Genomic DNA, 72,089 nt, shown 5'->3' on the forward strand with positions numbered 1-72,089 from the left:
TACTTGTGAGAGGTCGGATAGGAGGTCAACTTCCTCCTTGGTTTTTACCAACATATCGTCGACATATGCTTCCATTAAGCTCCCTAAGTATGGTGCAAACACCTTATTCATCAGCCTCTGATATGTGGCTCCTGCATTTTTCAATCCAAATGGCATGACCACGTAGCAATAGTTGGCTCTGGGTGTGATGAATGATGTTTTTTCCTGGTCTGGTTCATACATCGGGATTTGGTTATATCCTGAGTAAGCGTCCATGAATGACAGGTATTGATACCCCGAGCTAGAGTCCACTAGGGCGTCAATGCTTGGTAGTGGATAAGGGTCCTTGGGACATGCCTTATTTAAGTCGGTGTAGTCGACGCACATTCTCCATTTACCATTTTGTTTTTTTACTAGTACTACATTGGCTAGCCATGTTGGATATTTGACTTCTCTGATGAAACCGGCTTCTAGGAGCGCCTGCACTTGCTCTTCTACTACTAGGGCTCGCTCTGGGCCGAGCTTGCGTCTTCTCTGTTGTACAGGTCGGGACCCTGAGTAGACCGAGAGTTTGTGAGACATGAGCTCGGGATCTATCCCAGGCATGTCGGAGGCCTTCCAGGCGAAGAGATCGGAGTTATCTCTTAGGAGCTTAGTCAACCCTTGTCTTAGGGTTTCCCCTAGGTTGGCTCCTATGTGAGTGTTTTTTCCTTCCTCTTCGCCGACCTGAATCTCCTCAGTTTTTCCCCGGGCTGTGGTCGCAGCTCTTCTTTGACCTTTGCTCCCCCGAGTTCTATTGTGTGGACTTCTCTGCCTTTTCCTCTCAGGTTTAGGCTTTCATTGTAGCACTTCCTTGCCAGCTTCTGATCTCCCCTCACCGTTGCTATCCCCGACGAGGTCGGGAACTTCATGCAGAGGTGGGGCGTCGATACCACCGCTCCGAGTCGATTGAGGGTAGCCCTGCCGATTAAAGCATTATAAGCCGACCCCACGTCGATGACTATGAAGTCTATACTCAGAGTCTTTGATTTTTCCCCCTTTCCAAAGGTGGTGTGGAGGGGTAAAAATCCTAGTGGCTTTATCGGCGTGTCACCTAATCCGTACAAGGTGTCGGGGTAGGCTCTTAACTCTTTCTCATCTAAACCTAGTTTGTCGAAAGCGGGCTTAAAGAGGATGTCTGCTGAGCTTCCTTGGTCTACTAGTGTTCTGTGTAGATGGGCATTTGCCAGGATCATGGTGATTACCACTGGGTCATCATGCCCAGGGATTACTCCTCGCCTGTCTTCCTTTGTGAATGATATGGTCGGAAGATCGGAGGACCCCTCTTCGACCTGGTAGACTCTCTTGAGATGTCTTTTTCGAGAGGATTTTGTGAGTCCCCCTCCTGCAAATCCTCCTGAGATCATATGGATATGTCTTTCCGGAGTTTGTGGTGGTGGGTCTCTTCTATCCGTATCTTCTCGCTTTCTTTTTCCATGACCGTCCGACCTTTCTATGAGATATCTGTCAAGCCGACCTTCTCTGGCCAACTTTTCTATCACATTTTTAAGGTCGTAACAGTCGTTTGTGGAGTGCCCATATATCTTATGGTACTCACAGTAATCACCGTGGCTCCCCCCTTTTTTATTTTTAATGGGTCTGGGGGGAGGCAGCCTTTCGGTATTGCAAATTTCTCTGTATACATCCACTACAGGAATTTTCAGTGGAGTATAAGAGTGATATTTTCTTGGCCTATCGAGGCCGAGTTCTTCCTTCTTCTTAGCTTCTCTCTCCTTCTCTTTCGTTGAGGGAGGGTGTCCGAGTCGCAAACTCGGGTCTCTTAGCCTAGCGTTTTCTTCCATATTGATGTACTTTTCAGCTCTTTCCTGTACATCATTTAAAGAGGCGGGGTGTCTTTTTGATATGGACTGTGAGAAGGGTCCTTCTCGGAGACCATTGACTAGCCCCATGATGACTGCCTCGGTGGGCAGGTCCTGAATCTCCAAACACGCTTTGTTGAATCTTTCCATATAGGCCCGTAAGGATTCCCCGACCTCCTGTTTTATTCCCAGGAGGCTTGGTGCATGTTTTACTTTGTCCTTCTGGATGGAGAACCTCATCAAGAATTTTCTTGAGAGGTCTTCAAAACTGGTAATTGACCTCGGAGGGAGACTGTCGAACCACTTCATCGCTGCTTTTGACAAGGTTGTCGGGAAAGCTTTGCATCGCGTAGCGTCAGAAGCGTCGGTCAGATACATCCGACTTTTAAAGTTGCTCAGATGATGCTTTGGATCGGTGGTTCCATCGTAGAGGTCCATATCGGGGCTTCTAAAGTTTCTCGGAACTTTTGCCCTCATTATGTCCTCGCTAAACGGATCTTTCTCTCCTAAGGGAGAATCTTCTCTGTCGTCGTGGGAATTCCGACCTTTGAGGGAGGATTCTAACTTTAAGAGTTTTCTTTCTAACTCTTTTCGTCGCTCCATCTCCTCTTTTAGGTTCCTTTCAGCTTCCCTTTGTCGTTCCCGCTCCTGTTCTAGCTGCTCGAGGCGGCTATGGATTAATCCCATAAGCTCACTAGCGAGAGGGGGTCCTTCTTTTTCTGACTCGCGCCCCTCCGAGGAGTTTACCTTCGGATTTTTGATTCCGGAGGTGCCTTCCTTATTTTGATCATTGGCTTCCTGGTGGAGGTTCTGATCTGCTTCATTGTTTCCAGTGTTCAAATTCTCTTGATCAGAATCTGTCTCCATATGACCTTCTTCAGGGGATCTTTCCGCCATCACTGGTTAATCTCTCGGGTCCCCGGCAACGGCGCCAATGTTACGGTGGGTAACCAGAGATTCGTGGGCCGGATGACGTTGGTTGGCCCAAACGCGTGAGGGAGGTGATTATCGAGTGAACCTGAAACTCGGTGTTCCTCCGTCCGACTTGTGCGTGTGGAAGAATGGGGGGTGGTACCTGCAAAGACACTCCAATGCCTAAGTCAGCAAGAGTGTGAGCAAGTTGAGAATGTATTGGAACTTAGTGATACCTGAGGGATGTCAGGGTATTTATAGTGGTGAACCAATAACCACCGCTGAAGTAGTGCCACCTTTTTAGGTGGATAACCGTTCCCATATCTTAGGGAGGTTAAGATATGGCTCTATGAAGTGGTTAGAGAGTTTCTAGGGGCAGTTACTCATTCGAATGAGTGTTATCTGCCAGCTAGCCCTCGTATCCGACTTCTTTGGAGCAGGTCGTGTTCAGTACCGACTTCTGGGGATGAAGGCTGGTACTGGGGGAGGGCCAACCCCTTTGGGTTGGGCTTCTTTGCTTGGATCCTGGGCTCTATTTATTGGGCCAGGGTATGAACACTATTATTATTATTATTATTATTATTATTATTATTATTATTATTATTATCACAAAAATTTAAATGGATGGATAAAAGTATATAAATTATTTTATGCTAAAATTATATAAATGAAATTTTAGAATAAATTATATAAATAAAATTTTAGATATTTAATTATAAATATTTTGATATCATATATAAAATCATTGAAGTAATAAAGTTACATAAGCATTTATGCTTCTACGTAAGCAATAATTACAACTACATTACATGAAAACCGGGTTTTATCGTTTATTGATTATAAAATATAAATACAGATTCTCACATCTCACATTCTCACATAAAGATGATTAATACGGAAGAAAGAGCAAATATAGAGACAAAGAAGCACATTCTTAATTATCTTATTATTATGAAAAACGATCGTCACCTACATTTACGTCCATGTCTAATTACATCAATGTCACACACACAATAAATTACGGATTAGTATATGTATCCGTTGCTATCACATATATATACTTAGTAGCATAACGATAGTATTAATAATAAAAGATATAAATTCTTTAAATTTTAAATTTTACGTGTGATTTTTTATTATTTATTTCATATATAAGATAAAAAAAATATAAAAAAAAATATTTAAAGATAAAAAATTACATTTTATTTTTTAAAATAAAAATTTTAAATTGAGAAAATCTAAATTCAATAATAAAAGGTCATCTGCTATTCTCTTTTTTTTTTATTTATTATTCACGTATCTTCTAATTCAACAGGTTAAAGATTAGTCTGTCGTAAATTTAAATTTTATTTAAAGGTTTGTTATTAATTAATAAATTATTATATATACAAGACAAATAATATTTATTTAAATGAACGAGTAAATTAACTACTCAACCAATTTAAATTAGTCATGGTTATTGTATTTTAAATCTCGTTTAACTAAACTCAATTGCGACATAATAATTGAGGGGAGTAGTGTGTGTCATCTATCCATATATAATAATAACAAAATTAGTTAAGGAAATAAAATAAAGAATTTGCACTCTTGTAATAATATATAATTAGTATTTGCTACGTACTAATTAACACACACTGGTCGTTTTTTATTCGTTAGTTGTTACCACCAACCATCTGTATCTCCAATCGTTTCTTGCGTGATCTTCTTATTTAGGGTTTTAAAAATTAGTTAATCCGGGTCCATGCATTTATTTGGTTCGTATAATATTTACTAACAAACAAGCACGTGGTAATTAAACATTATTGTTGATGCGAAGTTAGTGACCTGTGTACAGTGTCAACGAGTTATACTTCAAATGATATAATATTTTCATATTCACTTAAAAGACTATAAATTTGAATCTTCTTATTTTCGGTTAAAAAAATAATAATAATTTAAATTGGTATATAACTTTGTTTAATAAGTTTATGATAATTATCCCTTCTACAGTGTTGGCCGAGTTGACCCCTTTAATTAATTAAAAAAATTACTCTAGTTAGTCAATATTAACTATTTTTTTTAATTTAAAAAATTTTATTTTTTAAAAATTTAATGTTTAATTAATTTTATAATTTAATTTATAATTTAAAATTTAAAATTAGATAAATGACGTCGTCCAATTGTATTGGCCTATTCTGTGAACACAAAATTTTGCTGTATAAAATGTTCTTTATACCTCTCTTTACACGGTACCATTGTCTAAAATATGTTTACTAAAATTGAAGTTAAATAAAAAGGTTTAAAATTGTGTTATCTAAGATCCAATCAAGGCAAACATTTTTTAAATTAGTAGTGCTACAAAATTAGCACGGCTTATTATTTTTAATTATCAGTTAGTTAATAATATTTAAAAATAAAATAAATTATTATTTTTGTTTACAAATATTTATAATACTGACAAATTTATTTACAAAAAAATAAAATTAATTTTGCATTTATAAAAATAAAATTTAACTGATAAAATTAATTAAATTCTAAAAGATTATTTAAATTTTTAAATTATCCTTTTTAATTTAATCTATGTCATCTTAAATTTTAACTTTTTACCACCACTACTACATACTCTCACCCCTAACCCTTTATCACCATCATTGAAATTATTGGTAAAGAGTTTTGAGTTTTATGATTATAATAACTAAGATAAATAAAATGTTGGCCAAAGAGATTGAAGGAATGAAAAAATGAATTTTGTAGGTAACTCACAATTCATTATAATAATAGTAATAAGTTAGAATTTGACAATTAAACCATACTTTAAGGGTTAATCAATAACTAGAAAAATAGAAAGAACTATATTTTGTTCTTCTTGGCTTTTTAGTAAAAATATATTACTTCATACTATCGGGTCTAGCTCACCAACCTTGTTTAGTGTTGAACCTATGAGATCACACACTAAGATCGAGTGTTCTAATTTTTGTTAAAGAATTATTTAATTATTATTTTGATTTGATCAAATAAATAATTATATTAATTCAAATTGAATATTCTTATATTCTTTGCTGGCACTAATTAAGAATATAATAATAATATGATAATTGAGAATATTAAATAAGATTTGAAAATAATTGTTTATTTTATTTCTAAATTTAAATTCTAAGTTTAGATGAAATTTTAAGTTTTTAACTGATTTTGTTTTAAATTGTTGAGATATGCTTTATAAAATTTGAAAGATTCAAATTTGAAATTACAAAATATGATTTAAATTTGAATTGAGATTCAAATTTGAAACTAATAACAAATTTCATACTCTATATATATATATATATATATATATATATATATATATATATATATATGACAAGAGCAAAGGAAATTTAGATTAGTAGCAAGAGTTTTATTCCTTTACATCTATACATATATGTATGTGAATCGAATTCTTGGAAAAAAAATTTTATAGTGTGTAAAGAGATTTTTCAATTTAAATTCAATATCCATTGATCAAGGAGTTAACTGCAAAGACTAATTTTGGTGTGAATACGCATAACACCATCGTACGATCGAGAGAAACAATAATTCTTATTAGCGTACACAGGTATTTAGATCTTATCTATATATTATTTTTAAAATAAAATTTAAGTATAAAATAGATTTTTAGAATTTTTTTTTTCATAACGTGTTATAGAACATATAATAATCCTTCAAGCCAATATAACAAAAATTTGTTGTTCATGTGATAAAGAGAAAGAGGCAGTAGAATTGAAAGAAATGAGATAGATTGCGTTAGGAAAAATAATTTAAGAATTTTAAATAAACTTTTAAGATTTGATTAGTTAAAATCTATTTTTTATGATTACAAATTTATTTTTTTTGTTAAAGTTGTCACCTTTTTAAACATTTATGAGTAAAAATAATATTTTATTCTTTAAAAATATTTGGTAAAAATATAATTTTAAATTATTAGATTAAAAATATTAAATTTTTAACTAAAAATATTGGTCAATATAAATTAAAATTCCTGACCTTTAAACTTTTCTCAAATATATTATCTAAAAATATAATTGTTTAACATTTAAAGCCAAATAAATTTATGTCGCACCACAATAATTAAGCAATTGCATATTGGCTTCGGAATCAAATTACAAGATATATAAAAAGAATGCTACAAATTAAACCCAAATGCCTTTCCTAGAATTTAATTTGAAGCTTCCTTATTAATTCAAATCGTTCTATATATAAGTTAATCTTTTATTTTGTATTATATCTTAATCCGATAAGTTAAGAATTAATTTGTTACGAATTTAAATTATATTTAAAAATTTATTATTAATTAATAAATTATTACATATGCAAAATAAAATTTAAAATTTTTATATTTATTTAAATAAACAACTGAATCGATTATTCCTCCACCAACTCAAGTTTGTTACAATAATAAGTTAATTAAGTTACTCAAAATTCCAATGACCAATAAATGGACAATAGCATTCCAATTCCAAAGTCAAGAACAACAATAAATACCTGATCCTAGAAAATCTCGATTACATCAAATGTTGAATGACAACTATATAACCATTTTTGCATTGAGAAAATTAAATTGACTTGATCTAATAGAAGGGAACAATGCATGAATAATTGAATATATAGTAGCGTTTGTGTAACGTTTCTAATTAGAATGCATTGATGAAAAATGAAGACTCTTGGTCTTTAACAAGCTAAGGAAGCAAAAAAAAAAAAAAAAAAAGACAGATGAGGCATTTAGAAATTACAACGAGTGAATTGAAGTAATTGTCAGAGATAGTACAAAACTTTGAACGTGTTAATACTTAATAATGACTTTAACCAATCATATTCAATGGAGCAAGACCAGATATTCTCTTCATTTGCTTGTTCAAACCTGTAAGGTATATTTTTCCTTTTGGGGTTTCTCTAGGGCAAAATTTTGATATGACAACCGCGTCCCCAAATATTTTTTTTAAACAAAAAACTTAACACAAGGTAGTACTAACTACTACACAGATAAAATAAATTAATTCTTAATTATTTTCGACAAAAAATATTAACATCTAAAAAATCAAATATCATTCTATTTTTTGTAACTCTTAATTAATCTGTTAACTATTTCTGTAATATCTAATTTTATTCTTGAAAATTTTGTCATTCATTTTTAACCAAATACTCCAAATAATAACAATAAAACCAAACATTTAATATTATATAAAAATCAACATTAATCCTTTTTTTTTGGTTGTAAAATTATTTTATATTTTTTTAGGATTTAAAAATTAAGATTAAAATTTAAAATAAAAAATTAACTGATATTGAACAATACTTTTATAATTTAGATAGTTAAATAAGATATTCCTTATATATATTACGACCGTAACTTAGATTAGATTTGGTTTTAAAAATAAAATAAGACAAAAAAAACACATACATAAATTTTAGTATTATTGTATTTTATTTAATGATAAATTTAAATAAATTATAAAAATTGAATTGATTTTTATTTTTATAAAAAATATAATAATAAAAAATATATTTATGAAAATTTAATAAAAATAAAAAAAATAAAAAAATAAAAATGTATTTTTTGTTAATATTTTTTATTATTTTTTATCAAAAAATATAAAATATATTAATTTAATATTTTTAAATATATTATTTTTATTCGTATATTATCCGTTAAATATAATTTTATTTTTTTATATCTTTCTCTTAGAATCACGTGTCTGTATAAGGGAATACAACCTTAGATTAATAGATTACATGAAACTAAGTTCCCAAATTCCAAGTGCCTTGAGCTAGGAGTGTGCATGGTCGGGTGAAATCGGATTTGATGTGACATAAATCCGATTCGAAATATATACCGGACTTATTTATTAGACTCGAATTCGACCCTAGACCCGATGAAACTTATACACTTTCGGACCACGATTATATCGGATAAAAACCGGACCGTTAACATTACATTACCTTGATACCTTCTTATAAGCTAGCATATGAAAATATTAGAGCCGTCAAAATGGGCTAAACCCATTGGATCAGCCTGTTTACCCGTTTAAATGGGCGGGCTTTGCCTCTAAAATTAAGCCCGTTTAAATTTCGGGCTAAACGGGCTGAGCCCGATTAACCCGAAAAAAATGACGGGTTAAACGTGCTAGCCCGCAGGCTAAACGGGTGGCCCGTTTATTTTTTTTTTTTTATATTTTTTAAAAAAAAGTAGCACTTTTAGCTAATATTTCTCCCGATTCGATCCGAAAATCTGACCCATCAACTAAAAAAAATTATTTTTAATGGTTTTTGACTTAAAAGTGGTATTTTTTGTCAAAATATTTAAAAAAAAAAAAATAAAATGATAAACGGGCTGACCCGTTTAACCCATCGGGCTAACCATAAACGGTCCGGGCTAGAAAATTCTGCCCACGAATAAAGCGGGCTTAACGGGCCGGGCCTAAATGGGCGGGCTAGCCCGTTTGACAGCCCTAGAATATCCAAATTTCCAAAACTCCAACCATTATTTGACATGCTAAAATTTACTTAGAAAAATATAACAAGAACCAACTCTTCTTAAAATTAAATCATAACCATAATCAATACTAATATTATCTAATAACACCAAATATTTAAATCAATATAAATAACACAATATTATGCATTACCCTAAAATCTTATGCATTTTAAACATAAAACATTAACTTATAGTCTTATAATAACTAATAACACAAAATATTAAGGTTTATAATACTTAAATTCCATATAAGAATAGTCATCATCCATCACTAATGACACAAAATATTAATTATGTATGATGACCGGATCATCGGACCGACTTCGGGTGACCCGAGCCATAATCCAGACCCGACTCGAAATAATGACCGGATCTATTTTTGAAACCCTTACTCCGACCTTAAATCCAGTAAAATCAAACCAAAATAGTCCCTAAAATGTTCGAGGCCGAGCCGAATCTTCGAATCAGGCGGACCATGCACACCCCTACTTTGAGCCAATAGCTAATAACAATACTTAATTAATTAGTTTTTTGTTGTTGGATAATGTCGCATTATTAATTTCAAATAACTAGACGACAAATCTTACACACAACAAAATAAACAAATAAAAAAGACCAGGTTAATTTAAAATATTTTATTTTGTGTGGAGAATTCTCATCTTACCCAACTAACATCTGGGGCCCGAAACAAATAGTATCAACTTTTATAATCCAGATGCAATAGTAATTTCTATTATGCTCTCTAATATACTCTGACCATAGTCAAATGAACAAGGAAAACAATCTATAATAAAGATAATAATATTTGAATATAAAATCAGAAAATTTTGACTCTGTGTGCTTACATATTTTTTATATTTTCTCAACACATTATTTTATAAAAAAAATAGATTCTTAAGATTTTGACTTTTTAATTTGCAGATATTTAAGTTTTTAAAAATTTTAAAATATATTTAAATTTTTAATATTTTTAAAATTTAGATTTATTGATCTCTCATATTTATTTGAGTTTGTCAAATTTAACAAAAAATTAAACGTAACTTCTATTATAATTGATACAAATGTACATATAAAAAAAATTAAAATAAAAAAATTACACTTAAAAATCAATGTCTCTAAATTTTAAAAACATTAAAACTTTAAATATATTTTTAAATTTTAAAAAATTTAAATATTCACTGACCAAAAAATTAAGAACAGATTTGTCCCTTTATCTTTTTCATAAAAGTGAACAATGGGGTTGGTGACCGTATTATGTACCACTATGACGTTAATTTGATATTACCTGATTATTATCATTATTATTATTTTATTTTGTGTGTGCATGTGAGTGTGAATTGAATATACTTTTGTGTCTACATATTCAACACCCAAAAAATGTGGAAGAATGCATTAATTTTTTTTTTCATGATAAAATTTGTGATGTATATATTATATTTGAGATAATCATTTACCAACAGAGAGTGACTATTTATTCATTTTTTCTTCAACTAAAGTCTTGAACAATTCAATTAGTTTAGGTAGTTCAAATTTCATTTTTTGAAAAAACAAAAAAAAGTTGTCTGCCTAAAAAAATTAACCTTACCATAATGTAAATAATATTTCTTTAATCAAAGCTATATACTAATTACACAAATTAAAAAAAGACTTAAGACAATAATCAAGTAGAGAAAAGGAGATTTAAAATTAAAATATAGGAAGATTTTTAAGTGTACCATCATACCGGTGTATTAGTGATTTTTAACCGTTGATGTTAATTATATATATTATATATATTTTTTATAATTAAGATCAACGGTTAAAAATCACTGAAATAATGGTACGACGGCACACTTGAAAATTTTCCTAAAATATATAATGGATTATATTATTTGAAGTAGGTAGAAGGGAAAAGAACTTGGTGGGGACATTTCAACCCCCACTTAAGCTGCCATAGAAGACTTTGCTATTTCTCTTTTACCAATTATTGCAAGTGTGTCCATATCTATTTTTTTTTATATATATAAATTAAATGTGAATGTAAATGAGGAAAGAACTTGGTCAAACTCATGCCAATAACATAGGTCATATTGTTTCCTTTGGGATTAATTTTTTCTAGTTATTAATTTAAGGGACATAATAATAAGATGGTTAGTTATTGATAATTTCTGTTGCAGTTTTACATAACTACTGAATTGAATAATAAGGTGTCCTTGCTCTTCGGCTTTTGGCTTTTAACTATTCATAGTTTTATTCACATTACAAGAAAAATGAGGAAAATTATATAATCGTGACAAGTGATTCACTCATATTTTCCTACATACCTTCTATTCAGTTAATTCTGGAATTGGTCTGATGAGAAGGTAAGTGAGAACAATGAAACTTATTACACGTCCAAACATTAAACGTGACCAAAAAACATTTCTATCACCACACCCTACATTTCTTTTCTCAAGGTATTATTATTATTATTATTATTATTATTATTATTATTATTATTATTATTATTATTATTATTATTATTAGGTTTAATTACTCTGTTGGTCCCTATAGTTTTGTGAAATTTTCAATTAGGTCCTTATATTTTTTTTTAATTGGATCCTTACACCAATTTTTTTTTAATTAAATCCCTCTTAGTAGTAATTGGCTTAATTTTATAGGGACCCAACTAAAAAAAAAGAATTGGTACAGGGACCTAAATAAAAAGAAAAAAAGTATAGGAACCAATTAAAAAAAATTTGGTGTAAAGACTCAATTAAAAGAAAAAAAAAGTATAGGGACCTAATTGAAAATTTTGCGAAACTATAAGAACCAGTAAAGTAATTAAATATTATTATTATTATTATTATTATTATTAAAAGGTAAAACTAGATCATTTTAATGGAATGGACTAATCTTAAAATTTTTCATTAACTGGGACTAATTAATCTTAATAGTGAATTGTACATATAAAATCAATACTCATCTTTAATTTAAATGAAGAAATAGAATTAGTAAACTTGTTAGATATATAATTATTCATGTACTTCTTTTTATTGTCTTAAATTTTTGAAAGAATTAATTTTTTGACATGATATTATTATTTTTATGACCGAAATATTTAAAATTCGACCCTTGTAAGATCCTAAAAGAAAAAGAATTAAGTATAAGGCACATTAAAAAGAGAAAGAAAACTTATGAAAAAATTTAAACAAATTTAAAAGAGATTTTTATTTAAAAAAATGTGTTAGAAATATAACTATTTATGTGTCTTCTTCTATTAATTTAAATTTAAAAAAAAGTAATTTTATGATTAACTTTTTAGATATTTGTTACTAGCTCCTTGTATGATTTTTACTCGTACATACATAGCATATTATTTATTTATAATATTAAACAGTCTAATTAAGTGAAAAAATATATAAAAACTAACAACACAAATGTGATATATAAGAGGACCAAATATATAAAACACAAACATATTTAAGGTGATTCAAGTATTCAACACTCAAGCATATTGAATTTAATTTAATTTCTTGTTGGGCCTTTTTTTTATTTTTTATTTTTGTATATTAACATAATTTACTACATAATACATATATAATTATTAACAGCAAAAAACAAACACATTTTGAAAACTTAGTTAACCAGTACAGGTAAAAAAAATTAATAAAAAAATTATTATTTTTCCCATCAAAATTCACAACACTAATAAATTTATCAATGAATTAAGAGAAAAGGACAAATAGGCCCCTAACTTTTTGTCCCACGGACATTTTCGTCCCTGACCATTGAAAAATATTTTTAAGTTCCTGACCTTCACAAAACTTAGACGGATCAGTCCCTCCGTCTAAATGCCTCCGTCAGGGACTGATCCGTCTAAATGCCTCCGTCAGGGACTGATCCGTCCAAATTTTGTGAAGGTCAGAGACTTAAAAGTATTTTTCAATGGTCAATGACGAAAATGTTCGCGGGGCAAAAAGTCAGGGATCTATTTGTCCTTTTCTCTTGAATGAATTAAATTAACTTTATATCTACAAAAGTATAACTAAAATACTAAAAGTATCCAAATATTAATTTTATTCATGTCTAAATTTGCCAACATTCTCTAACATTTATAAATAAAAATAATAATTTATTTAATTTTTACAAGTACAAAATTAATTTCATTTTTCCTAAATAATTTGTCACTATTTTAAATTTTTATTGATAAAAATAATAATTTATTCTTGAATTATAAATAAAAAAAAACCAAAAGAAAAATAATTACAAAGTACCTACTATTAGGTATAGATATAAATATATAATTTAATTAAATTAAATGAATAATTTTGGCTTGTTCAAAAGAACGCATTTGTAGTAGGAAGGTGCAAAGAAATCGGAAACGCTGGTCATGTTTGACTCTCTCACACTCTCACCCCTTTTTCGGATTTTTTGCCCAACTTGCATATTAATTCAACACATCAATTTTTATATAAAATATTTTCATATTAGTAAAGTTGTTACACGCCAAATTTCCAATTCTAACTAGAAAATAGGATTATTTAACCAATAACCAATTAACCAATTAAGATTTAAGACAAAAAAAAAAAAAAAGAGTCTTCCTATAACACCAAACCCCTTCACTCACTCATATAAATGTATGCTACATAACATTGCATGCAACACCACTTAGCTTCTCTTCAGAACTGAGACAAAGCTCAGTTCAGAAGCCTAACAAGAATTTTATGACACAAGTACATAAATCAAACAAGAGTGAAGCTTAGAAGAAATTAAAGTAAGTTTTTTTTTTTCTGTTTTGGTTTTGTTTTGTTAATTTTTATGTTTATTAATGGGAATTAGACTTCTCATACTTAACAATGCTTGTTTTATATAAAAACCAAGCCATTTGTTCTGTTTTGTTCTGTTCATAACATAACATTATATTCTTAAAAAAGAGATGATTTTTATGGTGTGTTTTAATTTTGAAGCATGATCAAAAGCACCCCATTTGTTGTTTGATTGATATGAGTGATTTTTGAATGAAAATCAGAAGAGGGGTGGTGGCAAAAGAATCCAAAGATGGATTCAAATTTAAGCAGAAGCATAAGCAGGAGCTTAAGCAGATCAAGTTGGAAAATGGAAGAGGTATTTGCAAGTGGGAGATATTCAAGGAGAACCTCACATGTTGATGAAGATGAAGAGGCTCTGAAATGGGCTGCAATTGAGAAGCTTCCAACCTATGATAGGTTGAGAACAAGTATCATTCAGAATTTTGGTGAAGGTGATCATCATCATCATCATGATGCCAAGGCTCAGCATAGAGAAGTTGATGTTAGGAAGCTTGATATGAATGAGAGGCAACAAATCATTGATCAAATCTTCAAGGTTGCTGAAGAGGATAATGAGAAGTTCTTGACCAAGTTCAGAAACAGAATTGATAAGTGAGTTCTCATCAATTCTCAAATCAAAACTGTTATTATGATGATTAACTTGTAGTAGTAACAAGTTAATTTTATTGAATTTAAAAAGACAACTTTATAGATAATTTATAAATACTTTTTATGTGGCTACTAATATGTCTTTTTTATGTTTTTTCATATTTTATATGATAAGATAAATTTGTCTTTATCATCTGCTGAAAACTAACAAAAAGACAAAAAGAACAGTTTCATGGAAGAAGAAGGGAGGAATCTGATTTACCCTTTAACCCTTAATTAATTTTGAAACTTAGTATTGTTAAGACTGAATTAGGAATGAATGAAAACTTTATTGTTCACTTAATTTTTTTGGCTTATCATTAATAATAATTAAGAGACTTAATCTCTTGCTGCAATGAATAGTGTAAATAGTACATTATTATTATTAGTACAACAATTGTAATTAAATCACCAAAGACTTTGATCTAAATTATTAGAGATTGTTCCAAATTGCAGGGTTGGAATCAAACTTCCAACAGTTGAAGTAAGGTTTCAGAATTTGACAGTTGAGGCTAATTCCTATGTTGGAAGCAGAGCTTTGCCAACACTTCCAAACACTGCATTGAACATTCTAGAATCAGCACTTGGCATGTGTGGGATTAGTACTACTAAAAGAACAAAGCTCACAATTCTTAAGAATGCCTCCGGAATTGTTAAACCCTCGAGGTACCATAATATCGATGAAAGTTTTTACCATTCGTAGAATTAAACCCTAAATCCTGAACACAGAAAATACTGATATCTTATAATTTTATAGAATATCGTAGTAATTTTCGTAATTTTATGCAGGATGGCCCTTTTACTTGGCCCACCTTCTTCAGGAAAAACAACTCTTTTGTTGGCATTGGCTGGAAAATTGGACTCTGAATTGAAGGTAGATTCATACACAATCATTATAATGAAATTAATGATGCATAAGAATTATTAAATAGGAAAAGTATAGGAACATATTATCTACCAATTTATTGCTAATAATAATTAATTATTATATTTTAAACACATATATAAAGAGATACATTCGGAAAATATATCTATAAAGACACTTCTATTAAACATAGCCATAAAAAAGATATTTTTATTAGACATATCCACAAAGACACTTCCATTAAACACAGTTGTAAATAAGAATTGGCAGAAGTTGTCAGAAATACTGTTGGTAATGTAGCGGGATTGTATTAAATAAATGTGATTGGTTTTGATTAAATAGGTTACCGGAGAAATTAGTTATAATGGACATAAGCCTAATGAATTTGTGCCAAGAAAGACTTCAGCATACATTAGCCAAAATGATGTTCATGTTGGAGAAATGACAGTTAAGGAGACACTTGATTTCTCAGCTAGGTGCCAAGGAGTTGGAACTAGATATGGTAAATTCAATTCAAATTATTATTATTATTATTATTATTATTATTATTATTATTATTATTATTATTATTATTATTATTTATGTAACTAATTTATAATATATTATTTTTTTTAATGATATTATAGATCTATTAGCCGAGGTTGCTAGAAGAGAAAAGGAAGCTGGCATATTTCCAGAGGCAGAACTTGACCTTTTCATGAAGGTAGTTATTTTCATTAAAAGAATTTAAGAGAAAAATCCAAAACAGTCACTCACAATTATCTCGAAAGACAACGAAGTCCTTGACAAAAAAAAAAAATTCAATCCAGTCCCTGACAATTATCTCGAAAGGACAACGAGGTCTTTGTGCACAAAAAAAGTCAATGTTATTTTTTTTGGCACAAGGGCTAATCAGTCAAAAAAAAAAATCAGGGGCCAAATTGGATATTTTTTTTGACCTCGTTGTCCTTTTGAAATAATTGTCAGGAATTGGATGGGGTATTCACTCTTAATTTAATATTTAATTTTTCATTTGGTTATTTTATTTATTTATTTATTTATTTATTTATTTTAGGCAACTGCAATGGAAGGAACAGAAAGCAGTCTCATCACTGATTATACTCTTAAAGTAAGTAATTACATATTTAGCCCTTTAATTTTTTTTAAGTTTAGATGAATGTGGACATAAACTAGAATGTTTTTTCTTCACTTTATAGTTTATAACTTTGAGATTCTAAATTAGATTCTAAGCACCTAATTCTGATCTACTTGACAAAATTGTCAACTCACCTACCCTACATTGCTTGTCTGATTTTACATTTCATGGTCCCACATAGTAGGCCCCAGCAGGATAACCACTTTTGTTACATGAATTACCTAAACTACCCTCACATTATTAAATTAAATTCTAAATTAGCATGTCCAATGATGTCATTTTGTTCTAACAAATCAATGTTCATGAAACAGATTTTAGGTCTTGATATTTGCAAGGATACTATTGTTGGAGATGAAATGCATAGAGGTGTGTCTGGTGGCCAAAAGAAGCGTGTCACAACTGGTTAGTTTGTTTTAGAAATTAGAACTACCGAAGATATTTAAATTTTTTTATTATTAAATTAAGGTAAAAACTCAGGTGAAGTCAACTTCACATAAAGTTGATATCTGAGAGCTGTTAGATAAAAATTTAGTCAAATCAATCAAATCATTTAACGACCCTCAGTATCAACTTCATGTGAAGTCGATTGCATCTAAGTTTCCACCTTAAATTAAATGTCTTTTTCCTATCTTATTGGATTGGACCCAAAAGTCCAAATTATTGTCAACATCCACATCATATTTCTGACATTATTTTATTATTTTAATTTCAACCTTGGGCTTCTATTTTGAAGAAGCTTTTGTTCATGGACCCCATGGCGGCCACCAACACTTGTGTACAAAAACCAAAAAAATGCCAAATTTTCTTTTTCAAAAGATTAAGAAAAGTGTGGCCAAATCAATTCTTAGTCACCTAACTCGAATTATTTAGTTGAACTTGTTCTTTCTCCTTTACCTGCAAATATATATATATATAAATATATAAAATATAATTTGTTATTGTCACTAAATAGAACAAATTATAAATTAATATATCTTATTTTCAATCTATTAAGACTTTCAACTCTCCATACTTGAATTCTTTAATACCTTCTGTTATGCTCTCTCTATGTCATATACCTTTCAATCATTTTCATGTAGTTATGGGCTTTTAATAAATTAATTACCTTATGTTCATTATAATATACATTTTAGTCACAGGGGAGTAGATTCTTTCAATTTTTTTTAATTGTTCGATAAAATATGATATTTAATTATTTAATATTTTTTTATATGTTTTTTTTGTCCCACTTAACAAACATGTTCATAAAACTAAATGGTCTTTTTTGGTGTTTTACTGTATAGGTGAGATGATTGTTGGGCCCACAAAAACACTGTTTATGGATGAGATATCCACTGGTCTTGATAGCTCCACAACATATCAAATAGTGAAATGCTTGCAACAAATTGTGCACCTCACTGAAGGAACAATCCTAATGTCCCTTCTCCAACCAGCTCCTGAGACATTCAATCTCTTTGATGACATCATTCTCATTTCTGAGGGCCAAATTGTCTACCAGGGTCCACGTGAGCACATTGTTGAGTTCTTTGAATCATGTGGATTCAAATGCCCTGAGAGAAAGGGCATTGCTGACTTTTTACAAGAGGTAACAATTCTATAACATGAATACATATTCATTGACATCATAGTATCATCATGTTAATTACAATATTGACCTTGCCACAATGTTAACTAATATGGGCTTCTTTAGGCCCAATAAAAACTAATAAGGGCCTCTGGTAAATGAAGTTAGTTAGTTGTTATGCTGAGCTGGAATGTGCTGAGCTGGCTACTTCATATAAAGGTGTTTTTATATGACGAAAATAACAGAAAATTATTAGCTGATTTGATATGTTGGACTAAACTACTTAAAATAAACAACTATACTACGTGTATATTAAAATTAGCAACTAAAGTTGGCCATCAATATAAAATATAGAAAATGACAAATAGGTCCCTGACCTTTTACTTTGCGAACATTTTTGTCCTTGACCATTGAAAAATACTTTTAAGTCTCTGACCTTCACAAAACTTGGACAGATCAATCCCTGACGGAGGCATTTGGACGGGGGATTGATCCGTCCAAGTTTTGTGAATGTCAGGGACTTAAAAGTATTTTTCAATGGTCAGGGACGAAAATGTCTACAGGGCAAAAGGTCAGGACCTATTTATCCTTTTCTCTATAAAATATATGTTGAAATACAAATACACAAGTATTTATACACAAATACATTGGTGGCTGATTTTAGTGACTGATTTTAGTGTACGAATAGCATTTTTGTAAAACAATAAGTATCAGAATCTAAACTATTAGTTCTGAATGTTTCTAAAATAGAATCAAATTTGTAACAGGTTACCTCAAGAAAGGATCAAGAACAATATTGGGCAGACAGAAACATACCATACCGTTATGTAACTGTAACAGAATTCACAAACAAGTTCAAAAGATTCCATGTTGGAATGCAACTGGAAAATGAGCTAAGAGTGCCATTTGACAGATCAAGAGCACACAAAGCAGCACTTGTATACAACAAATGGTCAGTTCCCAAAATGGACCTTCTAAGAGCATGTTGGGACAAAGAGTGGCTCCTCATCAAGAGGAACTCATTTGTCTACATCTTCAAGACTGTCCAGATCATCATTATTGCCTTCATCGCCGCCACTGTGTTTATAAGGACGAAAATGCACCGGCGAAATGAGGACGATGCAGCCCTCTACGTCGGCGCAATCTTGTTTAGCATGATCATGAACATGTTCAATGGTTTTGCTGAGCTTGCACTCACCATTCAAAGGCTTCCTGTGTTTTACAAGCAGAGGGATCATCTTTTCCACCCTGCTTGGACTTACACTCTTCCCAATTTCCTCTTGAGGATTCCAATTTCAATATTCGAGTCTCTTGTTTGGGTGCTTGTTACCTACTACACTATAGGATTTGCACCTGAAGCTGAGAGGTAAAAAGATGATAACTTGTTGCTCAAGTTATCTTAGGTATTCATATTATTTATAGTACTAATTGTGAAACTTTTCAGGTTCTTCAAGCAACTTTTGTTGGTGTTCCTTGTTCAACAAATGGCTGCTGGAATGTTTAGGTTCATTTCTGGAGTCTGCAGAACAATGATCATAGCAAACACTGGTGGTGCACTCATGCTTCTTCTTGTTTTCCTTCTTGGTGGTTTCATCCTTCCGAAACGTGAGTCGAATCGAATCATCAAAACCTTACATTACATTGTTTGTCACCTGTTCAATGAAAATGCTAACATGGATTCTTAAATGATCACAGGTGAAATTCCAAATTGGTGGGTGTGGGGATACTGGGTTTCACCACTAACATATGCTTTCAATGCCCTTGCTGTGAATGAATTATATGCACCAAGATGGAGCAAACCAGTAAGTAGCAGAAGCTTTTAATTTGCATATTTTAAATAAGTGATTGCTTTTCTCAAATTTTTTCTTTGAATGCAGTCTCCTACACAGGCAAATTTGACATTAGGTGTGTCTACATTAAGAAACTTTGATGCTTTTGCCAACAAGAACTGGTACTGGATTGGTGTAGGATCACTTTTAGCCTTCACTATTTTGTACAATGTTCTGTTTACTCTTGCACTTATGTACCTAAATCGTAAGATCTCACATCCTCATCAATCTTTTAGCTGAATTAGTTCTTCAATTGTTTTGTCTTGACAAGGATTTTGTATTCTCTTGTTTTGTTTCAATAGCTCTTGGAAAGAAACAAGCAATTATAACTGAAGAAGATGCGAGCGAAATGGAGGTGGGCGAAGAACCAAGACTAGTTAGGCCACCAGAAACCAATCGAGAATCAATGCTCCGGTCGTTGTCTAAGGCTGATGGAAATAACTCAAGTAAGTATCAATGAAGAAAATGTGTTGTGTTCTTCTTGATGCAGTTATGGATGGTTGCTAATTATGCTTGTATAGGTGAAGTTGCGATGCAGCGAATGAGCAGCCGGTCTAATCCCAATGGAACAAGAAATTCTGATTCGACACTTGATTCGGCCACTGGTGTAGCCCCAAAGAGAGGAATGATTCTACCTTTCCAGCCACTTGCAATGTCCTTTGACAGTGTTAATTACTATGTGGACATGCCTGCAGTAAGAATCACATTCACTTGTTGAATACAATGCCTATATATCTTTCTTTCCCTCTTAAGAATCCATGGAATCTATGAAGGAGACTTGTTCCTAACTCGGCTGCATTCGACAGGAAATGAAAGAGCAAGGAGTGGCAGAGGATAGGCTGCAACTTCTGAGGGAAGTAACAAGTGCCTTTAGGCCTGGAGTCTTGACTGCTCTGATGGGAGTCAGTGGAGCTGGGAAGACAACTTTGATGGATGTTTTGGCCGGAAGAAAGACCGGTGGTTACATTGAAGGAGATATTAGAATCTCCGGGTTCCCTAAGAAGCAAGAAACCTTTGCTAGAGTTTCAGGTTACTGCGAACAGACCGATATTCATTCGCCACAAGTTACTATCCGAGAATCTTTGCTTTACTCGGCATTCCTTCGCTTGCCTAAAGAAGTTAGCCGCGAAGAAAAGACAGTAAGCACCATATACTTTGATTCTAGATTGTTCTGTTGGTAAAGGTTCATAGAAGGACTGGTATAACATTTCTTCTTGTTCTTCTTTTGTTAATCATCTCAGCAATTTGTGGACCAAGTTATGGACTTGGTAGAGTTGGATAGTCTCAAGGATGCTATAGTTGGGCTTCCAGGAGTTACAGGGCTGTCGACCGAACAGCGAAAGAGGCTGACAATCGCTGTCGAGCTTGTTGCTAATCCTTCAATCATTTTCATGGATGAACCAACCTCAGGTCTTGATGCAAGAGCAGCAGCCATTGTTATGAGAACAGTGAGGAACACTGTGGACACCGGAAGAACAGTTGTCTGCACAATTCACCAGCCTAGCATAGATATCTTTGAAGCTTTTGACGAGGTAAACAACAAAGAAAACCCTAAACCATAAACCTTAAACACGGCGAACTTTGTAGAATCTCTTTGGTACTAAATATTTCCTTTTGCACCAGCTCTTGCTGATGAAAAGAGGAGGGCAAGTGATCTACTCAGGACCTTTAGGCCGGAACTCGCAAAAGATTGTAGAATACTTTGAGGCAATTCCAGGTGTCCCAAAGATCAAGGAAATGTACAACCCTGCAACATGGATGCTTGAAGTAAGTTCCATTGCAGCCGAAGTCCGGCTTGGAATGGACTTTGCTGAATACTACAGGAACTCTGCTTTGTTCCAGTAAGTTGATAAAATAAAACAATTTGAGCACTTAACACATTTCCAATACCTCTTTTTTTTGTTGCTTGAAGCTAAAGCAATCTCTTATTGCTCGCGCAGGCGCAACAAAACTCTTGTGAAGGAGCTAAGCACGCCGCCTCCTGGCGCAAAGGATCTATATTTCCCCACCAAGTACTCTCAAAATGCATGGGGTCAGTTCACATCTTGTTTATGGAAGCAATGGCTGACATATTGGAGAAGTCCAGATTACAATCTTGTTAGATTCTTCTTCACCTTAGCAAGTGCTCTCATGATTGGGACAGTGTTCTGGAGAGTTGGCAAGCACACGTAAGATTATAAAATAAATCTTAACTGCTTTATTCTTCAATCATTCATTAATCATTATCAACTTTGAACTAATTTTCTCTCTTGTTATCTTTTTGCAGGTTGACCACATCTAGCTTGACCATGGTTATTGGAGCAATGTATGCTGCAGTTATTTTCGTTGGAATTAACAACTGCCAAACTGTCCAACCGGTAGTAGCCATTGAACGAACTGTATTCTATCGAGAAAGAGCCGCCGGAATGTATGCTCCTATGCCTTATGCCATTGCACAGGTAAGCTTACATACCAGATGTTAATACTTGATCAGCTATGCCAAACACAGAATCCTAGTTCTGTTTGCTTGTTATGCTAACCTTACCTCCATTGAATCTCTTTTCAATTTCAGGTTCTTACTGAGATTCCTTATGTATTCATCCAAGCTGTGTATTACTCACTCATAGTGTATGCAATGGTGTCCTTTGACTGGAAGGTGGAGAAGTTCTTTTGGTTCTTCTTTGTCAGCTTCTTCTCCTTCTTGTACTTCACATACTATGGCATGATGACTGTTTCCATCACACCAAACCATCAAGTTGCATCGATCTTCGCAGCAGCATTCTATGGACTCTTCAATCTCTTCTCTGGTTTCTTTATCCCAAGACCTGTGAGTAACATTCACCTTCTTTCTTCTTTATACCCTTTAGGCCTTTATCATCTATATGCTAACATAGTTTCTCTACCAACTTTGGCATTTCAGAAAATTCCTAAATGGTGGATTTGGTACTACTGGATTTGTCCTGTGGCATGGACAGTGTATGGACTAATCGTTTCACAGTACAGAGATATCACCACCGAAATGTTTATAGCCAGCGAAAATAGGAACTACACTGTCAAAGATTATATTAACCACCATTATGGTTTCAAATCAGACTTCATGGGGCCAGTTGCTGCAGTTTTGGTGCTTTTCGCTGTCTTCTTCGCCTTTGTGTTTGCCGTATGCATCAGGGCACTGAACTTCCAAACAAGATAAAAGAGAGCTGCATTGTAACAAAATATGATGAAGTTATGTTCTGGAAAAAATTCTAGAAGTCCTAGTGATTTGTATGTGTATATATATATATATATATAACTGATGCTGTAGCCAGCACTCCAGAAAGATTTTATGCAGCATATGGTCGGTGACAACAATATTTTTGATAGCAGTTCTTTGAGGGTTTTGAAGTAACCAGTAAGTGTAAATCATATGAATGTTGGTATTATTGTTAGTTTGCTTTGCTGCATAGAAGAAATTAGTTTTTTTTTTTTTCTTTGTAATGATATTACCTTATTGTGGTGAATAAAAATTTATTCTTTTACCACCTTCACTTTCTTTGTCTAAATTTAATTTGATAACAAGTAAGCTCTTGCATCTTAAGTCCAAATTTTGCAACCTACCCTTGTCTGCTATAATGGTTATTAGGTACTAAGCTTTTATATATATATATATATATATATATAGTCTCATCATATTCATATCTACGTTGTTAGAATAAAATGTCTATTTGCACTTTCAAACGTACAGAATCTAGCATTGTACTTAATAGGAGTTGACGTTTAATGTAAGGTTATGCTTGAAACTTCTGAACCAATAGTAACACAAAATGCAGAACCAAAATATTTTGGATTTGCAATATGCCAATATTGGACTTCCATATTTTTTTTGAGGACATTTTGTTGTGACTTTCACCAAAAATTAAATCACCACACCCCGAAAATAAAAAAAAAAGGAGCAACAGAGACAATTGTTTTTTGGAGGATGCTCCCATAGAGAGGCGTAAAACGTCTTTTTGTAAAGACACTTATGTGTAGCATTATTATTGGATGTATTAATGAACCGGTTATTTTTAAATTTTAAAAAAATTAGAATAAAACCGATTTTTTTATAATAATAACAATAAATCCAATTGTTATCAGATCCGGTCAAACCGACCAATTTACATAACCCACTGGGTCATAGTTTTTTTTTAAAATAAAAATTAGGGATATATTTGTCTTTTTATCAAAATATTTAAACATGATTCGCTTTAAATTGTGTAAATCGGTCGGATCAAATCGGGTCTAATAATTATAGTACAGACAACTGGGTTTATTATTGTTGCTATAATAAACCGATTTTATTATAGTTTATTAAAAAATAAATTATTAACCGATTTAATAAAAATGTCCAATAATATCATGACACATGTATTAAAAAAAAATACATGTTTACTTTTTTAGTGTCTTTATCAAAGTGATCTCCTTGTTTTTTTAGTTATTTATTTATATTTTAACAGATGACTTAATAGACATAAAAGCATGTCTATATTAATTCTCTCATCTCTATCTTGATTTTTCAGCATTACACAAGAAATTTGAATGAATTTCCTTGATAAATAATATGTGCATAAAATTTGTACTATTACATGGGAGAGAAAAGCAAGGGATTAATCCCTGAAGACTCTGTCTTTCTATGTTTGCTACAACTTATGTGTCTCATTTCTTTTCTTTTCTACCGAAACTATCTCTCAATCACACACTTGTTTCACCACCATGATCTCTCTTACACTGGATGCACTTTTCATGACAACACAATAAACTCAAAAACAATTTTTCAATCCACATTCACAACACACAACACACAAAGATCTACATTGAACCCCAATAACAAGCTCTTACTCTTTCTATTCAAAACTTGGTAATCTTATGATATACAAATACTTCATTTTTACTCATGCATGTTTGCACTGTTATTTTAAAATTTAAACTTCTTAGATATGATTTATCTTTTCGTACAAAATCACAGAGCTGCTCTGTTTTACTCTGTTTTCGTCTAAATAAAGAAAAGAACTTTCTAATAATTATCATGAGACAAGAAAAATTGGTTATGTGGGTATTAATAATTTGTTATGTTGTTGCGATTTTTGTGTTGGATTTATGAAAAGTTCAACTAAAGCTTAGGTGGGTGACTAATTTCTTGTGTTGGAAAAAACTTATCTTCCCAAGAGAGAAGGGGTTGGTGTGCTCAAAGAGTGGTTTCTTGTGCTTCAAGTAAGGAAGAGTTAAAAGGAAAACGACAACGTTTGAATGGAAAGTTTCGCCGGTGGCGGTGTTAAGGACGTGTACGGCGAGGATAGAGCCACAGAGGATCAGTTTGTGACACCATGGAGTGTTTCTGTTGCTAGGTGAGTTATAAAGCTTTATAAAAAGCTTCTTATAATTATAATATGAAACAGGATCTAAATAAATGTTGGTTTGACTCAAAAAACAACAAAGAAAAGAAGAGAATGTGGCAAGAGTTAAACTCAGAAACAAAGATTTATGAAGATCTTCCTAGAAGAAGATCACCATGCTATGATATGATGGTTTATTTGTTGCATTGTAGTGGGTATACATTGTTGCGAGATCCTCACTTCAATAAAGGATTGGCATTCACTGAACAAGAAAGGGATGCACATTACTTGCGTGGTCTTCTTCCTCCATCAGTTATTTCTCAAGAAACTCAGGTTACTTCAATTCTTGCTTGCCTTATCTTCTAATTAATCAATGAGTAAAGTGACAATTAGGTGTTCGAGTTTCGATCCCGGACTAATTAGTCAGAAAAAAAAATATCAACTAGGTCTTTTATGATAGCAAGTGGTGGATACGTTACGTCCTTCTATGAATTCATCATGTAAAATTTAACGGCAATGCTTATATGTACTGTTAATTATAGTATCAAAGATCGTTGTGGAGATAATTATTTTTGGAGCGAAATTTCATCTGTTTCGTTCAAATTCCGTCGAAAATAAAGAATAGTTGATGAGGGTTATATGGAAATTCAGAAAATAAGGAATGTTTTACTATCCAAAATAACATTGTTTCCATACTCACGTGACAGCAATAAGACATGTCACTGTAGATAATGGAATACATAGAAAATTCCGTTTCATTTCGCACTATCTATAGACGGAAGGACATAATGTGTTTACTATTTGCTATCAAGGAGGATCTAATTAGTCTTTTTTTTTTCTTTCTTCAAGGCTAATTAGTCTGAAATCGAAATCCTCAAGGAATCACCTTATTCTTAATTAATTATTTCATTCCTTACAATTTTTCTTTAGATTGTGTACCATATAAATATATAGTGTGTCCTAAGTTCTAGAACTTTGTCCTTACAAAATTCATTATAATGAACAATTTAGCCACTAAAAGAATTAAATAAATTTGTGGTACTAAGAGATTATTTTGAGTTTGTCAAAGTGATTCTTACTATTGCAGTTTCATTGATGCAGGTGAAGAGACTCATTCAACTAATACGGCAGTATCAAGTACCATTGCTGAAGTATGTGGCAATGATGGATCTTCAGGTGCCCTTTTCTTGTCCTAAACTTTGAAATGCATCTTTAGCTTGAAATCACATATAAATTGGCAAAGTTTGGTACTTGATTCTAATGTTTTTCAGTTTGATATGTGATGATGATGATGATGGGTTTCAGGAGAGCAATGAAAGGTTGTTTTATAGGCTTCTTATTGATCATGTTGAGGAGTTACTTCCTGTTGTCTACACTCCAACAGTTGGTGAAGCTTGCCAGAAATATGGCAGCATCTTCTCAAATCCTCAAGGTCTTTTTATAAGCTTGAAAGAGAAGTAAGTTTCACTAAACTTGCACAAGTAAAAATTGTTCATTTCGGTTCTCAACTTTGCGAGTATGATTTATTCTAGTTATCGAAATTTTAAAGTAAACATTTTGGTTTCTAAGAATGAATATATGGATTCACGTTAAGTGACACGTGGCATGTCTGTTGAAGGATCAGAATGAATTCTTTCTGTGTTATTAACCTTTGAAGCAATTGTGTGTTTAAGAGGGAGGATTCTTGAAGTTCTAAGGAATTGGCCTGAGATGAACATTCAAGTCATAGTTGTAACTGATGGAGAAAGGATCTTAGGTCTAGGGGACCTTGGCTGTCAGGTAACTTTGATTATACTTGATCACATGTATAACATATCATAATATGATAATTAAGGCAACTACTCACGTGAAGATGACAGTTGAGAACTGTTAGATAGTTTGACATATTTGACTAAACTACTTAACATACTACATCTCGACATCTTAATTATCTTCACAGAGGGTAAATGGCATTGAAGTTAAAGAGATAATACCGATTTTTCGCTGTGATTAATATAACATAACTTCACTGATGATTTTCACTTTGGTAACTTGTGATGGATTATTAGGGAATGGGAATACCAGTTGGGAAACTTTCTTTGTATACAGCACTTGGAGGAGTTCGTCCTTCTGCTGTAAGTAGCTTACTATCTATGTCACAAAGAAGTAGTTGATATGATACATTTGTGGTAATCACTTATAAAACTGTTTCAGTGCTTGCCTATTACCATTGATGTGGGTACAAACAATGAGAAGCTGTTGAATGATGAATTATACATTGGTCTAAGGCATAAAAGAGCAACTGGCAAGGTTTCTGATTCACTTCCCTACTATATTGGATCAAATTAGGCATTATTCTTGTCATCTAATGTTCCATGATAATGAATTTGATTCGAATATTCGGATTCCAGGAATATGATGAACTTCTGCATGAATTCATGACTGCAGTAAAACAAAATTATGGAGAAAAAATCCTTGTTCAGGTTGTCAAAACTCTTTTCTGTCTGCTTTGAAGTACTAAGAATTCAAGGATGATTAGAAAATCTTGTTTGGAATCTAAATGGGATATATCTACTAATGTTTTTCTGTTTTCTGAATTTTGTTTTCTCAGTTTGAAGACTTTGCAAACCACAATGCTTTTGATCTACTTGAAAGATATAGGTCAACACATCTTGTTTTCAATGATGATATTCAGGTTAGAGGTTTTTATCTTCAGTGATGGATTTAGTTACATTGTTAACCAATGATTATCTCTTATAATTCCCTCTGCTTTGTTGCAGGGAACAGCGTCGGTGGTCCTCGCCGGACTTGTCGCGGCCCTGAAATTGGTCGGAGGAAACTTAGCTGATCACAAGTTCCTCTTCCTTGGGGCTGGAGAGGTAAAAGTTTAATTATGAGATTGTCTCTCTTTTTTTTAGCTTAAATTATCATATTCTGTGTCGACATTAGCTTTAAGTATCTTTTGAATTGTGTTCTTTGTGGTTACAGGCTGGCACCGGAATTGCAGAACTCATAGCCCTTGAAATATCAAAACGGGTCTGTAGCCGAATTTAGACTTATTCCTTTTGATGCTATGTCAGAGTGAAAGTTCGTAAAAACTCACTGTCTTTATGTGAAGTTGATATTTGAAAATTATTAGATGATTTGACAAATATCAACTTCACATAAAGATAATTGCACGTGAGTCTTTTACAGTAGAAGTTAATAGTAGGAATTCTGTTAATTTTAACTTGGTGATTGATAGAAAGACTATTTTAATTTACAGATTAAAACTGAGAGACTATTTTGATTGTTACAGATAAAAATAACAAAGGAAGTACTGTTTTTAAGGTTTTATGATGAGAAGAACATTGCATAAACAATTTAGATTACCCAAGAAACTATTATTGTGTATGCAGACAAATATTGAAGTGGAAAAAGCTCGCAAGAACATTTGGTTGGTGGATTCAAAGGTTATCCATAGAATTCAATTCAGCTCCAAAATCTTGTAAAATTCACATCTTCTATGTTGTTAATATTTTACTCTAATCTTGTAGGGATTGATTGTTAGTTCCAGAAAGGAATCACTTCAACATTTCAAGAAGCCTTGGGCTCATGAACATGAACCTATATCGGATCTGGTCCAAGCAGTTAATGTACTCTTTCCGTGTAACAAGATAGAAATATATTTTTTTTCGGTAAAAATTCAGGTGCAGTTAGTCAAACCTGTTATATCATTTAACGACTCTAAACTATCAACTTCACATGAAGTTAACTGCACATGAATTTTCATCTATTTTTTTACATGACCGCGACAGAAAACATTTTATTTTAATTTTCAAGTTGCTTATCATATTTAATGGTTTTTCAACTCAGCAAATTAAGCCAACAGTATTGATTGGAACATCAGGACAAGGCCAAACTTTCACTCAAGCAGTGGTTGAGGCTATGGCCTCCAATAATGAGGTACCTTGTCAATTTTATTTGTCTAATTTAGTTTCATTAAAATTCTGAAGAAAATTCATAGTTATCTACTATTTTCACTAAATATACAATGTCATGTTGACTTAAGCTAATTGATAATGTGTGTTAATTATGTGACAATTTTTGCAGAAACCTATTATCCTAGCTCTTTCCAACCCAACATCACAATCAGAATGTACTGCTGAACAAGCTTATAATTGGACTAAGGTAATAATAATATGAATACACAACTTAATTCTTTTATAATTTAAGTTTCTTTATATCATTCTTTCATATCTGCTTTGACCACAATTATGTCATGTTATGAGAGAATCAGATACTATCATCGACTATTCTTAAAATTTCTAAGCCCCAGTTAAATTCTTGTATCTATTTTTCTTATAATCGGACAGAATCGTGCTCAAACAAATACTTAAAGATTTTAATTCTTATTTTATATTAGATAAAAAATCAAATACAGTTGTCTTTATGTAAAATTAATAATTAAAAATTATTAAATAATTTAATATATTTAACTAAATTATTATCTAATAATTTTTAACTATTAATTTCATGAATTGTATGTAAGATTTTACTTTTGTATTAATTATTACATTGGTACTAATTGGATTTGTATCAGGGACGTGTAATTTTTGCTAGTGGAAGCCCATTTGACCCGGTTGAAATTGATGGGAAGAAACATGTGCCTGGCCAGGTCTAAAGCTCAATTGAACATTTAGAAATGGTTAAAAAAATTAATATATATATATATATATATAAGAAAATTAAAGAGTTTTGATTTAAAAAATGTTATTGTTGTTGATCAGGCCAATAATGCATACATTTTTCCTGGATTCGGTCTTGGTTTGATAATGTCTGGAACAATCCGAGTTCATGATGACATGCTTCTAGCAGCTTGTAAGTGCATTATTATTAACATTGGTTTATTCATTTCTACATTTTTTCTTGTATTTAGTGCTTGTTTGGGCGCCATTATTTTGTTAAAAAAAATGAAAAAATATTTTTTTTTAATAAATAAAATATTTTTTAATAAATTTTTTCTAGTAGTAAAAGTAAAAACACTAGAAAAAAAATATCTTTTTTGAGAAGCTGTAATTTACATTTTTTTTAAAAGATCTTTTTTCTTAAAAAAAAAAAGATGTTTTTCATGTAATAAATAAACAAAAAAATACTTTTATATTGTTATACCCAAACATAATTGATAGATAAAAATATTTTTTTTATGAGATATCCAAACATAAAATTACTTTTACTTCTCCATAACATCTTTTAAAAAAAGATAACTCGAAAAAAAGATATTTTCTTAGAAGTTCACCCAAACAAGCCCTTAGTCAATAATTTACATTCATATTTATAAATGTTTTATAGACAAAAAATATATAATTTATACTTATATTTATCAGAATTTTACACACATAAATTAATATAGTTTGTATTTATATTTTTGTAGAATTTATACGTATAAATGAATAAAATTTATTTATTAAAAAATTTTAATATTTATATTGACTAAATAATAACAAAAAAATATTAAAAATAGCTGTCTCCAAGAGTTTTTTTTTTTTCTTTTTCTTTTTTGCCTTATTAAGAGTGGAACTCAAAACCGTGAAGAAGGGACAAAGTAGTTTCCTTATCACTATAGACAAATTCTAGTGTTGACCATAGTTAAAAATTAAAATGTTTCATTAACGTACACATTTTAAAAAATTTGCTTTTATTTCATAAAAATAAGAGAGAAATTCTTGTGTGCTAATGAAAAATCATTTAACATGTGCCATAAAAATAAGGTTCTAAAAATCAAATCAATAGTAAGATGAGAAATTTAAAGGTTTAAATATTCAACTAGTTATAACTAAATAAATAATATATTTTTAAAACAGTCTTTTTAATCAATTGTTTGAACTGATTAACAAAAAAAAAAAATCATGACTAATTTACCAATTTTTTACTAGTTTTCATGCAAATGGTTTGAATTTTTGGTTAAATTGAAACATGTTTTAAGTTAATTTAGTTGAACTGGCTGATTCAATTCGATTTTTATAGTATTGCTAAAAAGATGCATCTACAAGGATTTGATCTTTGTTTTTCCATATAATTTTGAAGGATTATAAATTAGCATAAATGGTTGTAATTGTTTTTAGAATGAAGATAAGTAGAAATATATATAGAGTATGGAAAGATTATTAAAGTTGTGATGGTTGGTTTGTTTGGAACAGCTGAGGCTTTGGCTTCACAAGTGAGCAAAGAGGACTATGAAAAGGGGCTTATATACCCTCCCTTCACTAACATTAGAAAGATTTCAGCAAATATAGCTGCAAATGTCGCTGCTAAGGCCTATGAGCTTGGTAAGCCTTCTTTTCACTATCATAGTTGTTTTTTGTTTTTAAAATTTGTCAAAAAATTTTTTAAAAATATTCTTAAATTTAATTTTATTTTAATTTTGTCCTAAAAATTTTTGATTTATCTCAAATATACTCCTGACAGCTAATTTTTTAAAAAATTTAGAACTAATCCAGCAACAATGCATGACAAGTTGATAACTATCTCTGGTTTGTTTGTGTTGATGGTTGTTCTTATAAAATTGTTGCTGAATTGGTCCTTTTTTGAAAAATTAGTTGTCGGTAGTATATTTAATACAAATTGAAGATTTTTGGGATAAAATTGAAATAAAATAAAATTTTTAGAAATATTTTAAAAATTTTTAACAAATTTTAAAGACAAAAAATATATTTTATTTTTTTTTTATATTTTTTATACAAAATTAAATGGACCTAACTTACCTAAAAAATTAGCTCAAGAAATAAGTATTGTCTCACGTGTATAAGGACGGTTAGACTTTTTAGACAATGTGAAATTTAATACACTCCTCACACTCAAGACTGGATGAGGACTTCAAACGTAAAATTTAAGGACGACTTGAATTTTTGTGTGATATGGAGGTGGTCTAATAACAATTTTTAATCAGATTCTAATATCATATAAAAAATTAAGTTAGTTTAATTTATCCCAAAAATTAATTTAAGAGATAAAGATAGTCTTATACTTATAAAAACTATCATATTTTTAATTTTAAACAAAATTTAGTATTTTTTTAGAGAAAATTACACTCTCCTCTCCTGCGAGATATTAAAATGACACTCCCCTCCCCTCTATTTTATAAATATACATTTCCCTCCCTTCTAACTTTTAAAAAACCTCCTTTTTAATCCATTTTAAACTTTTTGTGTTATCTAATGTTAACTTTATCCATTTTTTAAGGAAAAAATTATTTTTTAAAAAAATACCTATTAGCAAAAATTTTATTTTTTATAATTAAATTTTGCTTACTAAAATATCCTTTAATAAATTATTCTTTTATTGATTAAATTGTATTTTTTAAAAAATTTAATAATTATATTATTTTTTTCTAAAATACTCTTCAATAATTTTTTAATTATTAAATTATAATTTTACCAAAATTTTCGTTAACAATTTTTTTATATTTTACTATTAATTTTTTGATATCTATATATATTATTTTAACATTAAATAAAAAATTTTAGTAAGATTATTTTTCAATATCAATATATATTAATTGTTATACATATTAACCGTGGTAAAATTTTTTTATTTAATGTTAAAATAATATGTATTGATATCAAAAAATTAATAGTAAATATAAAAATAATTGTTAACAAAAATTTTAGTAAAATCATAATTTAATAATTAAAAAATTATTGAAGGGTAAGTATCTTAGAAAAAAATAATTTAATTATTAATTTTTTTAAAAATATTTTGGTAAAATACAATTTAATCAATAAAATAATAATTTATTAAAGGATATTTTGGTAAGTAAAATTTAATGATAAAAAATAAAATTTTTGTTAACGGGTATTTTTTCAAAAAATAATTTATTTTTTCTTAAAAAATGGATAAAGTTAACATTAGTTAACACAAAAAATTTAAAATAGATTAAAGAAAAGTTTTTTTAAAAGTTAGAAGGGAGAAAAATATACATTTATAAAATAGAGAAGAATGGGGTGTCATTTTAGCATCTCGCAGGGAGGGAGAGTAGAATTTTCTCATTTTTTTATGACATAAAAGACAAACTTTTTATCAAAATATTAGAAATAGTTTTAGGATGTTGATGAAATTGAAATTCCATTAAACTCATCAGGCTTGGCCACTCGACTTCCTCAACCAAAAGATTTGGTGAAGTTTGCTGAGAGCTGTATGTATACTCCAACCTATAGAAGCTACAGATGAAGTCACTTCAATTTTTGCCCATTATATTTTTTTTTTCATATATATGAAACAAGTGTATTATTTTTTTAATTAATTTTTTCCCTTTTTTTTCTCTTTGGTTCTTCCAAGTTATATATTGTTTTGGATGCGATAGAAATAGAATGTACGTAGTTGGTAGTAGTGATAGTCAGATAATATTATAGCTTTAAAATTTTGACATTTTTGTTATACATTGTATTTGGTTTCAAATTAAATACAAAACGAAGCTAAAAAAAAAGCATTTGAAGAACCATAACATTACATTGCATTATCTCCGTATAAGTATTTTAAAGGTAATGCTAGAGAGACAAAAAAAATAGTCAGAATTTGTTTTATTTAGCATTTATTAATTGTTGTAACAATTAATGAATGCTAAATAAGGTAAATTATGGTTATTTTTAGCTAATTTTCTTTGGTTACCAAATATTTCCGTTTAAATATAGCTCATTTTAAATGGTGGTGAATTACAAAAAAAAAAAAAAAGAAGCAACCAGAATATGCATGGAATCCAATAAAATCAAAACAATAACATCATTAAAAGTGGCTCAATCAATTTCCCTAAACACACACTTTTTCTACATGTTAATATTTGAAAAGTTTAATTTATTTAATTTAAGTATGTAATTCAAAGTGGGAAAATCTGTGCATTTTTCTTCTTTTTTCTTTTCCACATATATTCATACAAGATAAATGTTATGATATTTTTAAGATGGTGCCTAACTTACTAAAAAGAGTAAATAGATAATAATTAATAAATTTTAAATATTTTACTTTTTACTTTAAATATTTTATTTTTTATTTTAAAAATAAATTAAATAATTTAAACACTATAATAAAAAACACCATAAAACTCAGCTTTATACAATTCTCCCCACAGAATCTCATATATGTTGATAGATGTGTAGATGGAATAATATATGATTATTATGCATCATATATTGTATAGTACTAGCTAGCTCTGATCCCTAGATTTTTGGCATGTGAAGCCACTATGTACGTACTGTGATCTTATCTGAATTTTAATCAATAAATATTATGTGTATAAGTAATAAGTATAACCAACAAGCTAAGGTTAATTTCTACCTTCTAATAAATAGTCAAAATTTTGTATCATTGTACCACTAGCTGGCTAGGCTCATCATATATATTATATATAGTACAAATTTGAATTATTCATTACAAGCTAAGTGTCACAATTTTAGACACACTTTAATATTATTGTGTTGACACATAGACTTATTCAATTTTTTGAATTAAGATAAAATCAGCTTAATCTTCAATATTTAACAAAAAAAAAAAATAAAAAAAGAGACAAAAAAAGTTTTGATAAAAAATTTTAGGGTAAAGTATTAAATTTGTACCTTACGTTTGGGCGTAATCCTGTTTTGGTCCTTAAAGTTTAAAATGTCCTATTTGAATTTAAAATAGTTTCATTTAACTTTAATTTAGTCCTAGCGTGAGGTCAAAGTTAAATAATTAATAAAATATGATCGATAATCTGAAGAATAAGTATAAGTTCCAAAGCACAAAATCAATCATTGATGCATCAATACGTTTATTTATCATTTTCCTTAGTTCTATAAGAAATATTTCATTTAAATTAGAAGAAAAATGATAAACAAATGTATTGATACATCCACGGTTAATTTTATGCCTCTAAAACTTGTACTTGTTATCCAGATTATCAATCTTGCTCTTATACTGCTGTCGTGTAGCACATTCCATTAATTATTTAACTTTAACCTCACCGTGGGACCACATTGAAGCAAAATGAAATTTTTTTGGATTCAAATATGACACTTTAAACCTTAAAAATTAAAACAGAATTACGTCTAAAACGTAAAGACCAATTTAATACTTTACCCAAAACTTTTATTATAAATGACTCTCACACACAACATTAAACATTCATTTTTTTTATAGTTATCTACTTCTTTAATAAGTGATTAAGATTTAATCTAATATATCATTGATCATCTAAAATTTTCGTTATAAATGTATAACTTACTACATTATTCTTTTAAATTATTCTAAATTATTCTATACTATTTTTCATATTTCTACACACATCTACACATCCTTCTAGAAGCTCTATTATGGATACGTTATAAAGAATGTCTATGAAGTATGAATCTTTTTATCATTTTAGAAATGAAAATGCTCATAATATTATATAAAATTAACTATTAAATCAGTCATCCATATAAAATAATATAATAAAATACAAAATATATATTTAAAAAAATTAAATAATACATATATTTATACAAAAATATATAACTAATTTGATATATAACTGATTTTTAATAGATATGTACATATAATTTTTTTATATAAAATCATAATTGAAAGATATAACATGTATCTTTTGCAAATATGATCATGAATAATGCTGCTTATTAAGTGTGAAGAGTTAACACGGCTGCTTGACTTTAATGGTAGTAATATAGGAAAATTTTCAAGTGTACCGTCATAACGGTGTTTCAGTTATTTTTAATCGTTGATCTTAATTATAAAAAATAAATATAATATATATAATTAAGATCAACAATTAAAAATTACTGATATATCAGTATAACGGTACATTTGAAAATCTTCAAGTAATATAATAAGAATAATATTCTTATTCTACTAGTTTTTTAAAAAAAAAAATCTAATGCCAGCAAAACCAAACCCTAAAATTTAGTATCATGAAAGAAGATGAGACACCCTGATGAAGTCCTCATATTAGGTATATGTATTAATTATGACATACATACATACGGCTATGTCAGCAATTTGAATTGATAGATTCGTAGGTCTCTATTATGGGGTACATCATCTATATACATGCATCATGTATGTGCACATTTTCGTTCTATCATAAATAGTGATAGATGAAACCATTTTATTTGTATTATTCATCATATCTTTGCATTATTGAAGACCTAAATATTGAATACAACCTTGGCCTAACTCACATGTCATCATATTTCTTGTTATGTTGTCTATTTTTGGAGGGTACAAAGCATCAAATTTACATGTTGGTGACTGAACAAATAGAGAGACACAATTAAATAGTTACATGCATTATTATTATTATGATCATCACTATATATCACGTGTGTGTTATCAATTCTCTGTTCACATTATTGTACAAATCATAAAATTATTGTGCTTGACCTGTCAATTTTTTACCACATATATCATGTCCTTCGTATTGACCTTGGAATATGAAGTTCAAGCCATACCTTGCTTTTTTCTGGAATAATTGTTACGTACATGATTGTTACATACCAATGTAACGTAACGTTACGTCCAATCTATAGTTTTTCTTCTTCTTTTTTTTTTTCCTTTTTCTATTTTGTATTATGCTCTTGGAATTTATGAGTAGCTACTAAACAGTTTATATATATATATATGCAAAGCCACACGATGAAATATCACTTTAATTTGAAGTCCTTTAATCAATAATGAACAACCAATAATTAATAAAAATTTACCAATTGACATTTAATAAAGGTGTTTCAATTTTAGATTCAACTGAATCGAGCCAGATGATCTGAGTTTTGACTTTTCTAATAATTAATCCGGTTGAATAATTTAACTAAATTAGATTTTTTTGAATTTGAGATCTAAATAAAATTGAACTAAATTTTATTGACATTAATCAAATATTGGTCAAAGCTTTAGATTGAACCGAATCATAAACACCCTTAGTTATATGAAAAATAAAAATAAATAAAAAAAATTTTAAAATGCAGAAATGGAAAATAAAATCTCTCCTATTTCTATCTCATTTCATTGTCATCCCTCAATGCAATTTATATATTTTCTTGGGATCAACACTTTTTTTTTTGCTATTTTTACCCCATATATATATATATATATTAAAATAAATTATCATTTATATCCATAAAAGATACAGATGCTGACAAATATATCCATATAAGAATAAAACAATAATTATAATTACGGAAGATGACTTCTGCGTACCAAAAATACCTAAACGTTGGTTACACAATTGGTCCGTTTGGGTATTTTTGGCACACAGAAACTATCTTCTAGTACAATTGACGTTTTATTCTTATATAGATACATTTATCAGTGTTTGTATCTTCCGTTGATACAAATGGTAATATATTCTTTATATTAATCAACTCTCTATTTTTTTCACTAATAGTATTGTCTCCTAAGCATCAAAAAAGGACAATTATTGGAAGATTTTTTTTAATTAGTCAGGTTAGAGTTCAATGTAAATTAAAGTACTCTATGAATTGAATAATATAAAACAATCCAAACATTTGGAATTTCTTTAAATTTTTACACTATGCACGCACATGAAGCTCAATTCAAAGACGATGCATTCTTGAAATATTCTCTCACATATTCTGAAACTAAAACACTCAAAAACTTAATAGCTAGGAAGATTCTAAATTTCTAATTATTAATTATTGGTACGTTTTTCTTCTTTATGTCCAAACTTAAACACGGGGTCTTCGTGTTGGGTTTTTCTCTCCTTTGTGAGGCCCAAGCCCAACATTTTGAGGGTGTCTCTTGCACCCATTGTGCCACAACCCTAGTTCAGATTTTTGGGGTCATTGAGAGTGAGTGAGAGTAGCCACCAAGTGAGAGAGAAGGGGAAAAACAAAATTCCCGTTTTTGCCCAAAGCAGTAAATTTCAAATATCAGTTTCTCAGTTGTTCACCGTTGGATCGGCTTGAAATTTAAACTGCATGTTCTTATCATCTTGTTCTTCATTCTGGTCGGTGGAGATGTTGATTGGAGATTTGCAGTGAGAGAAATTGGCTTCGCAAGAGAGAAATTAGGTTTCCCGTTTTTACACAGAGCAGCAATTTTGGAACGGCAGTTTCTCATTCTTTCACCGTTGGATCGACGTGAAATTTGAACTGTAGATTCTTCACATCTTGTTCTTCATTCTGGACGGTGGAGATTTTAATTGGAGGTCTACAGAGGGAGAAATTGGCTTCGACAGCAGCTCTGTTTTTTGGGTATATTTCATCTTCTTGCTTTTCATTTGTGAGCTTTGGTGCTTTGATGTTTTGGCTGGTTATATGCACATTTTTGTGCTTTGTTTGAGACTCTCTTGTACCTCATTTGATTATAGTGGAGCTATTTCATTGGTCTGGACGACTCGTGGTTTTTACCTCTTACCTTGAGGGGGTTTTCCACGTTAAAATCTCGGTGTGTTCTTATTATTGCTTTACTTGCTATATTTGCTTGTTATAGTTGCTGCCATATTGTGTTGTGAGTGCTTCCATATTGTTTTTGTGTTGGACATTTGTGTCGTTTCCGCTGCTAGGCTCTTTCATACTGGTATCAGAGCTTGTTGGTATTTTTCTGGGCTTGTGAGTTTGTGAACAATGGAAGCTAATACTAATACTAGTAGGATGATCACTCTTAATGGTCCTAATTATGATTTGTGGAAGTCAAAAATGGAAGATTTGCTTTATGTCAAGAATTTTTATCAACCAGTTTTTGGTACAGAGAAGCCTAATGATAAATCTGATGATGATTGGACTTTGTTGCATAGACAAGTCTGTGGATATATTAGGCAGTGGGTTGACGATAATGTGTTGAACCATATTATTGGAGAGACACATGCTCGGACTTTTTGGATTAAGCTTGAACAGTTGTATGCTCGAAAAACTGGGAATAACAAGATGTTTTTGATTAAGCAGTTGTTGGCTTTGAAGTATACAGATGGGACATCAATGACAGATCACTTGAATAATTTCCAAGGAATTATGAATCAGTTATCTTCCATGGGTATCAAGTTTGATGAAGAGGTTCAAGGATTGTTACTTCTTGGCTCCTTACCAGACTCGTGGGAAATTCTCAGAATGTCATTGTCCAATTCTGCTCCTGATGGTGTAATCTCTATGGATCTTGCCAAGAGCAGTGTTTTGAATGAAGAGATGAGAAGAAAGTCACAAGGTACATCGACTACACATTCAGATGTTCTTGTTTCTGAGTCTAGGGGGAGAAGCAAAAGTCGAGGTCCTAAAGGTAGAGATCAAAGTAGAAGCAAGTCTCGAGGAAAGTATAAGAATATTGAGTGTCATCATTGTGGTCAAAAGGGACATGTGAAGAAATTTTGTTGGCAGCTAAAGAAGGAGAAAGCCAAGGCAAGTAAAGATAAGAGCACAAATAAAGATGATGGTAGCAAGGAAGACAAGGTTAATGTAACTCATGATGATTTTCTTGTTGTTGAAGAGTTTGAATCTGTTAACCTTGTTGATAATAGCACTAGTTGGGTGATTGATAGCGGTGCTTCTATTCATGTTACATCTAGGAGGGATTTGTTTACGTCCTATACTCCTGGTGATTTTGGTGATGTAAAAATGGCTCATCAAGGTGTTGCAAAATGTGTCGGTGTTGGACAGGTTTGCTTGGAAACCTCCAACGGTACCAAGTTGACTTTGAAGCGTGTGAAGCATGTTCCAGATATTCGGTTGAACTTACTTTCTGTTGGTAAGTTGTGTGATGAAGACTTGGATAGCTCATTCTCTCGTGATAGTTGGAAGCTCACCAAGGGTTCCATGGTTGTTGCTAGAGGTACTCGACACTCTACTCTTTATTTAACTCAAGCAAAGATTGTGAAAGATGTTGTTAATGCTGCTGAGTTTGTTGATGAAACTGATTTATGGCATAAGAGATTATGTCATATGAGTGAGAAGGGCATGAATATGTTATCCAAGAGGAATCTTTTATCTGGTTGTAAGGTTGCTTTGCAAAAGTGCAACCATTGCTTTGCTGGGAAACAGAACAGGGTTTCTTTCAAGAGCCACCCACCTTCAAGGAAGTCAGAGATACTTGACTTGGTGCATTCTGATGTATGTGGGCCGATGAAGACAAGAACACTTGGAGGGTCTATCTATTTTGTAACCTTTATTGATGATCATTCTAGGAAATTATGGGTTTACACTTTGAAGACCAAAGATCAAGTTTTGAATGTGTTCAAGCAATTTCAAGCTTCTGTTGAAAGAGAAACTGGGAAGAAGTTGAAATGCATTCGTACTGACAATGGTGGTGAGTACTCAGGTCCATTTGATGCTTATTGTAAAGAGCATGGTATAAGACATCAGAAGACTCCTCCGAAGACTCCTCAGTTGAATGGCTTGGCTGAAAGGATGAACAGAACATTGGTTGAAAGAGTTAGGTGCTTATTGTCACAGTCTGGATTGGCAAAATCCTTTTGGGGTGAAGCTTTGAGCACTGTTGTTCATGTCTTGAACCGAACACCATGTGTTCCCTTGCAATTTGAAGTGCCAGAGAAGGTATGGTCAGGTAAAGATGTTTTTTATGATCATTTAAGAGTCTTTGGATGTAAAGCTTTTGTTCATATTCCTAAAGATGAGAGATCTAAGCTTGATGTAAAGACTAGGCAATGTATTTTTATTGGCTATGGCATGGATGAGTTTGGTTACAGGTTTTATGATCCTGTTAACAAGAAGGTGATTCGGAGTAGAGATGTTGTCTTTGTTGAAGACCAAACATTGAAGGATGTTGATAATGCGGAAAAGCCAATGGTTCAGCCTAGTGATGATTTTTCTGACTTGGATATTACTCCCTCTATGCCTATGGTAGAAGATGGTAGAGTTGAAGCTCAAAATAATGAGCATGATACAAGTGCAGGTGAAGATGGAACAGTTGATCCAATACTTGATGAAGTTGGTGATGATGATCAAGATGAAGAACCAGCTTTAGAAATTCCTGCAAATGCACTTAGAAGGTCTACAAGAGAGAGAAAGCCTTCGTCAAGGTATTCTCCACATGAGTTTGTTTTGTTGACTGATGGGGGAGAACCTGAATGCTTTGGAGAGGCTGTTGAAGATGAAAGCAAAGCTCAATGGCTTGAAGCTATGCAAGAAGAAATGAAGTCCTTGCTTGAGAATGATACCTATGAGTTGGTGAAGCTATCGAAGGGTATGCGAGTTTTGAAGAACAAATGGGTATTCAGAATCAAGAATGAAGAACACAATTCTAAGCCTCGGTATAAGGCTAGATTGGTTGTTAGAGGCTTTAGCCAGAGAAAAGGTGTTGATTATGAGGAGATCTTTTCTCCTGTTGTGAGGATGTCATCCATTCGTGCTGTGCTTGGATTAGCAGCGTCTCTTGATTTGGAGATTGAGCAAATGGATGTGAAGACAGCTTTTCTTCATGGTGATTTAGACAAGGAGATCTACATGGAGCAACCGGAGGGCTTTGTTGTTAAAGGAAAGGAAGATTTTGTGTGCAAGCTTAAGAAGAGTCTTTATGGGTTGAAGCAAGCTCCAAGACAGTGGTACAAGAAGTTTGAATCTGTTATGGGGAAGCATGGTTACCGTAAGACAACTTCAGATCATTGTGTATTTGTGCAAAAATTTTCTGATGATGATTTTATCATTCTTTTGCTTTATGTGGATGATATTTTGATTGTGGGCAAGAATGCTTTGAGGATTAATGAGTTGAAGAAACAGTTGAGTAAGTTCTTTGCTATGAAGGACTTGGGTCCTGCCAAACAAATTTTGGGCATGACTATTACTCGTTATAGAGATTCCAAGAAGCTTTATTTGTCACAGGAGAAGTACATAAAGAAGGTGCTTCAAAGGTTTGGCATGAATGATGCCAAATGTGTTGCTAGTTCTTTTGCTCCTCATTTTAAGTTAAGTACCAAGCAGTGTCCAACCACTGATGAGGAGAAACAAGCAATGGATGAAATTCCTTATGCCTCAGCTGTTGGAAGCTTGATGTATGCTATGGTGTGTACTAGACCAGACATTGCTCATGCAGTTGGTACTGTGAGTCGTTTTCTCTCTAATCCAGGTAAAGAACATTGGAATGCTGTTAAATGGATTATGAGATATCTCAAAGGTACAACTAACTTGAGTTTGAGTTTTGGTGGTGAGAAACCTTTGCTAGTTGGCTTTACTGATGCAGACATGGCAGGAGATATTGATTCTCGAAAGTCTACTTCAGGTTATTTGGTCAAGTTTGCAGGGGGAGCTATTTCATGGCAGTCAAGGCTACAAAAGTGTGTTGCACTTTCTACCACAGAGGCAGAGTTTATTGCAGCAACTGAAGCATGTAAAGAGTTGTTGTGGATGAAGAAGTTTCTTGCAGCACTTGGTTTCAAGCAAGACCGTTATGTGTTGTTGTGTGATAGCCAAAGTGCTATTCATCTTGCCAAGAATTCTACTTTTCATCCAAGATCTAAACACATTGATGTTAGGTATCACTGGATACGGGATGTGTTAGATTCAAAGTTGTTGGAACTTGAGAAAGTTCACACTGATGACAATGGTGCTGATATGATGACAAAAGCATTGTCAAGAGAAAAGTTTGAAACATGTTGTTTGATCGCCGGAATGGCGAGAGCCTCCACCTAGTCGAGAAGGGGGAGATTTGTTGGGTTTTTCTCTCCTTTGTGAGGCCCAAGCCCAACATTTTGAGGGTGTCTCTTGCACCCATTGTGCCACAACCCTAGTTCAGATTTTTGGGGTCATTGAGAGTGAGTGAGAGTAGCCACCAAGTGAGAGAGAAGGGGAAAAACAAAATTCCCGTTTTTGCCCAAAGCAGTAAATTTCAAATATCAGTTTCTCAGTTGTTCACCGTTGGATCGGCTTGAAATTTAAACTGCATGTTCTTATCATCTTGTTCTTCATTCTGGTCGGTGGAGATGTTGATTGGAGATTTGCAGTGAGAGAAATTGGCTTCGCAAGAGAGAAATTAGGTTTCCCGTTTTTACACAGAGCAGCAATTTTGGAACGGCAGTTTCTCATTCTTTCACCGTTGGATCGACGTGAAATTTGAACTGTAGATTCTTCACATCTTGTTCTTCATTCTGGACGGTGGAGATTTTAATTGGAGGTCTACAGAGGGAGAAATTGGCTTCGACAGCAGCTCTGTTTTTTGGGTATATTTCATCTTCTTGCTTTTCATTTGTGAGCTTTGGTGCTTTGATGTTTTGGCTGGTTATATGCACATTTTTGTGCTTTGTTTGAGACTCTCTTGTACCTCATTTGATTATAGTGGAGCTATTTCATTGGTCTGGACGACTCGTGGTTTTTACCTCTTACCTTGAGGGGGTTTTCCACGTTAAAATCTCGGTGTGTTCTTATTATTGCTTTACTTGCTATATTTGCTTGTTATAGTTGCTGCCATATTGTGTTGTGAGTGCTTCCATATTGTTTTTGTGTTGGACATTTGTGTCGTTTCCGCTGCTAGGCTCTTTCACTTCGGTCCAATGAACACTTTTTTTTCTAGTTGATTACACTATAAGGAATGATTAACGATGATTAATTTTTTTAATTAAAATAGTGGGGTGTCTAGACTCTAGATACTAGATAGTCTCCAAGTATTTGGTGATTCAGGGTTTGATCGGTTTAGATTTTATTTACCAAACATAAACATAAGCACCTCTTCAGCAACTATTAATTAAGTATTGTCTTATTGGTTTGAATTTGTTTTCTTAAGTTAAACAAGTTTTTTTTTAATAAAATATTTTTATTTAATTTTAAATTTATTTGAATAATTTAAAAAAAAAAAACACTTTTATTAAAAACAAATTATTTAATTTTTTTTAAAAGTTAATAATATCTTATTTTAAAAAAAATAAAAAATATTTAAAATATTTAAAATTTTTTTAAAAGTTATTTAAATATAAAATAACTTTGACCTATTATATTAAAAAGAAATTTTAGAAAAATAAATATTATTTTTAAAAACCAATACAAACGAATCCAAAATAAGCATATTTTTCTCGCCACAAAGATAAGCACGTTAATAATACATAAGATTGGTGAAGCTAATAGTCAAAGTGTCAAACAGACATAAGACGAGATGTAACACTGAGAGGAAATGACGAAATAGGATATATACTAAACAAAGGAATTAATATGATGAGTGATGACTGAAAAGAAATATTCCTTCTAGATTAGGTCAAGAAGTAGGTTTTTTTTTTTTACAAAAAAAAAATATGAGTGAGGCTCGAATATACCATCTTTTAGTGAATATGAAAAGAGTATGTCATTTAAATTATAAGACGATAGTTAGGTCAATAAATTATTAGACCAACTCATTTGATGTGTTAGATTATCTAAATTTTAAATTTTTATTGTAGAAGATAAATGCAATTTTTTATTTTTAAATAATTTTTTTTCATATTTTTTTATCCTATTTATAAAATAAATAATAAAAAATTATATTTTTTTTAAATAAAATTTAAAATTTAAAAGATCCAAATTTTTTCGTGAGCGCCACTCACCATCACATAAATTTTAGAGATAATCTTTATGATAATACATGGAATTTACTATAATTAATTTTGTTCAAGTTAACTAACTCAAAATCTTATTTAAGAGGAAATAATAAGTATACAAAATTACAGGCACATAGCCATAGTAGCTAGAATCTCGATTTAACTCTTAAAATCTTCTGATATTACGATTTTAAATGAGTTTATCGATTTTACGAAATTTGTACTAAGTCTGACGATTTTACGATTTAAATCTTGTTAAGATTTTACGTTTTACATTTTTTATTTATTTTTTCGATTTCACATAAAATATCGATTTTCTCTACCTTGTAGCCAACGGCTTAATGAAGATTCTAGATTTGAGTTTTATAAATAAATAAATCAAAAAGGAAAAAAAAAGGAAGGGTTAGCGTAAGAAACTTTGTTGCCTTGAGATAATAAACATGGTAAAAAACACAAATAAACTATGGGAGGAAAGTTGTTACATGAATAAGTCAAATTGAAGATTGATTCACGAATGAGCCAAAGCATACTTATATGTAATTCGAACCTATTTGGTTCGAACTACATTTGCATATAAATCGAACCTATTTGGTTCGAACTACACACACATAATTCAAACATAATTGGTTCGAATTTCACTAATTATAAATCAAACCAAGATGGTTCGAATTACTAAGGAACATACTTGAATATGTTACGTGCATGGGATCGTAATTGATGAATATATTTCGTTTAAAGAGTTTTAAACGAAATGTCTGTTGAACACACATGGGAATAAATTAGTCTACGAATTAAATTAATTAAGACATGATGCGGAAATTAAATAACATCAAAATGCAAAGTACAGATGTTTTCAGAGTAACACACACATACATCTAAAGGTGGATACGAAGTAACACTAATAACAAAATACATAGACGAAGATAGGTAACATACAACTCGGCACAGAAATCATCTAAACAGGTGCGACCCCGTGAAGCAACGACGTGGAGCCCGTGTCCTCTGACCTCTCCGGATAAGCGGCTCCTCATCCTCGATCTCGTCGTCCTCGTCCTTGTCCTGCGGGGCTGGCTGTGCAGGCGTCCCAGGCTGGACATGCACCGGTCGGGATGAGGACGGCCTGACAACTGTATCTGCCGAAGCTGGGGTACCACCCAAAGCGAAATACTCAGGAAGAGGCACGGAGGGCGGCTCATTTAGATTGACATGTAACGGTGCTTGTGTCCCCGTCGTCTGACTCCGCCCACGGGCAGCCTCATCATCATGCATGATGGCACTGATCTCATCTAAGAAGGGGGATCCACCAAAATCCCCATCAAACCCAACACCGGCAAGGAAGTCTGAAAACGTGCTGCCCGGACTCACCCATGGCGTACTCTGCTGAAGTGTGTGGTCGGCAGGGGGAACTCCAACGAAGTAATCTCCTAGCGGCCCCTCCCCAAGTCCAGCCTCACCATGGGCAGTGGGATCTCCGGTGGCGTACCCCTCTCCACCAAGGCCGCCATGATGGGGACTAACAACCCCGACTGCACCCCTTCCCCCACCGTCCACGTCACGAAGATCACCATCGTCGTGGCCCGCAACGGGAGCCCTCCGTCTGCCTCCACGCCCTCGTCCTCGACCACCACCCCTACCTGCCTCATCAGCCTCCCCGATAGCCTGCTCTAGCCACCTCCACTCACGCTGGCTCCGTCGTGTCCCGACACGAGCTCTCCTCTCAACCCGACGCCTATCAGAGACGTCGTCGACTCGATCCATGTCAGGAACTCGCCCAGGACCCCTCTGTGATGCCTCGACAGGAATAGGAACGCCCCTCGGATCCCCCAGATAAAACTCGGGTGACAAGAACCTCTTTCCATGCTGACTCCACCAGTCTAGGTAGGCATGCGAAGGTCCAGGGTCGGCAACAACATCGAACCGGAGGACGTGGTCCGCACGGGTCTCCCAAAGAATATGCCAATGCTGTAAAGCAGACGGGAACCAACGATCACCGCCTCTCCCGTCCTTCGACATTAGAAAGTCAATGTTAAGGGCGGGACGCGGGAGGGGCTGCACACCACCGAACTGCGGTAGAACCCTATCTACCTGATGCCACTCTACCACGGCAAAGTATATCAGCGACATGACGGACCGCCACACTGCCATGTGTCGAGGCTCCAACGCCTCTGGATGCACAACCTGAAGTACCTCGGGGGAGCTATACAGCATCCAGATAAACTGCACAAAAAAATAGCTATGTTGTCACGCCAACTCCCTCTACAGAAACATCTGATGTCTAGTTATTCAAATAAAAGTAACCGGAACAACACTCACATCCTTGGGCTGTAACATGTCTATTTCAGTCTCGTGCTCTGCACTCTAGAACCATTCTCACTGTAGGAAGGGCTGTAACCTGACCACCTGCAGCGCACATGGGTGTTATGTTTAATCAGAAGTATGACAGATTTGTAATACAGTACAAGCGTACATGAACATCAGCTATTTTAACTTGAAATAGAAAAGCCTGAGTACCGTACCTCGATGCCAAAGGCCAGCTGCACGTATCATACCCAACAGGCCTAAACTTGGGAAAGCGCCAGAAGATCCAGGACTGAAGTAGCTGAAGTGGGCCCGCTAACTTCACCACATGTCTGTTTGCCACTCGGCACATGCACCAGTACAACCATGCCAATACTGCAGACCCCAACTGTAGGAACCCATTTCCTCAAGCCTAGCTACGTAGGGAAGCCATCTGATGTTAATGCGGTTGCCGGACTTGTCGGCAAACAGCTGAGTGCCCAACAACATCATGATATAGGCACGAGCAAAGCGCTGCACAGTCTCCTCATCGGCTCCCTCGGGGCACTCTCCGAAAGTCTCCTGGAACCAGGTGCAGTTTACTGCGAACTTCTAAACCTGGCTCGTAGGAGGAATCACTCCAAGCAACTCCTCGAACCACACCAAAGCTGGACGTCCACCCTCGATATACAAATGGAACTCTGTAAGGCAACCGCTGACATAACGCCCGTCCACTGCCAACCCCAACTGGTACGCCACGTCCTGAAGCATGATCGTGCACTCTCCGAATGGCATATGGAAGGTGTGTGTCTCAGGACGCCACCGCTCGACGAAGGCGCTGACAAGGGGCTCATCTAACCGGAACCATCTATCGTTCAGCCTAGCCATATGGTATAACCCGGCCATCTGCAAGTAGGGAACATAACGTTCATCGAGTGGCATGCCTTGTTGCCGCCGCATGCTCCTGATGCATCGCTGTGGCTGCGCATTAAATGGACCGCATTATTAGAACCACATACAATACTGGTAACAAAAAAAAAAACTAACACAATAAACCACTTACATAAACCATCAACACAACCGCATATAAAACCACTAACATAAACCACTTACATAAACCATCAACACAACCGCATATAAAACCACGTACAAAAAATCACTTACCCTAAACCACCAACTAAACCGCATACAAAACCACTAAAATAAACCATTTGCAATACCACTACAATAAACCACTAACAATACCACCTAACATAAACCACTTACATAAACCATTAACAGAAGCGCATATAAAACCACTTACAAAAAATCACTTACCAAAAACCACCAACTAAACCGCATGCAAAACCTCTAATATAAACCATTTGCAATACCACCACGATAAACCACTAACATAAACTGCCACTAAAACCACATGCAAAACCACTAACTCAAATAAACCGTGTGCACAAAGTTTTCTATGTACTAACCTCATCGTTGATGACCCCGACTATATGAGCAACCCCGTCCAACCGGTACAGCCTTGCAGGATCGTCCCCCATCAGCTGAGTCTTCAGTTCTACTATTTCTCGGATCGAATCTGGGTCGTTTTCTCTGAGATTTGGTGGGGTCTGGAAAATGAGAAGTGGTTCGAATTTGCTTGATTCGAACTCCTTATATAGCCCAATTGTTCGTAATTCGAACCAATTAGGTTCGAATTTGTGGTGGCACTTAATCATGAGTAATTCGAACCAATTAGGTTCGAGTTATGTGATGGCACCAATTCGTGTGTAATTCAAACCAATTAGGTTCGAATTATGTGTGTGTAGTTCGAACCAAATAGGTTCGATTTATATGCAAGTGTAGTTCGAACCAAATAGGTTCGAATTACATATAAGTATGCTTTGACTCATTCGTAAATCAATCTTCAATTTAGCTTGTTCATGTAACAACTTTCCTTCCATGGTTTATTTGTGTTTTTTACCCTAATAAATAATGTTTACGTAGATAAATAGATAAATAACAACACTACTTGATATTTATATTTATTTATTTTATACGGTTAACCTCTAATTTCAATAAATTTTACTTTTTAGTGTGTAAAAATTAATCACAAAATTTGTTACATACACTATCCTTAAAATCGAATCCGATGCATGGCACTTCCAAACTTCTACTAGTTATAATAGGATTTATGCATGATTATATGTTACAAGTTTACAACACTATTAACGGTAATGATAGAGATCCTAAATATATATATATATTTTTTTGAACAAACGAGCTCAACACAATAAAGTGGAACGACATAAACAAAATATTCGAGCTACAAAGTAAAAAAGTAACTTGAATACAATCTCTATTGCTATCTTCGGCATTGCCATCAATAACAAAAGGGATTCACACAACTCTACTCTCTATAACTGGTCAAGGATTTGTAAAACACCTGTTGTACATTGGCTTCCTTGTTATTAAATATCCGTCCGTTCCTCTCAAGCCATACATTCCATATAATTGCAAAGAAGTCTATGTGCTACTTGTTGTGCTCCTCCTTCCTACTACTGACACCTGTTCAACTCTCAAAGTGTTCTTTCAGTGATCTTGGGACAGTCCACAGCCTCCCAAGTTCAGAAAGCCATTCACAGCACACCTGCTAGGTAAACTTAACCAAAAAATAAATAGTGAATATGTTCAACATCTTTTTTACATAAAACGCACAAATTATCACCGTGACTAATAATGCCCAGTCTATGTAGAGATCCTAAATAACTTTTTTTAATAGTTCAAGCTTACAAGCCTATTTTATTTTATTTTATTTTATATTTATAATTTTTTATATATAATATTTATAATCACATATTTATTATATAGAACATTATTTAATTATTATAGCATATAATTACATAATACAAAACAAAATAAATAATAATTAAAAATTATAAAATAATAAAATAATTTTAAACTATTTAATTTTATTTTCTTACATTTCAAATATTATTCTAATATTAATGTGAGATACACATTATTAAATGTTTGTATAATTCCATTATACTAACAAAAATAAGGAAACCTTAACCATACAATTGTGTAGGAAATCTTAAACTTCGTTTGGAAAGTTTTAAAAGTAATTTTTTTGAGTTTATAACTTATAAAAAGTAGTAGTATTAATGTTTAGTACAATTTTTAAAAGAAAAAATTACACTTTCCTCTTCTGCGAGATACTAAAATGACACTCCCCTCCTTCTATTTTATAAATGTACATTCTCCTCCCTTCTAACTTTTAAAAAACCTTTTCTTTAATCCATTTTAAACTTTTTGTGTTAACTAATGTTAACTTTATCCAATTTTTAAGAAAAAATAAATTATTTTTTAAAAAAATACCCATTAGTAAAAATTTTATTTTTTATCATTAAATTTTACTTACCAAAATATCCTTTAATAAATTATTTTTTTATTGATTAAATTGTATTTTTTAAAATATTTAATAATTATATAATTTTTTTTCTAAAATACCCTTCAATAATTTTTTAATTATTAAATTATAATTTTACCAAAATTTTCGTTAACAATTTTTTTATATTTTACTATTAATTTTTTGATATCTATATATATTATTTTAACATTAAATAAAAAATTTTAGTAAGATTATTTTTCAATATTAATATATATTAATTGTTATATATATTAACAGTGGTAAAATTTTTTATTTAATGTTAAAATAATATATATTGATATAAAAAAATTAATAGTAAAATATAAAATAATTATTAAAAAAAATTTTGGTAAAATCACAATTTAATAATTAAAAATTATTGAAGGGTAGGTATTTTAGAAAAAATAATTTAATTATTCATTTTTTAAAAGTATTTTAATAAAAATACATTTAATCAATAAAAAAATTTATTAAAAGGGTATTTTGATAAGCAAGATTTAATGATAAAAAATAAAATTTTTGCTAATGGGTATTTTTTCAAAAAATAATTTATTTTTTCTTAAAAAATGAATAAAGTTAATATTAGTTAACACAAAAAATTTAAAATGGATTAAAGATGAGGTTTTTTAAAATTTAGAAGAGAGGAGAATATACATTTATAAAATAGAGGGGAGGGGAGTGTCATTTTAGCATCTCACGGGAGAGGCGAGTGGAATTTTCTTTTTAAAATTAAATTGCCTTAAACATACAATTGTGTAGGAAATCTTAAGCTTCGTTTGGAAAGTTTTAAAAGTAATTTTTTTTAGTTTATGACTTATAAAAAGTAGTAGTATTAATGTCTGGTATAATTTTTAAAATTAAATTGTAATTTTCTAAAAAATTATTTAGGAGCTTATAGAGAAGTTAAAAAAAAAGCTCTCATAATACTACTATTTTTTATTATATTTCTATAAAATAAGCACTTTTAGAGCTTAAAACCGAAATACAAAATAACTTATTCATAAGTTACTTTTAATTAGGGGTGGAAACAGGCTAGACCAGGTCAGGTTTTGCTCTTAACAGGCCTGGCCTGTCATGTAGTTGATTGGCCTGAGCCTAGCCTGTTATTTAGTCTGGCCTGACCTGAAACCTGTTAAAAGGCCTGCTATTTTTTTTTTTTACAAAAATAAAAATATTATTTAAAAAAATATTTTTTAATAAACATATTTATATGTAAAATGTCATATTTAATATTTATAAAAATTTTTAAACTTTAAAGTATTTAAAATATACAAAATTATTTATAATTAAATATAATAAATTTAAAATATCTCATAATTTTATTAATAATAAAAAAATTATTTATATATATAATTATGTATTAAAAGATCCCGATAGGCCTGACAGGCCAAGTCAGGCTAATTAGTAAGTCTGGACCTGGCCTATTAATATAATAAGGCTTTTATAACAGACCAGGCCAAACACAGGCCAGGCTACAGACTCCTGACAGGCCGTGTGACCTTTTTTTACCCCTACTTTTAATATAGTCATTTATTATTTAAGCTATTTTATCAAAATGAGCTTAGTTAAACTGTTTACCCAGATTGAACTTAAAGTCTTAAACACACACATTATTACCTTAAACCTTTTGGATAAACCTGTTCAGTCCCGTTAAAATCCGTCAAAATTTATGAATTAAGTGGAATGAGTTAGACCAATTTTTTATTATTGTAATTTCGAATTTTTAATCTAATCTATCTTATTTAACGAGTTACACGAACTGACTTAACGAATTTTAACCTATTTGTCATTCCTACGATTGTGATAAGAAAAAGAGTAGTTAATAATAATCTTTTACTTTTTTGTAATTATTCCTGAAAAAGTGGGGTTAGAGACAAGCTTTATCCTCTAAATCAAGGTCTATATATATCCAAATCCATATACATTATCCATATCCACAACATAGTACCTTATTGTGTTGTCTATATATAGACATATATTCTGTCTCTGTCATTTCTAGTCTCTCCCCACAATACAACACATGCATCACATTTTCCGATCTAACTACAAATTATACACATCATCATCACATGCAAACAAGCTTTGACTCCATAGCTACTTTTTATTAAGCAATTACAAATCCAAAATAATATAATTAAATACACCATATATTTTGTTGCTACATTATTGATGAGGGTAGGTAGCTACAAGTGATTCATTCAATAATTTCACATCACATTGGCATGACAATCATGAATCGGAGGTGCTCCGGGTGCAGCAAAAATGGTCACAACTCCAGAACATGCCCTTACTACTCCTCTGCGTCTCGCACCACCGTTACTACAGTGAAGCTCTTTGGGGTCCCCCTGTCCATGACCCACGGATCAGGATCATGCTCCGCCGCATCACCTAATCATAACTCTCCTTTCTCACACTACTCCTCTGACGGTTACGTGTTGGATAATGACCCATCAACCCCTGCCGCCACCATCAACTGCCACCATCCTCCTCCTTCCATAAACAAAGGTTTGTAACCGCCAAATTTAAGCTACTTGAAGATTAAAATTTTGTATATTTTTTAGAATTTAATTTTGATACTAATTTACATATTATTATTTTTATTTTTATTAATGTGACATTATATAATAAATATACGCATAAAAATATTAAAATTAATTTATGTCAATATTTATATTTTAGACTTTGATTAAATGTCATAAAACTATTTATTTTAAAATTTATATAAACACGTCAATAAATAATTAATGTTTATTTTAAGTAATAATTGTATTAGATTATTAACATTGTTGTAATCTATATATTTTAAATTTAAAAGAATTATTAGATAATAATTTAATTAAATATATTAATTTATTTAAATATTTTTTATTATAAATTTCACATAAAATATCTGCAGTCTGCATGTGATTAAAAAAAAAAAAAAACAAATTAAGTGTCCTCTCTTGCTAGGTGAAGGAGGTAGAGACTAGAGAGAATGTAGTTAATTACATGTTGATTAAAATACTATATTTTAGGGATTCCATGGAGCCAAGAAGAACATCGATTGTTCTTAATTGGGTTGGAGAAATTAGGAAAAGGAGACTGGCGTGGAATATCGCGAAATTTCGTTGTATCAAGAACTCCAACTCAAGTAGCAAGTCATGCTCAGAAGTACTTCATCCGGCTCCGGCAGAGCAACGCCACACCGCGAAAACGACGATCAAGCCTTTTCGACATGTTCCCAAATATGGTTAGTCTTTGATTATAATACCTTCACTTTTTTCTAGATTTTTCCGATGTAAGACTAATTCTTTATACTACTTATGAGTTACGATAATTTCTTGAGCTATAAGCTCATTGTTGAAAACATTATTTCTTTGATGTATTAGGCTTCAAATTCGGCTTCACTAAAAGAAGAACAAGTATTACTTCAACCTTCTAAGAACTCACAACTTAGCAATGTGGAAGAAGAGCTCAATGAAACTATAATGGGATCGAATGAGGCGACACCAGCGTCGCCGCTTCCCGGATTCTTCCGGCCGCCTTATCCGGCTCTCCCATTTTCCTCATGGCCATCAAGTGCATGTTCCTTTGGAGAAGCTACCCTAATCTTAGATGGAAGGCCATTGCATTAGGTGTTGCCATAGGGGATTAAGAAATTACAAAAAAAAAATCAGAATTAATTGTGAAAATGTTATTTAAATCCTAAACTTTAAAATATATAAGCATTCGTCTGAACCTACAAGAATGTCTTAGTGTCTTCCATATCAACACGGCAAGACTACTTTAGTTAGAAATTCTTGTTTGAAACAATAGCATTATCAGTGTAAGTCAAGATGTTTGACTTTTTTTTTTTCTTTTCTAAATTTAGTGATGATGAATGCTGAATTTAGTATGTTTTTCAGTAATCTTTTAAATATGAAGGGTCATATGTAATTTCTGTCCAATAGGGTTTATTTTAAGTCCGATTCTAACGCTTACAATATAAGCCCAATATTTGGTGTCGAATTGAAGCCCAATATGCAGTGTTAGCGTAAAAAAACTGACACTTCAGCCTCGATATCTATTTTTTTTTAATTAAACTAAATATAATAAAGTTCAGACCCAAAATAAAAAAACAAATATAATAATCCTTTTTTTTTTAAGAAAATCAGAATTTAAGCTCCAACATTTTTCTATGTTTAGCAGTCTTAAGTTGAACTTTTTGATAAAGTATAAAAAAGAGAATCAACTTTTTTCCTATTTGATTTGATAAATAAATTAGATTTATTTTAACTAAAAAAATGAACATATAAATACAAAAATAATATCTTAACACTCAAATAAAATTTTATTCATGTAAATTCTATTTCACTAAAAATATTTTTTTATCGTCAAATAAAATTCTACAATCATTTATATAAGTTAAAGAAAATAAAATTATGCAAATTAAAACAAATCCAAGGAATAATATAATATATAGGTTATTTGAAAAATTTATTAAAAGAATATAATATATAAACTATTTTATCTATAACATAAAATATATATAAATAAAATAATATTTTAAACAAAATTGATGATAACTTTTTCTTAAAAAATAACGTAATAATAATATTAAATTCACTGTTTAGAAGATAATGCTAATGGAGGTTATTTATTAAATTTATTATTAATATTAGTTAGAAAGTAATGCTAGTGAAAGTCATTGAATTAAGAGAGACAAATTAAAAAAATTCAAAAATCTATAAAATTACAAGTTAAAGAAAAAATTTACAATAGAATAGTAGATGAAATGTCAATTGGTCGTTGTGGTGAAACTTCTGCTTGGCAGTATTTAAGAATCTGAATCCAAAGATAGGAAAATCCAATGAAGTCATAATCAAAGATAAGAAACAAAAACATGTTTATCCAAAGTACATGGATTTATAACACAACTACTTTTTGGTCTTTTACTTATGTGGGTGTGTACCTTCGGAATAAAAAATAATTTACGGTTGTAAATGACAAAAATATCTATTTTTTATGGTGGGAAAGTGCACAACCACATCTTTACCGGATAAGACAACTTTAAGTTTTGTAAAACATCCTAATTCCTAAGTTTTTAATACGCTTGAATCATATACATATGGAAGAAATGAAGGGAAAAACTTTAGTTTTTATACGTTAATAGTTCTTCAGCTGTATCCACACATAACACAATCATAAGAGGGGTAATCAAGGGATCTGGACACAACATCAAACCCTTAATCATTATTTTATAACTAAACAAACTTTCCATGTTAACTCCACAAAACAAAGAAGTGAAACAAAATTGTGGTGGAGAGAATAGCCAAAAAAAATTTAGACATATCCACTACTTGTGTCTAGAACCGGAGTAGTGATTGTCATTGGGATTTCTCCTGCCACTAAAAACTGCTAATGCTTTCCTTATGGGAGGCTGGAAAGGAGCTCGCTTATCAGTGTGGTGGGTGAAGACACTGCCTGATGCGAAAATGTCATCATCCTGTGAAGAAAAAAGAAAAAAATAAATAAATTAAAGTAGCTATGGTTAGTATGAAGGTAAGTCTCCGAATGGGAAGGACGACAGGAAGATGCAGCAAATTCAATTGGAAACGGACTCAGCAGCTATATAAGTAGTTTCAGCACGTATAGATTAACTACCTTCTTGTTAGCCTTCTTTGTTTTAGGATAAAGTACCCGTTGAGGAAGCTGATCTTCGCGGAGAATCAGGTTCTTTGTGACTGCATCCCTGCCGCCTTTGGGTAGAGGCAGTGAAAACTGCAAATAAAGCCATGTAAAAGATGCAATACATTATTAAAAAAAAAAAATTTAAACATGTAGTTTTCGAAAACAAACCAAGCTCACCTTTGTACCACGTAATGTTACTCGAGGTCGACGGGCTGCCATCACTATACCATTTTCACCAACAGTAACAGCTACCTTACGTAGGGTACCACCATTTCCACATTTTGGACAGAAAATCCTCCCAATATCAGCAGTAACAGTGCGGCAGGCATGACACATGAGTATCCATCTGGACAAACAATTGAGACATAAGCACATAGGAATTGCCATATTGCGATGCAAAGAATATATTATTAAACTACATGCAAATACCAGATGTCACAAGTCATTATGTAAGTTGCGAATAGTGATGATTAGCGATTTGTAAAGACATAATAAGCATTTAAGAAGCTCAAGTAAATTACCTGTGTAGTTGGTGTATCTGTGAACCTCCAGGAGCCAGCAAGCGCAAACCCATCTGGAGAAGAACATTTTGCATTGCAAAGTCACCTGTTACACAGGCTACACTTGATTCAGATAATGATCGAACCATCCAACTTTGTTCACTACTATCATCATCTGCATATGACAAATCAGTAACTTCACTAGTCTGGCTTGCATGCTCCAGGTGGTTTGATTCGCCGTTGACTGTATCTGTCTCACAAGGTTTAGAGAAACCTGGGTTTTGTTCATCATCAAGAACTTCAGGTGAACCTTCTAGCATCATTTGCTTCATAAGTGCAGGGAGCGTTTCATTACTTTCATTCTCTTCTATTATCTGATCATTCACAGAAACACCACTTCGAATATGGTTTCCGTCAATATTTTGATGAATGTGCTGAGACGAAGCTCCAGCATCTTCAGTAACATCATCGACATTTTCTTCCAAATCTTGCTGATCTTGATTACTGGATAATGTGTCATACAACTCACGTCTAGCTTTCCTTCGTAGAAATCTCCTATGAGTATTTCGGCTGACAGCAGGCATCCAATCACCCTCGTCGCCATCAACTTGTCCTTGAGATGCATCAATTCCAGCAGCCACCATGATCTTCCCTTCAATATTTATCTCCTTTTTCTTAGGTTGATATTTCTTAGGCTTACTTGATCCTAACTCAAGATGCTGTTGAATATATGAGGAAGTTTCGCTTTTATGTTCCCCTGAACCATCTTCTGAATGACTTTCTTGAGAAACAACATTCAGGTTTAAGTCCTTCAAAGGAAGGATCCTTGAATTGGAATTCGACTTGTCCTCAGCTTGATGCTCCAATGCTTCCCACTCCTCCATATTAGGCACATTAGAACCCCACCCTGGCATGTCCTTCTCAGGCAACCTCGGAACATTCACCGTTTGAACAGGAGGTGGACTTTCCCTGAGATTTTGTGTCCCGTGGATTTGAGCCTCCAAAGTGTAAGTCAAAGCTATGAGTTTGAGATCAACATCTGAAAGAGTTTGCAGGTCACCAGTAGCCCTAGCAAACTTGACAACTACAGCATTCCATTGGTAATATAAGTTAGAAGCCAATACACACTATCAGTTCACAAACAATAATGCAATGGCTATTAATCATAATATAACATCTAGATTGAATTAAAAAGCAGCAGTTTTGAACATTAAATTAATGTCCAAGATAATTTCACTAGAATTTCAAATTAAATTCTGCGGAACGTATTCACTTGTATTGTCCAATTTAACAACGCACTCAAAGATTAATGCTTAATGCATAATGAGTCCTTATTTACACCCACATGCAAATGATAGGCTCATAGTTTCTGAAAGATTACCTTTGTTGATAGCTTCAGGAGTGGGCTCCATGGTATCGATAGTGAAGGGAAGGAAGGAAAGTTTGTGGCGTGAAACAGGGTCACGGATTTCTTCCATGACTTCAGGGACGGACACAAACTTGTCGGCAAGGCTGTGAAGCTTCTCGCCGCCATCAATGATGGCGTTGGCGTCAACAACAGCCACAGAAACGCCATGGGCGGATTTGCAGCTCTCGACCAAGCCTCGACCATTCTGAATGGATTGTTGCTGAGGTGGCTTCGCAGTTGCCTGATTCTTCAGCACGCTGCTCCAGCATGATGATGATGATGCTGGTGGTGGTGTTGCAGGTTGATCCTCCATGATTGTGATTCGGATGCAGGACTGAGAGGCGCAATCAAGCTCAGTGGGTCTATTCGTTTTGTTCGCTAATTATATCACTCATTATATCACTATTGAACTCATAAAAAAAGTCACAAGAAATAAGCAAATTTTATTGAATTAACTAAACCAGCAACAAATATTCGATATCTTCGCATCTAGTTAATTGACTTAATTTTATTCATCTGTTTCTTTGTTGAACTAAAAACAAGGTTGAACAATCTATTCTAACAAAGCTTACCACTTTATGCTTTTCTTCATTGAGTTAAAAACGAAAAATAACAAACTATACACCATCATAATTTTAACAAGGTTTTAAGCACAATTTTAACAAAGATTAACAAGCTTTTCCAAAAATGAACAAGGATTGTCAAAATTTTCAGCTTCAAAAATTAAAAAAAAAAAAAAAAGACAAAAATTACAGTAGTGAACAAACTCGGAGTATGAGCATTGAGCACAAAAAATTGATTTCTGAACAAACTCAGAGTAGCCATTAAAAAAACAAAGAACAACAAATGATTTCTGAACATTAAGGATAGTATCTTAATTTGATAGATTAAGAATAACAATCTGTAAACTATATCCAATGAATAATTTCAAAATCTGAGCATCTAAAGAAATTCAACATCATTTACAGCAGCAACAATCAACAAAATCACTTTGTATTCATAATCAGCAAAACCAATTCATAAACCAATTCATCAATCAACAAAATCATTCATAATCAGCAAAATAATTCATAAACCAATTCAACACTCAACAAAATCACTGCATATTCACAGTGAGCAAACCCAATTCATAAACCAATTCAACAATAAAATTAACAAAAATAACATTTCAACATTCAATTTCAACCTCTACCATATTCTAATCAGATTCATAAATCAAACTACAATAAAATTAACAGAAATAACATCAATGTCAACTATTAAAAATTAATATAGAATATTAGAATAACTAAAAAAAGAAAAAAGAAAAACTTACATGTTGACTGTTGTTGCAGCGGCAGAATCGAGCAATGTAGTGCAGGCAGCAACACCCGCGGAAGAGAGGCGAGGGAGGGACGGAGTCGCGGCGCGGCGAGACGCGAGCAGTCACCAGGAAGCACAGCTGCAGGAAGAGATGCAAGATGCGAGCAGTGGAGCACACCAGGCGTTGGGTGCAGTGATGGCGGACGAGCGGAATACGAGGCAGAGGGAGCAAGAACGCTGGCGACGAGCACGCGAGGGACGACGAGCGGAGGAGACTCGGCGAGAGGCGCGGCGGCGGAGGCGAGCGTGCGGTGGCGGTGAACCGAGGTGAGAGTGAGAGGGCTGGGAGAGGGGGGCGGCGCTGTGCCTGTGTGTGTGAGAGTGAGAGCGAGAGCGCTGGGGGTGGGGTGGGTTATTGAACTAGGGTTTTTCTTAAAAAAAAAAAGATCTGAACCGGTTCGTGTTTCTAAAACCGGCTGGTTCACCGGTTTTTACTAGAACCAACCGGGTGAAACCGATTTTCACTTATTCTTTTTTTTTTATCCGGTCCCTTGATCTATTCAGACTGATTCCATGGCCAGTTCACTGGTTTTTTGGTCTATCCGACCGGGTCAATTTGGTTTTAACAACTATGATGAGAGAAGAGAAGACCAGAACTCGTATTACAAAGTCCGTTGTTTTCTAAAAAACAACTAAATGATGTCATTTTCTGAAAATCGGCCAAATTTCGGTTCGGTCCAACCGACTAGATCCAGAATCAATTTCAATTGATCGATTCTCGAACGATTCAGCAGTTCTCAATAGAGAAAAACCATAAAAAATAGAGAAGATGGAGGAAAAAGGAAAAGAAGAAGAAGGAGGAGGGGTGGCACTAGCGAGGACGGGAGCAGTTGGCGCGGCAAAGAAGAGAGAGAAAGAGACAAGGGGACAAGAGACACAGGAGCAAAAGGAAGGAATGGATAAAAGAAGGAGAAGAAAGGGAAAAGGAGAGGACAACAACGGAAAGGACCATGGTTGTCGCTGTCAAACGAGGTCTCTTTCTTTCACTCTCTCCCAGTTATTATTGTATCTATCTCTCACTGTTTTCGATTTGTTTACATTGTGTCGGTTTCGATCTTTGACAAATAAGGGGCTTCTTCCTCTTCCAGTGACGAGACACAGAATCCAGGTAGTGATGAGTGAATGCAATGCAATACTCCTCGTTTGTTCAACCTGATAATTACGCAATTGATTTGAAGAATGAGATATGGGATAAGTTTTATGGAGAGAATGCTTATGAGAGTTTTAGACTGTTTGTTAAGGTGTAATTTCACCTTGTATACCTTAAGATTAATTCTGGTTTTGATTTAGATTTTGGTATGGATTAGAGTTGGTTTTGGTAATACTGATGAAAAAGGTTGAAAAAGTTGAAATGAAGAACATGATAAAGGATAATTTAGTCATTTTAAAACTAAAATGATTAGAGTAAACTTTAAATTTAACGGTGGGATAATTTTGTCAAATAGAATATAACTTTTGTGGATAAATAATTAATTTAATTTTTTCATAATTAATTTTATTAGTTCTCAAATCTTTTATGATGGTCGAAAATGGTTATTTACTCTTTAACAAAATTCTTCCTTAAAGAAAATATTTTTCTTTTTACTTTTTGTTTTTGTTTTCCTTACTTTCTAGATTAAAAGATGGGAAGATGTTCACCTATACCATCCTACCAAAGTTGGAATTTTTTATTCCAACCGTCAGACCATGCAGATTTAATTTAAGAGTAAATAATTAAATTAGTCTCTGAAAGATCACTCATTTTTTAAATTAGTCCTAAAAAATTTTTTTAATTAAATTCGTCCTTCAAAGATTTTAAATTAGTCGTTTTAGTCATTCCGTCACTTCTATTGCTAACGACGTCAAAATTTATTGATGTAACACATTAAGTGACACCACAACACACATCTAGTAGTCCTAATTGGTGACTAACATGATAAGTTTATGAAATTAGATCAAATCAACCCCAAATTAAGGGATTCCAATGCCTCAAGTTCTCTCTCAATTAGGTTTTGATTTGATCAAATTTCATAAATTTATCATGCTAATAGTCAATTAAGACTCCTATGTGTGTGTTACAATATCACTTAATGTGTCACATTAACAAATTTTGGCGCCATCAACAAAGAAAATGATATAAGGATTAACACGACTAATTTAAAATATTTGAAGGATGAATTTGATTAAAAAAATCTTTTGGAGACTAATTTAGAGAATGAATGATCTTTCAAAGACGAATTTGATATTTACCCCTTTAATTTAAAAAATGTCAAGGGTTATGATTAAGTGAAATTGATCTATTAGACTACATTTGGTTATGAGAATAAGATAAAATAACATAGTGAAAACAAAACACAAATGACATAGATACAACATTTAATATTTTTGTATTTTGTTTAATAATAAACTAAAATAAATTATGAAAATTTAATTTATTTTATTTTGTTCATTCAAAAAATTTAAAAAAATATATAATAATAAAAAATAAATTATAATTTTTATTAGTATCTTTACGTTTTTTTGTATAATAAACACAAAATACACTCACTTTGATGTAACCAAATAGGTGTAGCTTTTTTATGTAACCTTTTTAGCTTCCTATATAAACGATCATATGTATATCATTCAATTCAAAACTAACAAAGTATAGGAAAAATTTTAAGTGTATCAAGAACACTCGTGTTTCAATTGTTTTATCTGTTGATTTTAATTAATATATATTTTATATATTTTTTATAATTCAAATTAACGGTTAAAATAATTGAAACACCAATATTTTTGATACACTTATAACTCTTCTCAAAGCATATACACACTTTTCATAATTGTCCAAGTCATTTGTAGTTGCATTTTGATTTAACTTTTAAATTAAATTAGACTTTTCAATTATAATATACAAAAAATTATATTTTTTATCCATAGAAAATATAAATGACGCTCTCTTCTTCTTCACTCAAAACATATTAATTATGTCGCTACAAATGTTCAATGCTAACCACTTCATTATTTAATTTACACTGCCCATATAAGTTCTTCCATTTCATTAAAATATTTAAGAAAACGTATAAATAGACAATAAAAATACTAAACAATATGAATAATAGATATATTAAATGTTTATTTCACTAGGTGTACGGATGGTTATTTTAATATTAAGTGGGTAATTTGGAGGTGTTGAGTTAAGAAATTAACTAAATTAATTAGTGATGACAAACATTATTTTTGGACAAAATAAATAATTAGTGTTGAGTATTAATAATTATGTGTTGCTAATTATTTATCAAATGTTGCAGGCCAAAATCCATTCAAGCATCCCAAAATTGAAATGAAAAACAAAAAACATGGGACTAATGAGCTGAATGATAAGTAAAAATAAAGCAATCCCAAATCATTAATCTCAAGCTCAATTCTTCAAAGAAGCAAAGACAAGGCACCAATGGGCTGAACTTGAGTAAAACCTGATCCAAGCCCGAATTGAATTTCAATTTCTTCTCATTTGCTTTCACCAAATCAACGTTCTTCTCTCTTCTGTCTTAGTCAAATCACAAAACTCAGAAAAGTGAGAAAGAGAAAGAGAAAGCTTCTTCCCTAAAGTGATTATCAAAGAAGCAAGAAAGAGAAAGTCCAAACTTAAAACGCAGAAGTCCAATCAGAAAATCCAAACCATATCAAGCTTGGGTTAAAGGTAACCCATTTTCTCTTACATGCAACACACTTTTTTCTCTTCATCTTCAACTCTCTGCCACTCCGTTTTGAGCTATATAGAAAAGAGGATTTATGTTCCTCTCTGCTGTAAATCCGCGGTCTCAAACATGTCTTGAGGACTAAGTTGATTTTCAAGGGCTCAGATTAAGTTGATCATTGGAAGACTCTTGTGGTTGCTACTTTATGGCTTTCGGTTAATATGGAGAAGTAAGAAGCAAAGTTTCTACTATGAAGTTTAATGAGAAAAAGTGAGTCTGTGGGTTGGTGAAGCTCAAGGCTCAAGAAGTTGACCTAGGAAGAGCAACCAAGCAACATGCAAGGAGATAAAAGAAATTTGCTGTTCATTCAGAATGCAAGGAGAGAAAACCAGTGCATTGAGGTTTTGTTCTGTGAAGAGCTCTTTGAAGAAGTTCATCTAACTGGACAGTGTTTCCTAGTTAAAGGAGCATTCCGCCAGTATGAAAGACTGAATCAGAGGCTATCAAATATGGTTTATCACATAGCAAAGAGGCTGTTGATGAAGTCAATCTCCTTCATGTTTTACAGATTGTATTTTACTTTTCAATGTTTATCTTTCTGTAATTTTTTGTGAGAAAAGGCATATTGAGAGAGTTCAAGTAAAAGCCATGAGTGGAAAAAGGCTGAGTGATACACTTGAGAGAAAAGTCTAGAGTTATTTTCTGATTTCTTTAGGTTGATTAAGTGTCTTGTATCTTGTACCTGTTAGGTATCCCTTTCTTAGTTAGGTTAGTACTAAGAGTGAAGAGTTAGGTATTAGCATAGCCAATGTCAAGTTAGGTTAGAACTTGTGTGTGAAAGGATTGGGTCAATCATGTGAAATTGGTGTATGTAATACTTTTAACTATAGTAGAAATTCTTTCATTATTGTGGAGGAGACTGGACGTAGGTTGCATAGCACAAGGCAACCGAACCAGGATACATGCTGATGTTAGCTTTTCTCTTCTCTGTTGTGTTCTGTTTTCTGATATTCATGAGACAAAAATAAATTGTCTCATAAATTTTTGCTGCTGAGTATAAACAGAATCAGAATTGAAAGTTTGTTTTAAATGGTCTTTTCAGTAACTTAAAAGGAAGACATAGATTCAACCCCCTTCTCTAAGCCTACCACAACCTTCAGGAGTTATAATGAATTTTTATTTGATTGATAGTTGTTCATATTGTCAGATAATTTTCTGATAATTAATGCTGATTATAGTGGGGTGTAAAAGATTTATTTTCATAACTAGTTTACATTGCGTTTATTATTAAAATCAACGATTTTTTTTATGTATGGTTTAATTATTCTGTTGGTCTTTATAGTTTCACCAAATTTTTAATTAGGTACCTATATTTTTTTTTCTTTCAATTGGTCCCTACACTGCTTTAATTTTGTAAAAAGTATAAAAAATATTGAGAGTCACTCAGATAAAGACGTCTAAAACGTCTTTTTTTAAAGATATTTTTAATTAATTAAAATTTAATACATATAATTGATTAAACCGTGTTATTTTGTCAAAATTAGGCTAAACAAATTAATTTGACTAAAAAAATAGCGAATCAAATCTTGAACCGGTCTAAATTAATATTATTTTTTATAGAAAATAACTACAATACCCTTATTATAGAAAATGTCTAATATATATATATATATATATATATTTAAAAAACTCTAAATCCTAACCCTACGACGGCAGAGAAGTAAATGGCTAAAATTTACAATTTTCAAAATTAATATATATAATAGAAGTATTTTAGTCATTTTATATAATAAGGGTATTGCAGTCATTTTTTATCAAAAAATAATATTAATTTAGACCAATTCAATATTTGATTTACTATTTTTTTATCAAATTAATTTATCTAGCCTAATTTTGACAAAAATAACACAGTTTAATTGATTATATATGTTAAATTTTAATTATTACTAAAAAATATTTTTAAAAAAAGACGTTTTAAACGCTTTATCTAAATGGCTCCTAAAAATACTAGAGTTAACTAACGCAAATTGAAGATATTTAAAATTAAAAGCTTAATTAAATCTTTGAACGCATGCATTTCAGTAAAAATATTATTTTAATTTTAATATTTTTAACATGAAAAGAACGTAATTACAAAATTAAAAATAATGTAGAGACCTAATTAAAAAATATATATATAAAAAACTAATTTAGGTGATATTATAAAAAACAACAGAGTAATTAGACCTTTATTTATTTAAATAAAAGAACAAAAACTATTCGTGACAACAATATGTCATATGAATCCACAGTTATATACATTGAAAACCCTTTTATTGCAATGTGTCTATTGGAAAGTGACAACACAAATACATGATTGATTTCTTCACTGCCTTTTTTTTTTCCTATTTAAATTTATTATTATTCATTTACTTATTGAATAGGACTGGTTATTCATCATCATCACCTTATCAATATATAGGACCCTGATGATATCAATTTTTGGTCCCTTAGCTTCATTCTTCTTTTTTCTTTTTTTTTTTCTTATTTATTTTTACAAGTTTACTAGGATGAGCATGACTTGTTCCCTTCTTCATCTTATCTTATTTGGATAAAACTTTGCAAGACACAGCAAAAGTTGTCTTTAGTGTGCATGCTAGCTGCTTTCAATAATAATCAAATATACTCTTTATATATGTGCTCTAAAATATCTATTTCTTCATTAGATATGTAGCACATTATAATAATTCATAATTCGGTTATGTTTATTAATTACTAGCATGTTAATTTTTCAAAATTGGACATATGTTTTTAAATGGACGACATATAGAAAAATGTATTTTATGTTCATTTTTTTTTTTTACATATAGTCAATATATAATTTTCTATCATTTAATAAAGAATGAAATCTAGTAAAATAATGAGCAAGCCTTATATAAAAAAATAATGACAGAAAATTAAATTTTTTCAGCTAACATTAATTCATTTCTCAAAATTATTTTATTTATTATAAATTTTAAATTATAGATATTTAATATTTAATTCTAAATTTTAAATCTAAATCATAAAGTTAGTTATTAACTAACTAAAAATTAGTCTTTAACTATATTACATATTCTTAAAATGTACTTAACATTAGGAATGGTAACCCCCATCTTATATATCTTATATATGTATATCTTATATACTTATATAAAAATATGTTTCAAGTGAATATTGAACTAAAGACCTCTCACTAAATGCAAAAGATCCTTAGTCAATCAAAGAAGGTCATTAATTGATAATTTAATACATTTTTTTTACATAAAAATCAGTTATATTTTAAATTATCATCAAATTATATAATAATGTTACATCTTTTTTATAACTCGCAAATAGAGTTGGGTACCCGTAGATGAAGAACGAGTAGGATTAAGGTTGAGACCTTCTCACCTCACGGGTAAAATAGAATTAAATTTATATAAAAATCTCAACTTACGAATAGGATTAAGTGTTGGATCCAAACCCTACCCTACTCTACCATTGTCACCCTATTTAACATATGTTTTAGGAAATAATCACTGCTGTAGTTATTCATTTTTTATTTTTTTCAACTAAAGATTACATAACATATAAAAAATGAATACATAATTATAATTATTCTTAAACATACATTAAATATACTTAATTAACAATTATAATAAATGTATATTAAAATTAATCATTATCATAAAATATACATTAAAATATAAAATATATATTAAAAATAAATTAAATTATATATATATTTATATACGAATATATAGTAATTAATTTTGATAGCTGGCTTTATAATTCTCATAATATTTTTGTTTAATTAAATATATACAAACACAATATAATTCTGTCTTTACAACAGATTCTGTTTGGGAAGAAGATCAATAGAATTGATGCTGCCAGAGGAGAAATAAAAAAGAATAACCTCCCTAAAGGCACTGAGAAAGCAACCTCTTCCATGATTGCATCAAATGTCACAAACACGCAATGCAATGCAATGCAAGCTTATAGCTTTATAATTGGATTATTCTTGATGATGAAATATGAAATGAAATTATGAAAAGGGTCTTTTTATTATTATTGATTGATCTGCTAGCTAGTTAATGCTATCAACGTGGAAACCCTATCAGAAGCTAATTCTTTCACATACGTGGCAACGTTTCTTGGGATGCTAAGTGCTTCTTTTGCATGTTGTTCTTCATGTTCATGTCCCTTTTTTTTTGTCCACGCTAAGGACTAATTCGTCGCGAATCTGAGCTCTATTTAAGGGTCTGTCGCTGATCAATGATTTGTTGTATACACAAGGTGAAATTCAAACTTCCGACATTTACTTAAGTGAACGAGTGAGCTAACCACTTGACCAACCCAAATTGATTCCACTCGATCAACCCAAGTTGGTTATGTTCATGTCCCTTTTTTTTCAACCCTAAATTGGATCTTCCTTATTATGCTTTAGGAAAATACTTGCTAGGTGCAATCAATGTTTTTTTTTTTTGCCAATAAAGATGAAGCCCACCACTTCTAACATCTTCGGATTCTAACTTTAATTTTCTATTTGTTCTGTTCGCTAATCTATTTAAATATTCTTTTATTTATTACCATTATTAATTATTTAATTTGTATATGTTTTATTTTACTGATGCAGATTTTTATAAACTACAAAATATCAGAAAATACATCGAATCATATCAAATAATACTATAGTAAGTGGACTATCATTTTTATAAAGATTAAAGAACTAAATAAATAATGATCAATTAACTAATCTAGTCAGACAATCAAAATTTAGAATTTTAAAAATCTTTAACATAAAATAGCGAGTTAAATAACAAGAAACAGTAATTGTTAAGAAAGTAATATGATAGAAAGAGATAAGGTTTAAACTTCCGAAATAATGCTTTTCACTTTTTACTTTAATCATGCAAGATGTATCTATGACAAATTATTAGTAATCAAACTTTAATTTCTTGGTAATTCAATTTCTCTTAACTTAATAAATCACCAATTTCTTGATTAATTGATTACGAAAAGAGGTGAAGTGCGTTCACTGATTTTAGAAGCCACACAATTCATAATAATTTATTCTAGTTGATTAAATGTCACTTATCAAGTCTAGTTTCAAAATTTACAGAATTGTGAGAAGGAATTTTCAAGCTTAATTCCAAAAATTAAGTTTTTCAAGATGATAATTAGAATTTAGTTAAGATTAGAACTATTTTCTAATAGATTCAAACCTCTTATCATGAAGAACGAAAATTCTTTTTTGAAAAAATATTAATGTATTAATCAAAAATAAAAAAACTATAACATCATTCCATTAGAATCAACATAACTGCTAACTTTAACCATGAAGATTAATGACTCATGCTAAGCTTCGAAATAAAAAACAAACTATGAAAAACGGTCAAAAAAATTCAAAGGTCCTCCATCTAAGTTTTGAAGAACCTTTTATACTCAATCTATCCTAAAACGAAACCTAAGAAATCAAATTCAAAATTGAAATCTTCATTAAAACAAAAACCAAATCAAATTAAATCTTTCGTAATTAATTTTTAATCCTCATTGTGATTCCGATTCAAAACTTAGTGATCCAATTCTTCAACAATACAATGTGGGCTTGGAGTGAGAGTGACAATTGATGTTTGTGAGTTCAGGGCCTTGGACGTGTGGCATGCCACTCCTTGGCGTGTGGCACGCCCGTACTTTGGCATGTTGTACGCCAATTTTCTTTGAGTCCTGGGGAACAATTATTTTGGTGTGTGACAGGTCCAACCTTAGCGTGCTGCATGCCAAACCTTGACACGTTGCATGCCAACTTTTAATATTGGATGAGACTTTGAAGGCGTGTAGAAATGGCACGTCCTTGTTAATTGGCGTGTGGCTAGGGGTGGCAATGGGTAGGGTAGGGTAGGGTTTGAAGCCAACCCTAACCCTACCCGCAGGTTGAAAATATCTCAACCCTAACCCTACCTGTTCTCAACCCGCGGGTATCCGATCCTATCCGCGGGTTACAAAAAAGATGCATAATTATTATATAACTTCATGATAATTTAAAATTGAACTGACTTTTATGTTAAAAAAAAAGTATTAAAATACCAATTAATAATCTTTTTTTAGTGGCTAAGGATCTTTTACATTTAGTGAGAGGTCTTTGGTTCAACATCAACTTAAAACATATTTTTATATAAATATATAACATATACATATATAGAGTACGGGTTGGTTGGGTAGGGCTGAGACTCAACCTGCACCCTATCCGACCCGCACAAGAACCCAACCCACACCCTACCATGCCTGCTGCGGATCGTGTTGACAACCCCACCCGATCGGGTGGGGTCGGGTTGGGTACCCGCAGGTAAGGTACATGTTGCCACCCCTACGTGTGGCACGCCATGAAAATTGCTTGATCTTGGAGGTGTATACTTGGCGTGTGGCATGTCCTATGACCTTGGCGTGTTGCACGCCAACTTTGCTAGCTTAAAATGCCTTGAATTGAGTCTCCGAAGAGTTGGCCTAGCGTGCCACTCCTTTGCATTGGCATGTGGCACGCCAACTCTTGTTTGCTTCCTCTTTGGGTGAGTGACATATCCTGGCCTAGCGTGTTGCACACCAGCTTCAATCAAGGGTCCTGGGAGGTCTTCTTTAGCATGTGGCACACTCCTTGCTTGGTGTGTTGCATGCCAACTTTCAAGTTTGGATGGCTCCTCGAAGGCGTGCAAAATTGACACGCCCTATTACTTGGCGTGTTGCACAGCACAAAGTAGTGTCTTGGAGGTTTGTTCACAAAGTAGTGTCTTGGAGGTTTGTTCACAGGACATGGGGTGTATGTTGCATGCCAGTTTTTGTCATTGGTCCTGGAAAGCTTCTTCTTGGTGTGTAGCACGCCCCATACCTGGTGTGTTGCACGCCAACTTTTGTTATTAGTCTTGGGAAGTTTCCCCTGGCATGCGGCACGCCCCATGCCTAGCATGTGGCACGTCCCATGCCTGGCGTGTTGCACGCCAACTTTAACTTTGAATTGTGCACTTTAGGGATCTTTAGGAAGTTGGCCTAGCGTGCCACATTTTAGGACTGGCGTGTGGCACGTCAACTTCTCCTATTTTAATCATGTGTGTATGTGTGGCACACTCTCTTACTGTGTGTTGCACGTTAGCTGCTCTACCTTCTTGAAGATATTTTTTTGTTGGCTCTTTTTGTTCATGCATTGCTCCCCTTTTAGGGGTGAGCACGAGTAGCGGGTACCCGATTACCCGTCCGAACTCGAACTGAACCAATTAAATTGGTTCTAAAACCAACGGGTAATCAGGTCCAACTCGAACCAAACCGATGGCTTTTGTTAGTGATTGGTTCGGGTATCGATTTTAGGGGTGCGGAACCCGAACCAACCCGCGAACCCGATCATATATATATATATATATATATATATATATATATATATATATATATATATATATATATGTGGCTTTTCCATTAGACAATGATTATTCATTATTAATATGTTTGGATTTTAATGAATTTAGTTTTTAATGTATTTGGTGTTTAACGTGTTTGGATTATTTCTATTGATGTTACATGTTTATTGTACTTGTTGAATTTTTAAGATAAAAATTTAGTTTTTTTTAATGAATTTCAAAGTCATCGGATACCCAACTACCCGAACCGAACCAATCCGTTCTTAATCGGTTTGGTTTGGTTCGAATACATGTACAAAAAATATAAATCCGAACCAAATCGAACCAATTACATTTTGATCGGTTCAGGTATAATTTTACCATAAACTCGAACCAAACCGACCCGTACTCACCCCTATCCCCTTTTATTATTATCCACCTACAATTATCAAAAAATTAAAACACTTAAAGTACCAATTGAATTATGTATAAAAGCATATAATTATCAAGCACAAAATTATTAATTCTCTTTTAAAATACCCAAAAAAAAGACATTTATGATGCTCATGCATCATTTACAGTTTGTGAAAGTTACATTTCTCTATTGAGGAATAACAATGGAATTGCGGCACATGATATTTTTCTCCTTTCTACCTATTTGGGGTGGTACAAATATTAAATTGTTATATATATATTAGTAATAGTATTTACTATTTAGTAAAACTTTTTCAGCTTACAATATTATTTTGCTTGGTTATTAAGCCACATTTTATTTACATTTCTTTCAAGTAGTAATCTACATTACTCTTTCTCTATTATTATTATTTGAAAGAGGCAGTCTTTATTACTCTTATTTAAACTCTACTACTAATTAAACAATCATTCTTTTTCAAACACTATATTATAACATTACCAATACATAATGTGGTAGTTATTTTTTACAGGTAATTAAACTAACTTGTTGATAATCCTCTTAAAATACCATTTAAATTATATTTAATTATCTGACTAATAATGAATTTTTGAAAAAAAAAAAAAGAAATTTTTGAGAGTTAACAATTTTTAATATTTTTGGCCACTTTTAAAAGCACAAATACTAAATTATCTTTAATAAATAAATTTTATTAATTCATAGGTACAAATTGTATTAATTTATGTGTGCAAAACTTTAGTAAATATAGGTACTAGGGGTATACATGTCCCGACCCGGTCCGAAGACCCGGTCCGGTCTCAAATATTTTAGGGACTAATTTAGTGTAATTTCATCGGATTTAGGGCCGGATAAGGGTCTCAAAGATAGACCCGGTCATTATTTCGGGTCGAGTCCAGGCCATAGCTCGGGTCACGCGAACTCGGTCCGGTGACCCGGTCATCATACACAATTAATATTTTGTGTTATTAGTGATAGATGATGGCTATTCTTATGTGGAATTTAAATATTGCAAACTTTAATATTTTGTGTTATTAGTCATTATAAGATTATAAGTTAAAGTTTTATGTTTAAAATGCATAAGACTTTAGAGTAATGCATAATATTGTGTTATTTGTATTGATTTAAATATTTGGTGTTATTAGACAGTATTAGTATTGATTATGGTTATGCTTTAATT

General features: G+C 32.0%; 4 protein-coding genes across 7 annotated transcripts; 3 read left to right on the forward strand and 1 right to left on the reverse strand.

The window, feature by feature from the left end:
- The first annotated feature begins 13,699 nt into the window (after positions 1-13,699).
- Positions 13,700-23,553, forward strand: LOC107617325 (ABC transporter G family member 36). Of its 2 annotated transcripts, none has more exons than XM_088497976.1 (22): positions 13,700-13,972; positions 14,228-14,618; positions 15,111-15,320; positions 15,444-15,528; positions 15,862-16,021; positions 16,146-16,222; positions 16,574-16,627; positions 16,966-17,056; positions 17,938-18,239; positions 18,986-19,584; positions 19,663-19,823; positions 19,914-20,020; positions 20,096-20,252; positions 20,350-20,493; positions 20,569-20,741; positions 20,854-21,186; positions 21,289-21,579; positions 21,671-21,888; positions 21,988-22,215; positions 22,314-22,485; positions 22,599-22,853; positions 22,947-23,553. In XM_088497976.1, the coding sequence occupies exons 2-22, from the start codon at positions 14,257-14,259 to the stop codon at positions 23,217-23,219; spliced, it is 4,452 nt and encodes a 1,483-aa protein (XP_088354102.1). In that variant the 5' UTR covers positions 13,700-13,972; positions 14,228-14,256; the 3' UTR covers positions 23,220-23,553. The 2 variants fall into 2 exon arrangements, with proteins under 2 accessions (XP_088354102.1, XP_088354103.1); XM_088497977.1 differs by having other exon boundaries at positions 13,838-13,972; positions 14,231-14,618.
- Positions 23,554-26,354: 2,801 nt separating this feature from the next.
- On the forward strand, positions 26,355-33,808 carry LOC107614812 (NADP-dependent malic enzyme 4, chloroplastic). The gene is made up of 17 exons (XM_021112620.2): positions 26,355-26,553; positions 26,683-26,834; positions 27,051-27,156; positions 27,426-27,491; positions 27,571-27,666; positions 27,768-27,839; positions 27,968-28,051; positions 28,137-28,235; positions 28,345-28,392; positions 28,755-28,808; positions 28,893-28,991; positions 29,212-29,301; positions 29,449-29,526; positions 29,939-30,013; positions 30,126-30,216; positions 31,536-31,664; positions 33,476-33,808. The coding sequence occupies exons 1-17, from the start codon at positions 26,473-26,475 to the stop codon at positions 33,562-33,564; spliced, it is 1,509 nt and encodes a 502-aa protein (XP_020968279.2). The 5' UTR covers positions 26,355-26,472; the 3' UTR covers positions 33,565-33,808.
- Positions 33,809-52,605: 18,797 nt separating this feature from the next.
- LOC107617323 (transcription factor MYBS3-like) lies at positions 52,606-54,443 on the forward strand. Its single transcript, XM_016319063.3, has 3 exons — positions 52,606-53,018; positions 53,528-53,742; positions 53,882-54,443. The coding sequence occupies exons 1-3, from the start codon at positions 52,736-52,738 to the stop codon at positions 54,125-54,127; spliced, it is 744 nt and encodes a 247-aa protein (XP_016174549.1). The 5' UTR covers positions 52,606-52,735; the 3' UTR covers positions 54,128-54,443.
- Positions 54,444-55,609: 1,166 nt separating this feature from the next.
- On the reverse strand, positions 55,610-59,834 carry LOC107617322 (RNA-binding NOB1-like protein). 3 transcript variants are annotated; one of them, XM_088499525.1, is made up of 6 exons: positions 59,386-59,834; positions 58,044-58,404; positions 56,684-57,746; positions 56,340-56,508; positions 56,136-56,252; positions 55,610-55,977 (listed from the first exon to the last, which is right to left on the reverse strand). In XM_088499525.1, exons 2-6 carry the CDS (start codon positions 58,381-58,383, stop codon positions 55,828-55,830), a joined length of 1,839 nt encoding a protein of 612 aa, XP_088355651.1. In that variant the 5' UTR covers positions 58,384-58,404; positions 59,386-59,834; the 3' UTR covers positions 55,610-55,827. The 3 variants fall into 3 exon arrangements, with proteins under 3 accessions (XP_088355651.1, XP_088355652.1, XP_088355653.1); XM_088499526.1 differs by having other exon boundaries at positions 58,044-58,472; positions 59,386-59,787; XM_088499527.1 differs by having other exon boundaries at positions 58,044-58,448; positions 59,386-59,765.
- Positions 59,835-72,089: the final 12,255 nt, after the last annotated feature.

The sequence above is a fragment of the Arachis ipaensis genome, chromosome B9 (genome assembly GCF_059453495.1).
Source record: "Arachis ipaensis isolate K30076 ecotype BB chromosome B9, ASM5945349v1, whole genome shotgun sequence".
NCBI lineage: Eukaryota > Viridiplantae > Streptophyta > Magnoliopsida > Fabales > Fabaceae > Arachis > Arachis ipaensis.

Coding starts and splice junctions, on each gene's coding strand:
- LOC107617325 (XM_088497976.1), top strand. CDS start 14,257: ATGGATTCAAATTTAAGCAGAAGCATAAGCAGGAGCTTAAGCAGATCA. Junction 15,321..15,443: donor GGAATTGTTAAACCCTCGAG/GTACCATAATAT, acceptor AATTTTATGCAG/GATGGCCCTTTTACTTGGCC. Junction 16,223..16,573: donor AACTTGACCTTTTCATGAAG/GTAGTTATTTTC, acceptor TATTTATTTTAG/GCAACTGCAATGGAAGGAAC.
- LOC107614812 (XM_021112620.2), top strand. CDS start 26,473: ATGCAGGTGAAGAGACTCATTCAACTAATACGGCAGTATCAAGTACCA. Junction 29,302..29,448: donor CTATGGCCTCCAATAATGAG/GTACCTTGTCAA, acceptor CAATTTTTGCAG/AAACCTATTATCCTAGCTCT. Junction 29,527..29,938: donor AAGCTTATAATTGGACTAAG/GTAATAATAATA, acceptor GATTTGTATCAG/GGACGTGTAATTTTTGCTAG.
- LOC107617323 (XM_016319063.3), top strand. CDS start 52,736: ATGACAATCATGAATCGGAGGTGCTCCGGGTGCAGCAAAAATGGTCAC. Junction 53,019..53,527: donor TCCTCCTTCCATAAACAAAG/GTTTGTAACCGC, acceptor ACTATATTTTAG/GGATTCCATGGAGCCAAGAA. Junction 53,743..53,881: donor TCGACATGTTCCCAAATATG/GTTAGTCTTTGA, acceptor TTGATGTATTAG/GCTTCAAATTCGGCTTCACT.
- LOC107617322 (XM_088499525.1), bottom strand. CDS start 58,383: ATGGAGGATCAACCTGCAACACCACCACCAGCATCATCATCATCATGC. Junction 57,747..58,043: donor TCCTGAAGCTATCAACAAAG/GTAATCTTTCAG, acceptor GGAATGCTGTAG/TTGTCAAGTTTGCTAGGGCT. Junction 55,978..56,135: donor CAAAGAAGGCTAACAAGAAG/GTAGTTAATCTA, acceptor TTTTCTTCACAG/GATGATGACATTTTCGCATC.